General features: G+C 31.4%; 3 protein-coding genes across 7 annotated transcripts; 2 read left to right on the top strand and 1 right to left on the bottom strand.

Moving 5' to 3' along the window:
• Positions 1 to 4,138: 4,138 nt before the first annotated feature.
• Positions 4,139 to 31,099, bottom strand: LOC134710279 (long-chain-fatty-acid--CoA ligase 4-like). 4 transcript variants are annotated; one of them, XM_063570571.1, is made up of 17 exons: positions 30,982 to 31,099; positions 24,004 to 24,163; positions 23,098 to 23,301; positions 22,593 to 22,770; positions 21,939 to 22,045; positions 20,295 to 20,439; positions 20,035 to 20,115; positions 18,719 to 18,788; positions 18,004 to 18,062; positions 16,868 to 16,932; positions 16,148 to 16,219; positions 12,963 to 13,102; positions 11,847 to 12,019; positions 11,068 to 11,142; positions 10,460 to 10,648; positions 9,476 to 9,748; positions 4,139 to 7,792 (listed from the first exon to the last, which is right to left on the bottom strand). In XM_063570571.1, exons 2-17 carry the CDS (start codon positions 24,136 to 24,138, stop codon positions 7,638 to 7,640), a joined length of 2,121 nt encoding a protein of 706 aa, XP_063426641.1. In that variant the 5' UTR covers positions 24,139 to 24,163; positions 30,982 to 31,099; the 3' UTR covers positions 4,139 to 7,637. The 4 variants fall into 4 exon arrangements, with proteins under 4 accessions (XP_063426641.1, XP_063426644.1, XP_063426642.1 ...); XM_063570574.1 differs by lacking the exon at positions 30,982 to 31,099 and adding an exon at positions 25,600 to 25,733; XM_063570572.1 differs by lacking the exon at positions 30,982 to 31,099 and adding an exon at positions 25,034 to 25,163.
• A 4-nt stretch (positions 31,100 to 31,103) lies between these two features.
• LOC134710280 (WD repeat-containing protein 73-like) lies at positions 31,104 to 46,053 on the top strand. The gene is made up of 10 exons (XM_063570576.1): positions 31,104 to 31,260; positions 33,310 to 33,377; positions 36,478 to 36,569; positions 38,112 to 38,200; positions 38,767 to 38,834; positions 39,710 to 39,767; positions 40,246 to 40,370; positions 44,031 to 44,353; positions 45,083 to 45,119; positions 45,798 to 46,053. The coding sequence occupies exons 1-10, from the start codon at positions 31,217 to 31,219 to the stop codon at positions 46,031 to 46,033; spliced, it is 1,140 nt and encodes a 379-aa protein (XP_063426646.1). The 5' UTR covers positions 31,104 to 31,216; the 3' UTR covers positions 46,034 to 46,053.
• Positions 46,054 to 50,122: 4,069 nt separating this feature from the next.
• On the top strand, positions 50,123 to 56,735 carry LOC134710282 (mitochondrial import inner membrane translocase subunit TIM14-like). Of its 2 annotated transcripts, none has more exons than XM_063570579.1 (6): positions 50,123 to 50,190; positions 54,723 to 54,774; positions 54,972 to 55,039; positions 55,557 to 55,633; positions 56,037 to 56,107; positions 56,474 to 56,735. In XM_063570579.1, the coding sequence occupies exons 1-6, from the start codon at positions 50,188 to 50,190 to the stop codon at positions 56,539 to 56,541; spliced, it is 339 nt and encodes a 112-aa protein (XP_063426649.1). In that variant the 5' UTR covers positions 50,123 to 50,187; the 3' UTR covers positions 56,542 to 56,735. The 2 variants fall into 2 exon arrangements, with proteins under 2 accessions (XP_063426649.1, XP_063426648.1); XM_063570578.1 differs by lacking the exon at positions 50,123 to 50,190 and adding an exon at positions 50,195 to 50,239.
• The last annotated feature ends 4,325 nt before the right edge of the window (positions 56,736 to 61,060 follow it).

Genomic DNA, 61,060 nt, shown 5'->3' on the forward strand with positions numbered 1-61,060 from the left:
AAGCTTTTGATCAATTTTAAAACAAAATACGAAAAAATCAATGTTTCGTCATACTTACTTTTTAAAACTTCAAACCTGTTGATCCTGCGGTTTTAAACGAAATACAATAACTTAACAGATATTGCATTTTAATTAATGTGATGAACATCACTGGTGAAAAGATTGGAAGAGAGGTATTCATAATTTCAAATCATTTCTGAATCTTCCATTGAAGAATGGTTGTTGACAATAGAAAATGATATGGTATTATACACTGCAGAACTTTTAGAATAGAAGAACACTTTTCAATAGCTAGAACGAGCTAAAGGTGCGACAATGTACTTTTGATAGAAGAACACTTTTCAATAGCTAGAACGAGCTAAAGGTGCGACAATGTACTTTTAATAGAAGAACACTTTTCAATAGCTAGAACGAGCTAAAGGTGCGACAATGTACTTTTAATAGAAGAACACTTTTCAATAGCTAGAACGAGCTAAAGGTGCGACAATGTACTTTTAATAGAAGAACACTTTTCAATAGCTAGAACGAGCTAAAGGTGTGACAATGTCAGTATGTCACTTAATTCTAAACCATTTTGTTTAAAGTCATAAGAAACCTCAAATTAAAAAAAAATCATGCATATGTTTTTTATAACTAAATGGATCGTTTTCATTATACAACTTATTTACATATAGTTTCTCTGAGGAAAATTCTTTAATTTGTCCACATAAAGAAGAAGTTTATCTATTTTTAATTGCTGGCTTCCAGGAAGCAATTCGCCGACATATTTTCCGTATGCATAGTGACCTGAGCGTAAACCTGTTCGTAAAAATCCGTCGATTGCAATACGCATGGATCTGTCATTAAACACGTGCTCAATACCCATGTTTTTCGTTATTTGTTTACTATAAGGTGACAATCGGTAAACTTCGGCTTTAAAACACGGCATTTAATGAGCCTTAATTGTTAAATCATAACAGACAGAGGGGAAAAAATGACGATTTTACAATATATTTGCGTAAAAAATGACAAAATCGTGCACAGAGTTCTAAGTTTATGATATATACTTGCATTGGTTCAATAATTGGACAAACATTATTTTTCACCACTCACTGGTTTCATATGACTTTAATTGCTCTTAAATTTTTTTATCGAATCATGCTGACACTCTCAAGCTTTTAGCTAACATTTTCTTTTAAATAACCGGGTTAACAAAGTAAACATTTCTCTTCAAATAAGTTGTAGTTCCCATTTTAGATCCTGGACAAACCACTAAGATATGTTTCTCCCAAAATATACTTTAAATGGTTGTGTTCAAAAAAAGATACAAATACTTTTTCAACTCCTTTCATTTATATCTTAATTCTCATTGATCTCATTGGTGTTTTTTTTTTATCTAAATAAATCTGACGTAGATGGAAACTTCAAATGTTAATTTTCAAAGAATGTTGTAGCGTATATTTCTATTGATATTTTATGTAGTGTTTTCCAGGAAAAGATGCTGAAATCGCATTATTTCAACATCAACAAAATAAGTAACTGAGTTTTATGAAAGGAATTATTGTCATAGAAAATACCTAATAACTACATTTCTTGTATTCAACCACCTTATACTGTAAAACAGAAAACTAATGTGCAGTTAATTTTACATATTTCGTTTATTTCACTTTGCTCTGATTAGAGCTCTGCACTTTTATTTATTGTTATACTTTGATGAAAAAGCACTTTACGCCCATATGGGCCAATGTTAGCTAATCCCTGATAATTGTCATCTTATTCCTGTTTAATTACAATTTTATTAGTAGAACAGTTGTTTGTTTCTTTTCTTGAAAAAAAACATGTCTTATTATCCTTAGTTGTTTATCGTTAAGACTTTTTTACAGAAAAGTTTTGTACAGAGTAGTTGAAAAGTAATGGGTTAATAATTTATTCAGTACTATTATGTAATAAACATCTAATAGACTTCTGAGGTAAAAAAATTGAAGCGTGAAATTTTGTTTAGTACGTGACAATTTCAACTATAGTCTGGTTTTTTATCATGATTATATAGGCCAGTTGCACTTTAAAGATATATAAAGAAAACCATATACGTTAGTTGTACTTTAAGATACTTAATGTTTGTATTTATTCACTCTGTCCTGTTTTTCATTGTAATATTGTTTATCTGTTGTACATGTATTTTGCCTATTGTCACAGTATATGCTGTCAGAGTGGTCAATAAATTCTTAGATATTGAACAATTGTAATAAAAAGGCACAAAAATGGTGTGAGCCAAAAGTTAGTTGTGTAATTAAGAGATACCTGTATTGTATTTGAGGACGTCCATGGTTAGTTTAAATGTCGCAAATTTAGTTTACCTGGTGACGCATAGTGGTGACTATAGTTGAAATTGTCACGTACTAAACAAAATTTCACGCTTCAATTTTTTACCGCAAAAGTCTATTAGATGTTTATTACATAATAGTACTGAATAAATTATTCAAAAGTAATTAACACTTCAATTGTGTGCAACCTATTTGTGACGTTTTGCTGATCCATGGTTGAAAACTGTAAGCTGACTTTGCTTGCACAAAATCAGCAATGCACTTTGAGCAACCTTTATTAGTCAGGAAATTGACTAAACTAATGACTAATGACTAAAAACAAGAAACAAATTTTCATTTGCGCATATTAACAGAAATGAGAAACATTAGGAACCATATTTCGTCATGTATTCAATCTGTTTGCAAGAAGAAACCATACATTATTAGGTATCCATAGGTGGGCTATTCCAAGGCATAATTTCTGCTCAAGTCGATTAAAACCACACTTTCTACTGGTACTTGAAAGTTGATGAGTTGATACCTTGGCATAGAATTGGAGAGAAGTATCAGCCTTATCCTGAGTCTAAAATGAGCTATAAAAAGTCATAAGGTGATAATTACAAAAAAAATAGAACTGAAGGTACTAATAAAATTGAGAATGGATATGTGGAATGTGTAAAAGACAAAGGCCAGAGGCTTCAGACTTAAAATATATTTTTGTGCTCTCAACCCTCCCCTATACCTCTAGCTTATGTAGAAATAAACAAGCACACAGCAATATGCACAGAAAAAGTCAGTTCAAGAAGTTCGAGTCCATTGTCAGAATAGGTAACAGAAGAAACCAATAACTACATGTATATAACTTAAGATGATGCAAACCAAGTTTGATCTCAATAAGATCATTGATGTCAGAAGTGAAGACTTAACGAAAGAGAGAAAACAATGATGGATATCATTAGCTCGAAAAACAAGATAAAAAAACAGGTAATGAATTTCATACAGGTTAAATGGCTTTAATTAATGGTCAATCTGCAATGGAGCTTAAATATGATTTTTAACTAAAACGTGAAATATCAGTTCAATATCTGATATGAGAACAAACTTTATTAATTTGATTGATTTATTGTTGCCTGCTTTACTTTCTTTTTTATTATAAAATCCATGGGTCATAATATTTGTTGAAAAGTAAGTTTACCTGAAAAAATTTCACGTCTACGTAAGCTGATTATCTATTGGATGAATATCTAAAGTTTTGACCATTTTACCTCCAATGTTCTACTCATAGTAAAACCATACCCTGTTAGTCTCTTATAAAGCACAACCAATTTTATATTTAATCTAGATAGTTTCATGATGATTTTTTCCATGTGTAGTCAAGGGTTTCAATATAATGGAATTTGATACCACTGTTGTACAAGTGAGAGGTGTAGCGATATAAAAATAGGTTCAATCCACCATTTTCTACATTTTAAAATGCCTGTACCAAGTCAGGAATATGACAGTTGTTGTCCATTCGTTTTTATCTGTTTATCATTTGATTTTGCCATTTGACTTTCTGTTTTGAATTTTCCTAGGAGTTCAGTATTTTTATGATTTTACTTTTTTAAAGAAATGAAGGTCAAACCAACAAAGAAAAAAAAAATTTGGAAAACTGATTTGCCGCACTGACTGATGGACAGACAGACAGACATAAGAAGTGCAATCCTGAAGCTGACCCCTTCAATTTCGTTTGCAGGGGACTAATAACTAAAACTTCTGAATTACCACTCAAAGGTTGCTTCTAACTAGGTTATCTTGTCTTCAAAATAAAATGTAAGCTGTAATAGTTACAAAGCATAGGTAAATAAAAACCTCTATTTGATTAACATTTATTATGCTACAAATTTTACAAACATGGCAAAAATATAGCTTATCTGTGTATATAAATCAATGAGGCTGCTACACTACAAATTTTTTTCCAGACCAATTTACGTCAAATTTATTATTGTTATGTGTTTAACATGTACATACATAGTCAGAACAAGGAACATATAATTATATTATTATGCAAGTGTTTCACCTTTATTTATTTCTGACATCGTATAAGCCGAAAAAATAGAATCACAAAAAATCTAACAACAAAATAATTCTCAGCTGGATTCATCATTGACAACTTCAACAGTTACAGGATTTTAACAAATGGAAGCCTTAATAATCAGAAAAAGCACTTAACAATTTTTCAAAATAGAGGAGAGGGCTGACATCTTGGATTCCACTAATTTATCTATGTAAAGATTGAAGATTTTTTGAACTTTTTTTTTACAGCTTTGGTATATATAGCTAAAAAGGATTCATGGTTCAGTAAACTAAAACACGATAACTTTAATTTAATGTTTTAATTATACACTGAAATAGATCAATTATAGTTTACTGATGCTAGATTTTTTGATTGGATTTTAATTAATATAATTATATTCAGCCTCCCACTACTTCAGTATTATAGAGCGAAGAGGTAAGACTCAAAAGAGAAGCACATGGTTATGCATGGCACTGCAATTTATTTTGCTGGCTTTCATTTTTATGTCTATTTCTATCAGGCATAAAAATAGATTGAAAGCAATTCCATATACATAAAATATAGACTGAGGTAAAAATCTATTATCTAATATGCTAAAAATAGGTACATATGTAAAAATATAATTTTAGACTTTTTAATGTAAAAAAAAAAACAAATAAGAATACAAATTGCTTTAATAAAAAATAATATGACAAAGTTGAGAAATAAAGAATTCTGTAAACTTAACAAAAAAACATCATTTTAAACATAAAAATAAGTAAAGAAAGAAAACTTGAATAAATAGCAGAACATTATAATAGTACATAATTATGCTTATCAATTATTAGCAAATCTATTTTGCTTTTTTAGTTGCATATTGGGTACAGATTTACGTACCTTTATTCACCTAAGGACTCTAGTGGACCTAAAAACTTTTGAAATATCATATTTCAATATTTCAAGTATTATGATTACTGCAATCTTCCAATGAAATTTTTTTTTTTTAAATACAACTTCACCTTCATGATTTTTTAAAAATCTAATAAGCAAGTAATGAAGGTCATGAAACAATAGTTTAAAAGACAAAATAATCTTAAGATACCAAAAACTAACAAAAACAAAAAAGAACGGTGTATAATAAATTATTTACTTCAAGGATGTACATTAGAGTTGATAGTCAAATTATTACAAAATAATTCTGGCTAACATACAGCAGTACTTTTTTTCATTATTGCAAAAAAAAAATATTTTACACAGTCATGACAGTTGCATGTCAGTTTGTAATGATAATTATTATTAACAAAACATATTGAAGTTACCAAAAATTTATCATTTTTAGAAATATTTTAGGTTAAACTGTCAGATACAGTACATAAAATGATAGATCAAATTAATAGTGAAACATATCCAGTGTATAAATCATCAATAGCTTGCTGGCAAAGACATAGTTGATGACAGATCTATATAAAATTCTGAGATTTTGTCCTTTAATATTTTTTTTCTTCATTTACAGTTTGATAGAATGTCTACATGTCAATCTGACAAGTGTTACTGTGGATTCATTTATTTTTCGTGGATACCAATTTTTTTGTGATTGAAGAAAACTTACACTTTCTTTGATTTTCAGTCTCATGGTTTTGCCAAAGTCTGTATACAAGCAAATAGATAATTGCACTTCGTTGAACATTTAATTTCGTGGTTAACCTCTATCCACGAAATTTGGTATCTAACTAAAATTAATAAATGCACAGTATTATAAATATCTCAAACAATTATAATATTATAGTATAATCACTCATTTATTTCTTTATGACACAAACACCTTAAGTTGTTATTGCTATTACCCTAAGTATTTCCAAAAATTAGATATCAAAAGAAATTTTGTTTGTCTAGAAATAATGTATGGATTGTCAAAGAGTACTTTTTGTTTCACACTATAGCTATATTACATCATCCAAAAATTTACATTTCTTATTGGTACATCTTCAGAAATACCAATGCCTATAATAATATCTGAAATGCCAACCTCTTTTCTATATTATATAAAAAGCAATCTGACAAAAATAAAAATATCAACAACTAGAATCTTGAAATTATAACTAGTGCTCACACTAATGCAACTCAATAACATCAACGACAAGAAGGTTATACAATATTGGAAGTCATAGATTTAGATTAGATTAGTCTTATAAGTCATACATTTAGATAAGATTTATCTTGGAAGTCATAGATTTAGATTAGATTAGTCTTGTAAGTCATACATTTAGATAAGATTTATCTTGGAAGTCATAGATTTAGATTAGATTAGTCTTATAAGTCATACATTTAGATAAGATTTATCTTGGAAGCCATAGATTTTAGATATAATTATACCAAATGCATTTATTCAGGAACATATATATTGATATAGACATACTGTTCCCAGATTTATATGAGTGGGATACAAATCACTTGATCTACAGTACTTATCAAATTCAGTGGAATAATTGATTAATATTCATACCAACTTTTCTTTGAGATCTTTAAGCAATGAGTTTACAGAAAAGTATACAATTTATCTAAGAATGTCTGCATCTTAAAAACGTATTTCTAAGTGTTTTGCTAGAGATTTCAGGGTAACAATTTTTACTCCCTATGAACCTATAATATTGATTTCAGTGAGCATGACATATGGAAATCCCTTCATTAGATATCTAAACACCAAATGTTTGACGGGACAACTTTGCCCATAGCAGCTTAGTCTGTACATAAATAGTTACATCTTTTACGTTATCAATTTGCAAAAATTAACTTATTCGTCCCCTCAAAAATGCATATGCTTTATAATTGGTTGGAACCCTTGGGCCCTGCAAAATCATCAGCAAGTCAAGACCCACCCAATATATGATAATGATTGAATTCAAAGTAATTTCTCAACAATATATAGCATATCACTACCAGTTCTAATATCTTGATTAATAATGACATCACTATTTAAATTATATATTCTATACTAGCAATGACTTAAGGCATACATAAACAATAGTTTGTGTTTGATATACATTCTTGTGTAACAGGTGATTTTATCCAATTTCAAAAACATTGTTCTTTTAACCAACACTTAAAACATTATAGAGACATGCACAACGTGACAGACTTAAAATTTAACTTAAACATCAAACAGCTTCTTTTCTATTGAACTTAAACATTTTGAAATTTACTTTCTAGCAAAAAATCCATCCAAAACAACTTATGGACAGCACTGTAATTTTTGCACACATATACATATGTAGTTTATAGTGGTTTTGTAATTTTTGCACACATATGTAGTATATAGTGCTTTAACAGTCATACATTCTGTTGATCTGCTCCTTGAATTCAGCTTCAATACTTTTTCTTTTAAACTTCATGGAATCAGTAACTAGTCCAGAATCTGGCATCCATACTTCAGGGCAGAGTAAAATCTTCCTGGGAATGCTAAATTTGTCAAGCTTGGCTGCAAAATTATAAAGGTTAAGAATTATTGTTCTATTCTTTTTGTCAAGCCTTCGACTTTAGTCGAAAAAGCGAGACTAAGCGTTCCTACATTCCGTCGTTGCGGTGTCATTGTCGTCTACAAATATTCACACTCTGTGGTTATAGTTTTTGAAATTTGAAATTTTGTCATTTTTTCAGTAGTTTATTTATAAATGGACTTAGTTTTTCTGCAGGAAAACATTACATTCACTCTGTGGGTAAAGTTTTTAAAATTTTAATAACTTTCTTAAACAGTCCTTGGTTTGTACCAAAAGAAAAAGAAGCTTGGTTATGATCATTAGATAGTATCCAGAAGTAAATTTTGTAAAACAATAAATCCATTTTTTCTGTATTTTACTTTAAATGGACTTAGATTTTCTGCCAGGAAACAACACATTCACGCTGTGTTTAATTTTTTTTTTCTTTCTCTCTTATACTATTTTTAATTTGTACCAAACTTGGACAGAAGCTTGTTTATGATCAAAAGCTAGTATCAAGAAGGAAATTTTGTGAATATTTTGTACCTGTGTATCTGTATTTTACTTATAAAGGGACTTAGTTTTTCTTCCAGTTTACATTACATCCATATAGTTAAAGTTTTTAAAACATTTCTTAGATTCATAAGCTATCCTGGATTTTTTCCAAACTTGGACAGAAGCTTCTTGCAATCAAAAGATAATATCAAGCAGATTATTTTTATTGATTTTTTTCCCTCATTTTTGTTGAGCCTACAATTTACAGCAAAAGTAGGCGAGACACTGGGTTCCTCAGAACCCTTACAATTTTTTTATATATGAGTTAATAAACAATTGAACTGTTTTTGTCTGACTCCCTGTCATAAAAAGTAGCTAGTGTACAAAAATATCACTGCCTGGACTCCTTCAGTCTGACAGTTAGAAACTTGAAGAGTCCCTTGTTTGGTTGTAAATGATGCATTACTTTGATGTGCAATTATGTTAGATGGAAAACATTCATTCCAAATTCTCTTTTGGCTACTTTTGTTGCTATATCGCAATGTTTTCCATTCCAAATCAGTTCAAACATGTATACAAGTGCAAATTTTATTTGTGAAGGTATTTTATTAAAGAAATATTTTTTTCATCTATTGCTGTATGCTCATTTAATCATGTGAACCTTTTTGGTGATTGGGCCCAGAAAAACACACAAAAAAGCTTCTCATTGTGGCCAGCAGCTGATATCTTGTGATATGTTATTTATCATATGTATATGTAGAAAACTAGATAATCCGTTATAAATTATTTTATTTACAAATTTTTGAATTTTTTGAAATACTAAGGCTTTTCTACCTCAGGCAAATATTACCTTAGCTGTATTTGGCCAAACTTTTAGGAACTTTGGTCCTCAATGCTCTTCAACTTCGTACTTTATATGGCCTTTTTAACTATTTTGGATTCGAGTGTCACTGATGAGTCTTTTGTAGATGAAACGTGTGTCTGGCGTAAATACTAAATTTAGTCCTGGTATCTATGATAAGTTTATTTCCACCTTTCTTATTCAGTTTTATGCTAGACAAAGTAAGCCTGATTATGTCTCCTCACAAATTGTGACATTGATGTAGCTGATAATGTCAGCTCTGATCTCAAAGCTGTAAAGTTGAAGTTGAAAGGGAAGAACGATAATCTAGTATAAATGTAACACTAACCTTTAATTCCATACTCTGTTATCCTTTTGATAATTTCCTTCTCAATCAGTTTATTTTTACAAAGATCAGCTATCTCTCCTTCAAGGCTCATGGATTCTGCTAACTCCTTTAATGCTTTTGCTGATGGTACAACAAAGGCTATGGTGAAATCATGATGTGATGACCCGTACACACAAATCTGTTCCACTATGGTACACATCTTCAATGTTGTCTCTACTTGACCAAGGGCTATGTATTCTCCAGATTGTAACTTGATTAGATCTTTCTTCCTATCTATAATAATATTTTACAGTTTATTGAAATATTTTATCTTAATTTTTCAAACTGTCTGTTAAATGTTGCGATGTCCTATCATTCACAAAATAACTAATAAAAAAATTTGGATACTGAAAATTATCTAGTTCAGAGTCCAAACAGCTCTTTGATTTACATATAAGTGTAGTGCTTGAGAGGAAGATCAGTGTTTTTCAGTCATGATGTGAATATTTATCATGTTATGAATATTTGCTTCCCTGGATAAGTGGAATAGGCCAAATTGGAAAGAGTCAACAACCTCCCTTCAGCAGGTAAAATGGCAATCCTACAAATTAAATTCAGAGTTGCACACATCAATCGTGTACAAGCTATTAATTACTGTAGAGGAATAACTTAAACCACTAGGCCATTGAGTCCACCCTTATATTGTTTAGACAACTGAATACTGTTAAAGGCCCTCTGCTAACTTCCACTTGGTTATTAGACTTTTTGTGTTGTTTGGCTGTTTTTTCATTGACATATACCCATATAAGGTTGTGATAAAAAAATAAGTTCTATTGCGGACTATATGCCATTCGTTTTTCTCGTTGTTGAATTCCAAACAAAGACCTGTTATTGTCTACATGAATTTCATTAAAACTTTGGTAGAAATTTGTCTCATTTTCAATCATACCTCTCATCAACCTCCAAAGTTTTATATTGGAACATTTTAATTTATAATAATTATACCTATAATGGCAACACAACCATCTTCTTCGACTTGGCCGATATCACCAGTACAAAAATATCTTACTCCATCTATCTCAATAAAATCTTCTTTTGTCTTCTCTTCCATTTTGTAGTAGCCTTGTACAATGTTACCACCTCCTAGCAATATTTCTCCTCTTGGGCATGGTGTGTCTGTTGATCTGTAATTGCCTGTAAAAGAGTATAAAACAAAGATTCCAGTATTGATTTCAGATGTTTTATAGATTATTCATTAACAAGAATGTGTCCTCAGTACACGAATGCCCCACTCGCACTATCATTTTCTATGTTCAGTGGACCGTGAAATTAGGGTAAAATCTCTAATTTGGCATTAAAATTAGAAAGATCATATCATATGGAACATGTGTACCAAGTTTGAAGTCGATTGGACTTAAACTTCATCAAAAACTACCTTGACCAAAACTTTAACCTGAAGTGGGACAGACCGACGGACGGACGAACCAACCAGAAAACATAATGCCCCTCTACTAACGTAGGTGGGGCATAAAAATTTAGTATATTCCTAACTTACTAAGTTTCTGTTCTAGATCTTATTCAAACCAGTTTTAGAAAAACACATTTTTACCAACCTTCTGCCCAGTCTCTAAGTCTTAGCTCAGTACAAATCAATGGTGCTCCAACTCTTCCTGTAGAAAAATCTGCAACTACAAAAATAAATGACAATCAAAATACAAATATAAAAGTTATGTTTATTTCTTACAAGCAGAGAATGCAAACAATAAAAGATAAGAATCTATATATTGCTATGTCCTCCTGTTTAAAATTTTGACTTGAAATCTGCTCTTTACTCTTAGATCATATGTTAAACTCTCAACATCTTTATTTTTCTTTTCTTTCTTGTTGTTGTGGTGCTCTTTTATTGACATTTTCCCTCAACATCTTCTTTTATTCATAAAAATGTAGAATATGTTAAATAACTCAATTTTTCATAAATGTATAGATCCTGTGTCCATTCACAACTTCTCAAGAATTTGCTCAACAGTACATTGAATCTTTTCATTTTTTTTTATATTTGGTCTCAGGATGATTAATAGCTTAGCCTTTGACTCATGTCTCTAGATGTCTTCTCTGACTTTATTCTGGTATGTGGTTGCTGTCTCATTGCAATATACTTCACATCTATTTATACTCATACATTAAACCTCTTGTAGTACACATGCTAATTTTATGTGAAATTCATGTGAAAAATTTCACATCAGATTCATGTGAATCTCAATTCACGTGAAATTCACATGAAAATTTTCATGTGACTTTCATGTATAAGCTTGATTGAGGTGAATTTTTTTCATGTGAAATTCATGTGAGCAAATTTTGCCTGTGTAATTCTATACAATATCATATCTCTAACCTTCTGTAATAGTTCCTGCTCCACACGTTTCTGTAAGTCCATAACCCTGTAATACTGGACAACAAAAACAAACATTCATGAATATCTGTGACTTCTCCGATAATGGAGCACCACCACACAACATCATTCTTATTCTTCCTCCAAGTAAATTCCTAATTTTCTGGAAAAGTATCCTACAAAAAGACCATTTTTACAAAAAATTTCATCTTAAATGCAATACAAACAAAAATAAAAAAGATTACAGAGTTATCTATAATATGTTAAAAGTTATGGTAATATGTACTATAAATTATCTAAAAATTTGGACCTGACTTTAATATAACAAAAATAAATTACATTGACAATATATTGTTATTCTAAAATTCAGCAGGGATATCTGCAGTTTTTGAAGTCATGTTATAAACTTTATTGATAGATCCTGGTCTATTTTAAGAATCAACATGGTTAATGATGGTACCACTACCTTATATTGACCTATGAATTGGACATTGATTTGTAAACACTGCTTCATATAGAAAATATTATTATTATTACTTGCTACTGGTAATTTGTTTGACCTTTTCTTTCAATACTCTTTAAATATATGCAGCTCAAAAATAAAAAGTTTTCAACATGGTGTGATATAAGCTGGGTCAACATGGTCAATATCCCAAATGCTCAAAATGAGGAACTCTAAAGTTGTGTGTAAACAAAAAATATCTGTGTAATGATATTGGACATGTTTCTATTTTTTTTTACAAATGACTGAGCTTAACCAGTTGTGGTGATTTGGAAAGTAGAAGAACATAGAATAAATGTGTAAAAACTATGAAGCTATGAGTTCAAAGTATTTGATTTTCAAAGAAATATTGTGTTAAAAAAGGTTTTTTTTACTATGAGGAGCCCCATAACGAAAAGGATTTTCGGGGTATGCTAATTTACTGGAAAAGTAATCTCAATTTCTACCCAATATTTGGCCACATACGTGAAAATGTCACAGCTTCGAGACGAGCTATCATACATATCCAAGTTAACGGTATGGACTAAGCTACAGGAAAAAACTTTACCATTACCCAGCTGCTACTCCTTTACTTAGAAACAAAATTACCCACATAATACCAAGTAAATCAAACTTACTTGTCTAACAGTGGTGTGCTGTACCCATCCACTAGCCTTCGTGTTTTGTAATCACAGGCATATTTAAATAAGGCTTTAGAGAATTCTCCATCTTCTGTGACCTTCTCCCACACTCCCTTATATAATCTGTCCATAATTTGCTATAAAATAATTTCAATTGTAAACAATAATTCAATCCTTATACTCAACTACTTAAACTTCTTACAATTCTCTTGAACTTAAAGACTACATAAGGAAAACATATGAGGGCACAGTATTTCGTAGTATTACTGGTAGAGGCAATTTTACTGCAAATATCTTCTGCCCATCATCAATGAGTTGAAATGTTACAAATGGCCCGTCTCAAAAAGTTGAAAAATCTGCAATTTCAATAACACATGTGGACACAAACATGATGGTAGTCTCACATATCAATAAAATTGAGAATGGAAATGGGGAATGTGTCAAAGAGACAACAACCCGACCAAATAAAACTAGAGGCTCTAAAGAGCCTGTTTAGCTGACCTTGGTCTATGTGAATATTAAACAAAAGACGCAGATGGATTCATGACAAAATTGTGTTTTGGTGATGGTGATGTGTTTGCGGATCTTACTTTACTGAACATTCTAGCTGCTTACAATTATCTCTATCTATAATTAACTTGGCCCAGTAGTTTTAGAAGAGAAGATTTTTGTAAAAGATTACTATAATTTGCAAAAAAATGGTTAAAACTTGATTATAAAGGGCAATAACTCCTAAAGGGGTCAACTGACAATTTCGGTCATGTTGACTTATTTGTAGATCTTACTTTGCCAACATTTATTGTTCTTTTACAGTTTATCTCTATCTATAACAATATTCAAGATAATAACCAAAAACAGCAAAATTTCCTTAAAATTACCAGTTCAGGGCCAGCTACCCAACAACAGGATGTCCGATTCATCTGAAAATTTCAGGGCAGATAGATTTTGCCCTGATAAACAATTTTACTTCGTGTCAGATTTGCTTTAAATGCTTTGGTTTTTGAATTATAAGCCAAAAACTGAATTTTACCCCTGTGTTTTATTTTTAGCCGTGGCAGCCATCTTGGTTGGTTGACCAGGTCACGCCACACATTTTTTAAACTAGATACCCAAATGATAATTGTGGCCAAGTTTGGTTTAATTTGGCCAGGTAGTATCAGAGGAGAAGATTTTTGTAAAAGATTACTAAGATTTATGAAAAATTGTTAAAAATTGACTATAAAGGGCAATAACTCCTAAAGGGGTCAACTGACCATTTCGGTCATGTTGACTTATTTGTAAGTCTTACTTTGCTGAACATTATTGCTGTTTACAGTTTATCTCTATCTATAATAATATTCAAGATAATAACCAAAAACAGCAAAATTGCCTTAAAATTATCAATTCAGGGGCAGCAACCCAACAACCAATTGTCCGATTCATCTGAAAATTTCAGGGCGGATAGATCTTGACCTGATGAACAATATAACCCCCATGTCAGATTTGCTCAAAATGCTTTGATTTTTGAATTATAAGCCAAAAACTGCATTTTACCCCTATGTTCTATTTTTAGCCGAAGTGGCCATCTTGGTTGGTTGGCCGGGTCATGCCACACATTTTTTAAACTAGATACCCTAAAGATGATTGTGGCCAAGTTTGGATTAATTTGGCCCAGTAGTTTCAGAGGAGAAGATTTTTGTAAAAGATTACCAAGATTTATGAAAAATGGTTAATAATTGACTATAAAGGGCAATAACTCCTTAAGGGGTCAACTGACCATTTCGGTCATGTTGACTAAATTGTAAATCTTACTTTGCTGAACAATATTGTTGTTTACAGTTTATCTCGATCTATAATAATATTCAAAATAATAACCAAAAACAGAAAAAAATTCCTTAAAATTACCAATTCAGGGGCAGCAAACCAACAACGGGTTGTCCGATTTTATCTGAAAATTTTAGGGCAGATAGAACTTGACCTGATGAACAATTTTTCCCCCATGTCAGATTTGCTCTAAATGCTTTGGTTTTTGAGTTATAAGCCAAAAACTGCATTTTACCCCTATGTTCTATTTTTAGCTGTGGCGGCCATCTTGGTTGGTTTGGCGGGTCACGCCACACATTTTTTAAACTAGATACCCCAATGATGATTGTGGCCAAGTTTGGTTAAATTTGGCCTAGTAGTTTGAGAGGAGAAGATTTTTGTAAAAGTTAACAACGACGAGGACGGAAGAAGACGGACGACGCCAGACGCAAAGTGATGGGAAAAGTTAACTTGGCCCTTCGGGCCAGGTGAGCTAAAAACAACAGCAGAAGGTCACCAACAGGTCTTCAATGTAGCGAGAAATTCCCACACCTGGAGGCGTCCTTCAGCTGGCCCCTATACAAATATATACTAGTTCAGTGATAATGAACGCCATACTAATTTCCAAATTGTACACAAGAAACTAAAATTAAAATAATACAAGAAAACATGAGCTCAAATTCTGAAGGCGTATAGAAAAAAAAGTCTGCACAACTGTAATTTTCAACAATTTATCAAAGTCATAAACCCTTAATTTTGGCAAACATCAGCAGAGCGGAACTAAAGTTAAACTGATCTGTAACTCATTGTAGTTAACTCACATACCATAAATCAGCCCAATATTTAAAGTTGTTTAGAAAAAAGTCTGTATAACTGTGATTTTCAACAATTTTTCAAAGTCCAAAGCCCTTAATTTCAGTAAAAAATAGCTTTTCGGAAAAAAACTTAAACTTGATCTGTAACTCATCATGGGTAACTCACATACAAAAAATCAGCACAACATCTGAAAGAGTTTAGAAAAAAAGACTGTGTAACTTTGATTTTCAACAATATATCAGTCCAAAGCCTGTAATTTCAGTAAAAATTAGTGGAGGAACAAAACTTAAACTTGATCTGTAACTCATCATGGTAACACACATACCACAAATCAGCCCAATATCTGAAGACATTTAGAAAAAAACTCTGTATAATGGTTTGTTGTCGAATGACCGAATGACAATAATGACGGACAAGGGTAAAACTATATGGCACTGACAACTTCGTTGCAGGGCCATGAAAATTACATAGGTATGGCCTCAACAACGCCTTTTTTTCTTTGAATGAGACCACACTTTTAATGCAATTGACAACAGGTTTTTAAAATCACCTCTAGCTGATAAAAGTTTTTACAATGTACTTACAGGAACTGAAGCCATCAGAGTTGGTTTTAATGCTGTAACATCTCCTTGACTACCTTTCTTAATCTTACTGGACTTAAAATACAAAGAAAACACTATTACTAACTGTTCAAACAACTACATACATTCATCAATGCAATATACAGTAAAATGAATGTGCATTCTGGTCAAACAAGGTGATAGCAGATAGCACAGAAATTAACTCCTTGTATTAGATACACCTTGAAAGTGTTAGCCCAACCAGGTGTATCTCACTCATGTAACTTGCACCATGATAGTATGTCAATGCAGAATGATAGATTTTAACATTTTTTAGGGGTTTTTTTTCAGCGGTTTGACTTTCTAATGTTATTGAAAGCATGATAAATGTGACAACATTTTGTTGTAAATACTCGACAAAGAAATGCTGTAAATATTGTATGCAGTATAAATAAACCACACCATAGTACAGTTATGATTGAAGTAATACAAATTGGCTGGTCTCAACAAAAACCTTATCAAAAATTAATTTTACCTTTGAAAACAATTTGCAAACTTTACCCCAAAAACATCACTAGTGAATGAATATGTTGAAAAAGCCATTTTTATTATTACTTCATCAATTATTTGTTCAGATGAAATTGGAATATTGCATTTCAAATTCTATGCATATGTGATTTTTAGTCTCGTGTACATCAACTTCATCTCTTTTATTTTACAATTCTTATTTAGTGCAGTATATACCTTATCAGTAAGTGTCAGTGGTGAACCATAACCAATACAAACTCCTTTAGACAAACATGCTATTTCTGTAATGTAAAATGTAACATTTAAATGTCAACAGTGAACCATAACCATGATAACTAATACAGACACCTTTAGAAAAACATGCTATTTCTGTAATGTAAAATGTAACATATAAGGATCAATGGTGAGTCATAGCCAATGCAAATGTAACATTTAAGTGTCAAAAGTGAACCAAAACTAATACAGACATCTTTAAACAAATATGAGAGTTCTGTAATGTAAAATGTAGCATGTTAGTGCAAGTGACAAACCTTAACCCAAATACAAGTAGCTTTGGTCAAACATGATTTTTCTGTACTTTGGATTCAGTACTAATCATGATATACCCATTTTTGTTGATTTCGTAGGTATAGGTGTACAACTTATTTAAATGTTCAATGTAGAACAAATATTAGTTCAGCTAGTAAGCAGACTTTTGCAAAACTATGAAATCAAGTATTGAAATACAATTGTTTTCAATCCACAAATACTGGTACACAAGAAAAGTAAATGATTACATATAGTAATAATGCAAAATCTAGAATGTGTATTCATTGAAATCAAATTTAATGTGTATGTTAACAAAAGCATCAAAGAAGATAAATGTTAAAATTATGTCTGCTTGTTATGATCCAAACTGATATTCTCAGATTATTTAGGTAGCTGATCATTATTTGCAGAATTTCAATGCATTATAAAAAATTAACCTCTGTGTAATTTTCAAAATTTTTAAACCTGTGGTTCGATTGAATTTGAAATTTCCATAATTGGATGTGTTTTATTGCACTTTTATCACTCAGTTTTTTAATCAAATTTATTGTTATAAAACATCTTTCTTGCTGTCACTTTGACCAAACTAGGGATTTTACAGATATGCTTTTATTATTTGGACAGATTTTGGATTTAAAACTGTATATAATTACCTAATGCATGTATGAAACAAAAGGCTTCTACAAGTCAGGACTTTTCATGTAAACTTTTTTTAATATATTAATATATATTTTGGTATTATTGCATTTGTTTACTTGAAATCATATTTTTTTTCTTCTTCTGAAAAAACGCAAGTACACCCTTATATTCTAGAATTTACATACCTGCACTGAGCTCTAGAACATGGGCCAATGGAAGATATGCAATGTAAGTATCATCAGTTCTGAAATGTATCACAATAGGAAAGAGTCAGTGACTAAGTTTTTGCTACTGGATTTTAAAGGCATATGAAACAACGTCCTTTGGATCCCAATGATTAGAAAATTATTGATCAAATGTATGCAAAAATTCCTAAACTAAGTTTACAGTGTATGTTTCCTTAAATTTGTTAAGAATCCATAGCATATAAAGGACAAAAAATATTTCATTCAGTAATTGTTAACTAAAACTTTGACTGCTTATTATTTTTTGGTTTTTGGTGATAAAGTTTACAATCTGACAATCAATATAGAATCATGAATCATAATGCAATGCTTATTTGGGATTTTTAATTTTTAATTTCATGCATTATAACTTTAATCTAACTTCGTCATAACAGTTGTTAAATGATTTGGTGCATTACAATTTTTATTTTGAAATTTGTTAAAAATATACATGTAGTACTATTTTCCTTCCATATTTGTTTACTTTTCTTCCTTAACCGTTTTCCCTTCACACCTTCACACAAGAGGAACTTGAATCTGATAAAGGAAAATCTGACAGTGGGAGTAATGGTGATGGAAAATGAAAGAAAAGGAAAAAGGAAATTAGACCATGAGGAAGAAATGAAATTAATACCCCAATCATTTATTACTTAAGTTTATGCTTCAACTAACTTACCCCAATCCCAGGATTTTCTCACACTGTCCTGACATTCCTGATGACAAATTCCCATGAGATATCAATACACCTAAAAATAGTAAAAGTAAGTTCAAAACTGAAAATATACTTTTCTATTATTATGTTATCAATGTATTTTAGCTGTCTTCTATATAAATCTTTGTTTTATTAAATTCATATATTAATAGTAGTTTAAAAACAATCCATGTATTCTTAATGGTATAACTAAAGAATTTGCCAACAAACTTGACAATCTCTGAATTTTGTCAATCATTACATATATATAAATTCTGATTTTTTTACATACACATTTTTGTATTTACTGGAAGTGGCCTTATTTTGGCTCAGTGTTGCTTAAGAGTTTTAAATGTAAAAATAAAGGGGCTGGTTGGGATCCAGCTAACATGTTTAACCCCTCCAAATTCGGTATGTATGTGATTGTTTCAAGTCAGGAGCCTGCAATTCAGTTGTTGTTTGTTGCTGTGTTCAATATTTTGGTGGGTTTTCTTGTTTGAATTGTCTTACATTTGTCTTTTCAGTGCCTTCTATAGCTGACTATGAGGATTGGATTTGCTCTTTGTTGAAGGAGGTATGGTGACCTATAGTTGTTTTAAATTTCTGTCATTTGGTCTCTTTTGAAGGCTTGTCTCATTGACAATCATACCATTTCTTCTTTTTTATAATTATCATAGATACCATGACTAAAATTTTCTATGCTAGCCAGTGTTTCGTCAAGAAAATAATCGTCAATGTTGCTCGAATCAAAAAAGTTAAAAAGGTCAAAATAAAGTACAATGTTAAAGAGCATTGAGTAATTAAAATTCCTGAAAGATTTTGCCACACATGCACAGCTAAGGTAATCTATTTTTGGAGTAGAAAATCCTTAGTATTTGGAAAAAAAAAGTTTTGTGAGCAGTAAATGAATATCCACTAAATTGACTTAATCCTACCATTCCATGGATAAATAAATAGGGAACGGGATTCCATTTATAATGGAGCATAACTCAAGAATGAAAAAGTGACGCCACCCAAATTCACATCTGTGTATTGTGGTGATAAGCATTGTGTATAAATTTCATAACATTTGGTTGAGGCAAACGAAAGTTAGAGAAACAGAAACCAATTTCGGAACATACAGACTTACGGATAGACAAGTGTAAAACCTAAAAGGGGTAGAAAAGTCATAGAAAAACAAATAATGTTCAATAGAAATATTATTATTGCAGGAAAAAGAACCAGTTTTCTCTGTCAATGTTATCATAACCAATCTATGCTTAGGCTAAAACAAAATTAAAAAAAAAGCATGGTTATATTACCTTTAGGTACACCTGTAGAACCGCTGGTATACATTATAACTGCTATATCTTTTCTTTTTGGTTTTGTTAGAGGGGTTTTCACTGTAATAAAGAAAATATGATTACAAGCATGACAAGAGATGGAGAATAAATACTTAGAAACAAAAACATGTAGTGGCAATATAAAAACACTGTATATCTTTTTAAACTATAAAAAAAAAAAAGATTCTGCTTCATTTGATAATCTGTGGATTTTAAAAAATATCATTTATATAACTTACAATTATCAGGTATGGCCCCAATATTTTCTACTTCGTCCATGGATAACAGCTTTACATGTTTAGGTAGATCTTGGTCCTTCTGGTAGGGTCTCTGAGTAGGTATGTATATAATATGTGTCACTTTAGGCATTCTGTCCATAATTCCCTAAAAATATCAAAATGATATGATATATAATTCTTACACACATTTGACAAAAATACTAAAAACCTGTTAAAATATTTGACGTGTTATTTCCTAGCCCTCTTAAATTTGTTTGTGCTAAAAAAATATATTATAGTATACGTTTTACAGAAAAAAAGATCTCATGATGAAGCCCAAACTTTAATCTTTTTCTATTCACTAAATTTGTGGCACTCATACCACATCTTCCTATATCTAATTATTAGTGAGGAGAAATCAAGCGTTTCAAAGATTTGTATTTTTCAAACCGCTATATAGCCAACCAAATTATTCCTGTAAATTGTGCAGTTCAAATTTCTAGAAATTTAAATATTTTTGTAAACAGGTCAGTGTAAATATTTTGACAATCTATTTCATTCAAAGTGTTGGGTACCCCCTTAATAAACTTGAAACAGATTTTTTTTCGAGAAGACTTTTTTATCTGTCCATTGAAACCTGTACACATTTAGATAATATTGAGATGACTTACTTTAAATCTAGGCAGCAGTTGAGCACTGGTGATAATATATGATACTTCAGCTTATGACTTACTTTAAACCTAGGCAGTTATTGAGCACTGGTGATGATATATGATACTTCAGCTTATGACTTACTTTAAACCTAGGCAGTTATTGAGCACTGGTGATGATATATGATACTTCAGCTTATGACTTACTTTAAATCTAGGCAGCAGTTGAGCACTGGTGATGATATATGATACTTCAGCTTATGACTTACTTTAAATCTAGGCAGTAGTTGAGCACTGGTGATTATATATGATACTTCAGCTTATGACTTACTTTAAATCTAGGCAGCAGTTGAGCACTGGTGGTGATATATGATACTTCAGCTTATGACTTACTTTAAATCTAGGCAGCAGTTGAGCACAGGTGATGATATATGATACTTCAGCTTATGAATTTCTTTAAATCTAGGCAGCAGTTGAGCACTGGTGATGATATATGATACTTCAGCTTATGACCTACTTTAAATCTAGGCAGCAGTTGAGCACAGGTGATGATATATGATACTTCAGCTTATGAATTTCTTTAAATCTAGGCAGCAGTTGAGCACTGGTGATAATATATGATACTTCAGCTCATGACTTACTTTAAATCTAGGCAGCAGTTGAGCACTGGTGATGATATATGATACTTCAGCTTATGACTTACTTTAAATCTAGGCAGTAGTTGAGCACTGGTGATTATATATGATACTTCAGCTTATGACTTACTTTAAATCTAGGCAGCAGTTGAGCACTGATGATTATATATGAAACTTCCTTCAGCTTATGACTTACTTTAAATCTAGGCAGCAGTTGAGCACTGATGATTATATATGATACTTCAGCTTATGACTTACTTTAAACCTAGGCAGTAATTGAGCACTGGTGATGGTATGATATTTCAGCTTATGACTTACTTTAAACCTAGGCAGTAATTGAGCACTGGTGATGATATATGATACTTCAGCTTATGACTTACTTTAAATCTAGGCAGCAGTTGAGCACTGGTGATGATATATGATACTTCAGCTTCATTGACTCCATGTACAATGGCATCTGGTCCTAGGGTGGCATACAAAGTTACCACTACAAAATAATAAATCAGTTCTTAAGTGGGTTTTTTCAAAGTCCTTGCAGAAATGCACATTCTATTGATCATTGTATATTTTCCTTAAAATTAAAAGTATTTATAATTGTATGCATCTTAAGACTTGGTCACTTATGATAAGTGGATTTTGTTTTTTCCACACATGCACATTTGTACCATCTAGTCATTTCATTTAATGGACATACTGTGTATAATGTTTGATCATAAAATTTACAAAAGTACAGGCCATTGACATAAGCAGATAGACATTAAACTCGACAGTTGATAAGAACTCAACATAGATACCGGAAATTAAAATTGTGTATGCCAGATGCAATATGTAACCAAATACAGATGCGCTGCTCACAGTAGTTGTGTGAAGAAAAAAAAGTTTATGAACTGTCCTTTGCCTATTTTATATTAACACTGATTTGAAACACATTTTCAAAGTCTGTAACTGTAATCAAGCTATATTTGTATGCATTTTAATTGTATTTCCTTACATAATAAACTCTTAAATATGAGTCAGATTCTACATTATTCTACCTGGGAAATTATACTTGAAGCAAGCCTGAGCTGCTATCATCCAATAAGGGCTTGTTTCAGCAAAGATTAGTATGTTCTGTCTTGGAGTCTTCCCAAGGGCAAGTAACCCACTTCCAAAATTAGTGGCTCTGGTATAAACATCGTCATATGTCATCCAGTTATAATCACCAAGCATAACCTATAAAAAATATAACAACAATATTGGCATGTCAAATTAATACATTGATAGACTTTTTACCTTCCTTTATATATTTGTGAACAACAATTTCAATTGTATTTTAAAAGACCAGTAATAATTATTGCTACTCAAAAGATTCTTTCTATATCAAAATGTTACAATGTTCCAGTTGATATACTAGGGTAATTCTAATATTCTTATAATGAGTGAATAACAAGTGATGTGTGAGCTACTTAAAATTCAAAATTTGGTAGTTGACATCATCCCAGTCTTTTATGATTCTATATTTGAACAAGAGTTAGTATAACATATCAACCATCATTGTACCTTTTTGAACACTCTGCCATTTGGTTGCTTCTCATCTTCTTCTCTGAGCACCTCCCTGTATCCTAAACATTTCCTGGTGGAGTATGACTGGACAGCATTACTAAATAAATCATCCAATGTATCACAGTTATGTAGCTGTGTTGATAACCCACCAAGGCTTTCCACAGCCCTATATGGACCACTTTTACCTCCAACAGACTTGGCCTAAAATGTAATAACAAAAAATAATATTCATATCCGTCTGGTTAATTAACGCCTATGTGAATCATTTTCATAGAGTCCTTGAAAAAGTTGGTCAACTCCTTTATCCATAGAAATATATCTTTGACAAAAGTAAACCAGGTAAACCTCCAAATATTTGCAATTTTTTATCTTAAAATTAGCTAGAATAAAAGATATTAAATTTGTCATATGACCTGAATGGTTGTTTTCTATAACAGCTGTGTTGTTTTTGTGCATAGTTGTCTCTTGTTGGCATCTAACCTATAGATCTATATGTTTGCTGTCTAAATGCAAAGATTCTAAACACATGTACGTTTTGAATTTCAAATTCTATGGTTTGTTGAAAAAATTAAAGGGTTTTGTTAGAGAACTATTGAGATTTAAAATTGTATGCATAAAAACTTGATGAAAGATTATTTTTTTAATGCCAGTCATTGGTAAAGAAAATTAGCTATGAAATCTGCATATTGGTATCAATGCTTTACTTTGCTGAAAGTACAAAAATTCATTTGGAAGTCATCCTGATAGATGTTATTCTAAGTGAATGCTGATGTTAATATTAACTCTCTACATTTAAAAAGCAAAATAATAAATCCTTGTAAATCAATGTTTTCAGTTCATTTATTTCAATCATTACCTCTAGAGTTTTTTAATCTTATGTGTACTTTAAGTTTAAATCTTTACCTTTAATCGATGACACTGTTTTACCCTCAGATCAGGTCTGTAGATTATGTAATAGGGAACAAAGGATATTACATCATAAACAAATGTGATGAACTTAAGAACTGTTATTCCAGCAGTTACCCAGATATCTCCCATCTTTACAGTGTATCATACAGACTATCTGAAAAATAAATACAATATATATCATTGTTACTTCAGTACTGTTTAAAACATGAACATTCCAGTCTTATAAAGTACTGTAAGTGAGCCAATGTACATGTACAGGTGATCTTTTAATTGCTATACAAATGTATTTTTTTTATCATGCATAGCTATATCCCATTTTGTTTGTAAATCTGTAAACTCCCATTTTGAAATATTTTATATAGATTAAACAGGATATTTTCTCAAAATTGTAAAATTTAAAATCGCATTAAAGTCTAAAATGGCAAAATCGCAATAATACTAGTAAATTAAATGAAAGCAGTGATTTCTGAATTTGTACAGTATATGAACATAGAAGAAAAACTTCAAGAAAATTGTCATTAGAACACTTATGACAAACTGCATTTAAAAAAAAAATGTTTTCAAATTTTATCAAAGTGTTATTCAGATTTATTTAGAAGTATCAGTATCCATTGACTAAGAATACTTCCTCCTACATTTGTCCTAACACTTATATCATGTCTTATAAACTACTATAAAATTATAAATTACGCAAAAGTACTCTAGGTAAGCTGATATCAAGTATACGTGCTTTGATAGCATTAAAAGCTGCAATATCTAAAATACATCATAAGACGCAAACATTTTTATTAAAGAAATATGGTTTAGAGAGAACAATTAAGTTAACTTGTAAAACACATGTGCATCTATTATGAACATGAAACAAATACCAAAAGTAATATACAAAACTGTAACAACATGTATACAATGTATGTTTATATGAAAAAAAGAAGCTTGTAATTTTACAACTTTCACTTTTGCTTATAAATATTAAAATTTAACTTACATGGTTTTTAGTGATAGGTTAAGGTTAAATATGAGTTACCTGTTTATAAAAATCAATGATCTCTATAATAAAACTATTTTTCTGATGATATAAACACTAATCCATCGGTGATATAAACGTGTTATCAGACAAACATTTCTTAAACACTCAACACACTTTTGTCTTTAATCTACAAAACATACTTCAACTTGAGGAAATTTAAAAACACTTCAGTGTGGGTGTTATAAACACAAATAATATCATCCAATATTTCAGTCAATTATTGCTTCTTTACATATAAAATCCTGTTATGAATATATCTACATGTAGTCATTGCAATTGATGAGCCAACAAAGAAGGGATTTAAATAAAATGAAAAAAAAACCCACATTAACAAGAAACTAGCTATTACATGTACAATTAACTTTAAGCACAATATTTAAAGATTAAAGAAATATTCTTTTAAACTGTAATAAACTTATCTGAAATTATTTCTAAGTCTTTGAAACTTATGTGTACACATGCTCACATGAAATGTATGCATAACAAATTAAACAAAGCTTAACTGCCAGAAAAAATGTAAAAAATAGAATGGATCTCTATATGTCTTTTGATTTTTAAGTTACCTTTTTGACATCACTGTACATTGAACCATCTTACTATTCCAATATATATATCCTTTCATCATGTTCATGCATTAACAAATATTTGTTCATCAAAAAATTACTAATGCACTTAACTTAAGTATATTACTTAGGCTTGTACTAAGTTGTATCTAAGTATAGCATCCATCTGTCTATAGGTCAAATACATTATATGTAATATCATACAGTATATTGTCAGAAATTTGACCACAAAAACTCTTAATTGAGGGGAAATCGTTTCTAGGTCATAATTCTACATTTATAACATACATGTACACATTTGTACAACTTAATATAACCTTAAACTAGAGGCTCTAAAAAGTCTAAGAAACAAGATATTTTTTTTTACTTGTTACTTGCTTTGAACAATTTTTGAAGGCTTAAATTTGGGCTACAGTCTTGAAAAAATATATCTTGCCTGATTTGGATAAATGCTTGCACTATGTCAGCCAATATACTGATAATCATGATTAATACACAACTCATTTTTCATCACTGTAAATTTATAATGTAGATACCTGATTTTGAGTATAAAACCCATAACAAGGGATAAAATACCCATTTCTGACATTGTCTGAAGGTCTTCCACAACCTTCAGAATATACCTCCATGTATTATTTATCTCCCTTCTTCCCTGGATCTTTACATAGGATAACTATTACTAACTTTTTACGTATTACGAATAATTCCACCACCAAGAAAAATCACTCCCGGTATACTCTTTGTAAGTTACCAATTAATTTGTTTTTACATTACTATATATAAATTATTTGTACATGTTGTGATAATGCATTAATTAAATTTCTTTTTCAAACATCAAAATCTCTTTCCCACATTGTCACCACAATAATTTTTCTGCTGGCTCTGGCACATTATAACCTCTTGGACCTAAGTGCTACTTTTCTGGCTAAGGCAATATAGTTATCCATACAGTTTTGCTATTATTCTGGTCTTATTTCATATCTTTATCAGACTGGATGAATTTATCTTTTTTTATTGAAATCATTGATGTTGGAAAATGGAAGACAACACTTTGTTGTGAAATAAAATGGAATTAAGCAATATGTTTGACTCATTTGAAGAGTTTAAGCAGACAATTTTGGAGAACTTTGAAAAGGACAAAAAATAATGTTTAACTCTGGAAAAGTAATTCTAAGACTGTAAAGTCTTTGAAAACATGAGCCTCAAACAAACCTTAATAACGATCTAGTGACTTATGAATCATTACAGACTGCTGTGTTCAAGTCACAAAAATCACAAAACTTAATCCACTGCTTAGTCATGTTGTCAAAGTCTAACATGTAAATGCATCTCAATTTTTTTTATCTTTCAACTGTATACATATAGAATGTGTCATGCATTTTAGATGAAAAGCAGCACAGAAACTTACAGTAATATTGTGAATGGAAATGATGAATGTGTCAAAGAGACAACAACCTGACCTAAGAGCAGAAAACATGAATATTTAAAAGTTCATGTTCATGATGTTTTTGCAATAGAATACGAGATAGATGTCAACATATTGTTCTTTTGGTGAAATGTACACATATAAACATGCAATATATATATATATATATATATGAGGGTACTTTTTCTAAAAATGAGGGTACTTTTTATATGGCCTTCCATATACCATTTCGATCCCTAACATCACTGAAGAGACATTTATTGTCGAAATCCGGATCTGGTGTACTAAAAAATATTGACACTGTATGCATGGTATGTTTGTGGCATAACATCGTGGCCACAAATTAAATTTCTTTTCTGTTTAGTATTAAATTTATATTAAGATCCATTTTGTTACATCTTGTGATCAATTTTATTTGGCAATCGCCAATGGCAGTCAGCAGGGTTAAAGAACATCAGTTGTTCGACCTGTTAGTCAAATGCGTTTTGTTTAAATATACTTTTTCATTTTTTTGGTCTTTTGGAAAATGTTGTTTGTGCTGTTTTTAGACCCTTCTACAAAGATTTTTTTTTACATGCACACGTATAAAAATTGTGGTTTTTATCCAACGCAATCATAGGTTTGAACGTAGTTTTCAATTCAGACTCGTTTATATTTTTTCGTTTGAGCTTGTATCATATTTTCCCTCCGGTTTATATGATCCGTTCATCCTATAATGACTGTTAAAATTCAAGAGTCTTATCTAAAAATGAGGGTACTTTTTATATGGCCTTCCATATACCGTTTCAATCCCTAACTTCACTGAAGAGACATTTATTGTCGAAATCTGGATCTGGTGTACTAAAAAATATTGACACCGTATGTTTGTGGCATAACATCGTGGCCACAAGTTAAATTTCTTTTCTGTTTAGTACTAAATTTATATTAAGATCCATTTTGTTACATCTTGTGATCAATTTTATTTGGCAATCACCAATGGCAGTCAGCAGGGTTAAAGAACATCAGTTGTTCGACCTGTTAGTCAAATGCGTTATGTTTAAATATACTTTTTCACTTTTTTTGGTCTTTTGGAAAATGTTGTTTGTGCTGTTTTTAGACCCTTCTACATTTTTGTACAACGAAATTTGTTTTACATGCACACATATAAAAATTGCGGTTTTTATCCAACACAATCATAGGTTTGAACGTAGTTTTCAATTTAGACTCGTTTATATATATATATATATATATATATATGTATCAGACTTACTATATAGATGTACTTATAAATATAATTATTTTCTATGACTGTATCTTACATTAATTTATAGGATCCTTTACTATAGATAATTTAGCTGATCTGTAACAATAACATCTCCATGCCTTATATATCATGTACTGTAGTACGCCGCTAGATTAAAACTGACGAGGAAAGGTAACACAAGGCCACTGAAAGCTTTATTATTGTAGAGCCCAGGTTGTCGTGTGGTCTAGTGCGATGGCTGCAGTGCAAGCGATTTGGTGTCACCATATCACAGTAGAATGGGTTCGAATCCCGGCAAGGGAAGAACAAAAAATTTGCGAAAGCAAATTAACAGATCTATCTAACATTGTTGGGTTGATGTTTAGACGATTTGTATATATATATATATATATGTACGTCTGAGTCAGTGACAACTCTACAACAGATTTATAGGTATGCAGTGCAGGCGATTTAGTGTCACAATATCACAGTAGCATGGGTTTCGAATCCCGTCGAGGGAAGAACCAAAAATTTGCGAAAGCAAATTTACAGATCTAACATTGTTGGGTTGATGTTTAGACGAGTTGTATGTACATGTACATTATGTACACAGCCATGTATCACCACCATTGATGGCGATCCGATGGATAAATCTGTTGTAGAGTTGTCACTGACTCAGACGTACTTATGAATATAATTATTTTCTGTGACTGTATCTTACATGAATTTGTAGGATCCTTTACTATAGATAATTTAGCTGATCTGTAACAATAACATCTACATGCCTTATATATCATGTACTGTAGTACGCAGCTAGATTAAAACTGACGTGGAAAGGTAACACATGCCCAGTGAAAGCTTTACTTTTGTGAAGCCCAGGTGGTCGTGTGGTCTAGCGGGACGGCTGCAGTGTAGGCGATTTGGTGTCACGATATCACAGTAGCATGGGTTCGAATCATTTCGATTGAAGAACCAAAAATTTGCGAAAGCAAATTTACAGATCTAACATTGTTGGATTGATGTTTAGACGAGTTGTATATGTATATATATAAACAAGTCTAAATTGAAAACTACGTTCAAACCTATGATTGCGTTGGATAAAAACCGCAATTTTTATACGTGTGCATGTAAAACAAATTTCGTTGTAGAAGGGACTAAAGACAGCACAAACAATATATATATATATATGTCTTATGAAACTGATTTGTTTGCTGCAAAAAATTTGCAGGAACACAAAAAATAGTGTTTGCAGATGTTTGCCACTAGCTGCAAACTTCCAGCAAACATAGCAGCAAAACGCTGCAAGTTTGCAGCAAGTTTGCAGGAACATCAATGTTTTCCGTAAGATTGCCAGAAAGTTAAGAAAATAAAGAATGATTGCTGGAAGATTGCAGAAAACTTTGACAATTCTATATCATGTATATGGGCCAATCCCGAAATCCTGAGCTTGAAAACACCCGATCCCGGAGTCCCGATAAAGGTCCTATCCCCTCTGTTTTGAAAATGCATTTCAAATACGAGAGATCTGAATTAAAGGAGGCATTTTTGTTCAATAATATAGGGTATTCAATATGTAATATTAGAGATAAGATGTGCCCTTTAGTTCTAAAAAGTGGCTATATGAAAAAAAAATTATCACTTGAATACTCTTAAAATATCACTTTTTGGCCACCATAGACCTATTTACACTTGTATGCAAATTTGTCCGCCATTACGTAGAATCACACATGTTCCCGTAAACTTTGACATAACAATTCAAAAAATTTGACGTAACAATAAAAATGTGATTATTGCTTGATGTCAAAAGGTTATTCGGAGGCGATCTAAGGTCATTTGGAGACAAAATCCAGCCAAATACCAAAAGTGTAAATACGTTTTATTACTGGACATTGTGCCAGTTCTAGTATAATTTTGACACATACATGTAATACAAAATATCTGAAGCCACAATGGAAAAGTGATTGTTGTATAAGGTCAATAGTTCAAGGGTGACAAATTCTCCGATCAAGCAGGAATAGCAATATTAAGGTGTATACCACCCCTCATAAAAAATCTGACTGTTCGTCCTGATTCTGGTTTCCTCTTCTTCTTCTCTTCTGCTTCTGCCAGGTAATGGCCACAATCAACAGACTGATTAAACTGCCATGGTTTGGTTCGCATATTTGACCACCCCCCTCCCCCAAACCCTAGTACCTACAGGTCAGCACTGATACTAGTCATAATAATTATGACGTCTGTCTTATATATCATTCACTTTAAATAAAAATTAGATCCCATGCACGAGCGGCATAGTAAAATCTGTGCCCGGCACATTATCATCAGTATGTTGATAGAGTGCTGAATTATAAAGAAGAAGAAGGCTACGAAGGTGTCCCAGAAAAAAATTAAAGTAGCCTTCCCAGACGTCATAATCATTTGGACTACACTGATACATAGTTCATCTACAGCTAGCTAGGGTCCATTTTGTGGAGTTGTTCTGTTAAATTTACTAAAATAACTGCAGTTCTAAACTCCCACTCATGCACTGTCTAAAACCGTAAAAGACTTTTTAACAACAAAATCCAAATTTGTAAACATTTCAAACATGTCACACGTGCTACCTATAGCTGCAACATACTTACCTTTCCCACTCATGCACTGTCTAAAACCGTAAAAGACTTTTTAACAACAAAATCCAAATTTGTAAACATTTCAAACATGTCACACGTGCTACCTATAGCTGCAACATACTTACTTTTTAACAATGTTCATGTGGTGTCAATTGATCGATGTATGCGAGGAGTAACAGGTGAGTTCCTCAAACTCCGTTCTTTTTTTACAGGGGATGTGAAGGCCAGGGGACTGCAACTGGTATAAATGGGAAATCGTGATCAGCCGGACGCTTTTCAAAATAATATTTTTTCCACCAAACCACTGTCTTCATCAACATACATATTATTTAGTCTGTGACTTACTTTCATCAAGTCTACATGGCTTCAGATGACGATGATTGGTTTTTTGACTCTGTCAGAAAGTATGTATATCGCTGATTTTGAAAAGTTTTGAGTCTCTTTTACTGAACATGCTAAACTGCTAAAGGGGTCCCTGTATCTTTTATAGCACACACCCTTGTTTCTATCAATGGGCATGGTACATCTACATCGACATAATACTTCTTAACTTCAGTATGCAAGAAGGCACATACTAGACTTCATGGTTCAGCTAGCAAGCCAGATTTAATACCAAAGATAATACGAGGCAGGCATTTACCTTAGCTGCTGAACCGTAGCTCATAGGTTCTTATGCTATTTTTTTACTATTTGCGGACTATAGCAGCAGAACCGTAGCTCATAGGCTCGGGGGGCCACTTCAAACTTTTTTGGGTAGGGGTGAGCAGCTGAGACATCAACATGATCAAGTACCCCACCCTTTTCATATATTTCGTTTATCAAAAATATATACCTTGTCATATATTAATGAACAAAAAACAGACCTATAGATATATTTGGATATTTTTCATCTTCTTGTACATTAGATTTTACAAAAATTTTGAGGTCCCACTCATTTTACGTTTTTGTTTAGATGCAACGCAGTCGCAATAATCACACCTTGCTTTTCCAATAAATTCTTCACTCCTCCATTTGCCCCTTTTATAACTTTAAGTATGAAGAAATTTCAATTTGAAAAGACAATAAATATTGTTTTACTAGATAAATGTAGTAACACTTCAGATAGTATCACTTTTACTGAGTTTACATTAATTAAAAACTGATTTGTCGTTCCCTCTTGAAGGATGCTAACACTATATATATGCTATGGAATTTCTTCAAATGTTTCATGTATGCAAACTTTTCAATGTTAATTAGGTGGAAATGTCAAAATGATTGGATTTATTGCATCTATATCTAACCTCAGTGGAAATACTACATTGAATAAATAGAGTTTAATTGGTTTGACAAATAGCTGATGCATTTAAGACTGAGGTTTAACCGCATCAAAAATAAATAGAACATTTGATTAGTTTCAGATACTTATAATATATATATCCAGCAAGTAATAATATCAACCTATTGATATATTTAATCTGAATTTCTCACCCTTTTCATATACATGTATCATGAAGCATGAAATAGTGACCTATTCCAGCGGCTCATCCCTACCAGTCATTACATAGGAAGTGGCCCCCCCGGGCTCATAGGTCCTTAGATGGTCTGCAAATAGTCAAAAAATAACATAAGGACCTATGAGCTACGGTGGAAGGGGACGATGTCTGTATGATTTTTTTTTTAATTCAAACATGTTAAAAAAAGAAACGGAAATACTGTAACTTAATATGATGAATATAGTTTTATTTAGCCATGTATAACAGTTTTCGATTTGGCATAATGATAAGTATTTCTCTTTCAACTAATTTGAATAAGAGGAGATGTTGAGTAAACAGTAATTAAACAGTAACCCAACAGTAATACCCCCTCCCCCCCCCCCCCCCCCAAAAAAAAAAAAGGCATCATACAGTAAAAAAAATGGACATCATATATATATATATATATACATGATACTGTGGATTCATTATTATTCGTTGGATACCAATTTTCGTGGAATTCGTGGATACAGATAAACCACGAAATTAAATGTTCAACGAATGAAGTATATTCTAAAGGTTTGTGTGCAGACTTCAGCAAAACCACGAAATTAAATATTCACGAATATGCAAGTTTTCATTAATCCACGAAAATTGGTACCCACGAAAATAAATGAATCCACAGTATATGTCAAGCTAGAAATTGGAAGAATTTAGCATGTTGTACAAAAGTCTGTAAATTTCACAATAGACCAAAAAGCAACTTTGATAACCAAGTATAAATAATGACAATAGAGTTTATCTTTAAAAAAAAGTATTGGGATGTAATTTGAATAAGTACATGCATGTAAGATGCAGAATTACAGTATTATATAATATATTGTTGTAATTATTGCATGATTATAATCTTAAAACATGTAATGAGTACATGCACTAATATACTTTAAATCAGAGCCTGACTGTTAAGCTCAATAATATCTGTAGAAAATTTGATATTTTCAGCTACAGAAACCTGTTTATGTACGATTTACAACACCCTGTAACATGTATGGACTGGGTAGATGATAAAAGTAAGTTATAAACAAAGTTCTAGACTCTTTGAAGTACATGACAGTTATATGATGTGCTGTGTGTGGGTCAGCATGTCATTTCAGAGGTATAAATGAAGAATTGTAATATTAAACAAAGATCAGGTAGTTACTTTTTGGTACTAATTACCAAGCTAGAAGATCTATTTTTTTATACATAATTTTATACATAAAAATGAGAATGTATTATAAAGAAAATACACCAAACAAGACAATTATACAAAATATTTATAGTTACTATATATTTGCTTCACAATGAGGGGGAGGACAGGGGTAAGGGAGACAGGGAGAAAGGGGGTAGGAGAAAGGAGAAAAAATAAGATATTTCTTCTTTTAAAAAATGATCTAATATTTCAAGAAAAAATATCTCAAAAGGAGATGTTTTATTCTAATGGGAGAAAGGAGAACGAGGGTAGGAGAAAGGAGAAGAGTGGTGGGAGAAAGGAGAAGGGTACCCCCTGTCCTCCCCCTCCACAATGGACAGGTGCTCACATCATAGGTCAATTTTTTATTTGAAAAAAAAAATAGAAGTAAAAACTGACAGCAATTCACAAAATGTTTCCACAAAGTAGACTTTAAGAAAGCAGTGCATATTAAACATGTTAAAGTCAGACTGGCACTAAAACCAAATGACAATGTTTCAATTATCTAGAGTCTAGACTGGTCAGGCTGGTTGTGAATAGATTCAATGGTTAACAAATATTAATGGTTTGAAATTAACATTGAATTCTTTAAAACAAGAAACAAATTATTATAGAGCACTGTTGAAGGACTTTGATTTATTTGGTTTCATAATAATAATAAATTCTTTATTTAAAGAGGGTAACTCAATTAGAAATAGTCTAATTTTCATTGAGGCCCTCAAACAAAATACATGCATACAGTTAACATTGATACATTAATTTACAATATATATTACTAGTATATACAAGAGGGTGGTAAAGGGTTATTTTCGTGCAACGTTTTGGGCCTTTTTATTACACATGTTTTTCGTGTTTTGACGTTTAATTTCTCGTTTTCTCATGTTTGGTTCGACGTGCGAGCCTCATGTTTTCCTTTATTTATTTTCCGTGTTTCGTGTCGGTAATCTTAATTTCTCGTGCTTTTCTCACATTTGATTAAAAAGTTAACCAGGACTGAATTCAAAGTCAGTCTGCAGATTGTTTTAAATTATGAGTTTCCAGAATATTTAAAAAGGCTACCAAATTAATTATTATGAATAATATTTTTCTCTCAAATCAGTTGCAACTATAGCGGACGCTAAAAGGTGACTGCATGGTCATAATATCCATTATATAATGACTAGATGATCTCAAAGAAGGGCTGATTAATAAATTACTTAACTTTTTACATTAATATTTACTATTTTATTTCTCGTGCTTCGTTTTTTCAGATTTTTATTTTCCGTGCAACGTGTTCTCGATGTTTATTTCACGTGTTTCCGTGTTCAATGCCCCCCTTTACCACCCTCATACAACAATTCAATCATTGAAATATACAAAGAGTAATAAATGACAATATTTGATATAGTTTTGTTAGAGAAAAACAAATTATTTGACTTGCATATAATTTTCAAGAAAATGGTTATAACTATGTTTCTTGAATAATTCCACATTAGGACATTTTTTTTTATTTCGAGTGGTAAATTATTCCATACTTTGGTTGCAGAGTAATGAAAAGATTTTTTATAAAAATTTGTATTTGGTCTTGGAACAAAAAGATCATTATTAGAGACAGATCGTAAGTTGTGGCGTTGCACATCATCAATATTTAGAATTGCTAAGTAATCAGGTGTTAGCCCATTTACAATTTTATACATTAAAATTGATTGTTGGTATTTTATTCTTTTGGTAAAAGATAGCCATTTTAAAGAAGAAAACATGAAATTAGATGGAATAGAAATATCACATTCCAGTATAATTCTTGCTACTCTTTTTTGAAGTTTTATGATTCTATCTGGATCTTTTTGTAATAAATTTCCCCAAACTGAACTACAATAGTCTATACATGGTAGAATATATGCATTATAAAATAGTTGCCTTGTGTGTATTGGCAAATATACTTTAATTTTATATAAAAGTGATACTTTAGATGCTCAACATGATCTTCCCAGCTTAAATTTTCATCAATGTCAATTCCAAGTAATTTGAAAGAATGGACATTCTCAATACATGTTTTGTTGATGGTAATGCATAATTCTGATAGTCGTTTAAGTTTTGGTTTTGAACCCAATTTCATACACTTAGTTTTTTGTGCATTGATTTTCATACTGTTATTGTTACACCAAGATTGTATAGCATTTAAATCATTTTGCAATATGCTGTTTATTTTTCAATGTTTTTTATCATGAAAATGCAATGTTGAATCATCAGCATATAAATCCATTTTGGATTGTTTAACATGAAGTGGTAAATCATTTATATATATTAAAAATAACAGTGGACCTAAAATAGAACCTTGAGGCACTCCATACTTTACAAACGATTTATCAGATTTAATGTTAGCGTACTGGACTTCTTGTTGTCTGTCAGACAAATATGATTTTATCCAATCTATTATATGTTTTCCGATATGATAAAATTTTAACTTTTCGAAAAGTATGACATGGTTAATAAGGTCAAAAGCCTTACTGAAAACTAAAAACACGGTACCAACTATTTCTCCATTATCTAAATATTTTAAGCATTCGTCAATTAATTTAGTTAGCGCTGTTTGGCAGGAATGACCTTGTCTGAAACCTGACTGGGCGATATGTAACAATTTATTATTGTTAAGGAATTCATATAACTCACAGGGACTCGGTTAGCAGATTAAAATTTTGTAAATCAATGTTTTTAATTAATTTTTTTTATTATTTCCTGTCTATTTGCATTACTTATTAACGTATTTAAAGTTGCCATCACTATTTCTTTGTTTTCTGGCAATGTGCAGTTTACTATCCATATCCATATACTGAAAAGAAACTTCACCACACGTACAGCACACTTCACAACTGATAAAAAGAAATACATCTAGTACACAAAAAGTCAACTTTACAACCTGTATTTAAGAATGTTGATGATTTGAAATATTTTTCTTGCAGATTTGGTTGTTGCGACATCAAGTGATGCTAGAAATGAGATATTAGAGTTATCTGTCCCTGACAAGCTTTTATCTGATGATTCAGAGAGTGCTGTACGTATTAAACTAGAAAATCAGTAATGTCATGAATGTTTACATTTCATATTTATGATTTAAACTAGCACTGTAGATAAGTGTTCCATCTAAAACAAAGTTGATGTTAGACAAAATTCAGTCAAGAAAGTCTGTCCAATGTCAATGACTACTACCAAAAAATACATATATTAAAGTAAATTTATTGAAACTGTCAAAATCTACACATGGATCATACTTAATGTAAATTCTTATTTTTCTTACAGCCTCATTTGGTAATCAGAGTCCAAAATTGCCAAAGGTTTTGAAGACCAATTACAGGAATAATACTGAATCTAATTATCTTTGGACAGACCTTTATCAAGTAAAATGAAAGGGAAAAATTTAGAATACCTAATCATCAGTCAGGGGCATTACTTAAACAAGTAACAATTAAAATAACTTATACAAGTAATGTTGAAAACGAGGCTAATTTAAATATAACTTATATAAGTTATTTTTCTGAATATTATTTTTATAGGTGTCCAAGAATACAGATTTTACTAGCTTTAAATAATTTTCACAGTTATCTGGTTATTTTTCCCTTGATATATAAAAACTAATTCTTCTGAAACACTAATTAACTTTCCGACGCACGCACTTATCTTTCATACCGAAGCTTCTGGGTCAAAGATTGGTCTCTTGGGACTATTAAATTATCATTTTCCTCTAAAATCTTGAAGGTAGACTGATATAAATAGATAGATACTTGTGAATTAATTAAGACCTGAAGTTATTTATAATTTGTAACCTAAATCAATTAAATATGTGCCTTAGATAAGTGTTATTGCTATTTTTTTCAAAAATGTTTAAAATAACTTATTCAGGTAATATTTTTGTCATTATTTTCAAAGTAACCCTTTATCTCTTTACTCCTCTCAAATCTGATAAATTCTTTATTTTATGATATAAAATGTTGTTTAAAATCATGAAAACTTCATTAAGTGTAAGTTTTTATTGAAAATTAAAATAACTCTATTAAGTAATTTTATTATTTTTAAAATAAAAAATTACTTATATAAGTAATTAAAAAAAATAACTTGTTTAAGTAACGCCCCTGACTGATCATGCTAATACACATATTTAACTGTATTTGCCTAATCTACATTTTTCATGATTTTATAAATAAATTAAACACAACCCTTTTCATGTAAAGATGTAGCCAAAGGCTTTAGAGGTTATAAAAAAGACAGTCACACATAAATGATATTGATTTACACCTAAAGAAGGTCATATAGACATACAGATTGTTTGGTAATCTATGGTTGCTAACTCCCATGTCATCTGATAGAGAGTTGTCTTATTGGCAATTATACCACATCTTCTTATTTTTATGCAACATTGGAAATAGGATGATCATGATGATAAAAAAGAGTTATAAATAGTATAATGAAAACTAAAATATAGTATACATGTACTGTTTTAATTAAAACAAATATTAGCTTATGAAAAAAAAATTAATTAAGAATTCTATGACAGTCTATTAAATTTACCTAATTAACTTTGTTTTTACTTTGTCTCTAGGGTTTGCTGAAAGACAGAGATTTTCGCCAAAAGAATGGTGGATTCAGTACTAGCAAAATATGTTGTATAAAACATATCCCTAAATCAAGGTGGAGTCATACGAAATATATACAACAACAAAATTATAGAACTCTTTCATTTGTAAAAGAGAGACTAATGGGACATTCAAACTCGTATCTAAGATGAAAAATAAACTGACAATGTCATGGCAAAAAAATGTATGTGAATAGTGTCAATTTAAATGTTTCTCAGTTCTTTGTTTCATCCTATGGCCCTCTTAGAGTATTTCCAAAAGTTAATTTATAGAAACAAAAGATAAACTGGTGGAACTTGACATTTTTATTGTCAGAATATACTTGATACAATATTTTTGCTCTTTTAATCTATTGGATAGGAACTGCTTAGCCTTACCCTTTAGGCTTTCAGTTTGGAAATTGAAGAATTATTGATACAAATGTAGCACTTATTTGTATGTACTTATTACAGTGATCTAGAAACTGAACTTGTATTACCTTCAGTCATGCTTTCATGTATACAGAAATAATTTAATAACTAAGCAATTCAATCATAAACTGGACAAGAAGTAAGTTAATTGTTTTATGTATTTGTTAAAGATTTAAATTTCATTCAATTTGTATTGTTAATATTTTTACAGACAGGTGTGCACCAGTGATGAAACAAATACAGGAATACAGGTTTGGAGAATTGGATCAAATGGAACTGGTATGTATATTTGCTTATTGTTGAAGGCCGTATAGTGTCATTGTGGAGAATTGTCTGATTGGCAATCATACCACATCTTCTATTTTTTATGTTATATTCCATAGTTAATTTAGGAATAGACAGAAAATTTCTGTACAAGATATAATATTTATTATTTTTTTTCTCTTTGACCAATATTTTATTGTAAAGTATTTATTTGTCCAGTAAAATTTGTAAAGTTACATTACATACAATAAGGAAAGGGCTCCATCTTGGTAGATTAAAAAACTATGAAATCTTATTCAGATGAAAATTGATTTTCTTTTGAATGAATGAATCTTTATTGCAAAGCATAGACATGCTATGGCAAAATTAACAACATATATTACATAATATAAAACATTATAAGATATAAAGTTCTTCACCACCATTATACAGATCTATGAGAGAAATGTTATTTAGTAAAAATTAAAAATCAAGTCTAAGTCATTCGTTTTATGATTGCTGATAAAGATAAGTAAAGGTTGGTTGGTATACTTGTATAGTTGTATGGGGCACAAATTATGGCTTAGAAATTAAAGTAATAAGAATGTCCTCTTGCAATGATACTTATATCAAAGTAGGTATAATAACGCAACAACAGTGACATTGTATACATATAGAGCAAATATACAAATATATATGCATTCAGAAACAGTTGGTTTGTTAAGATCGTATGTCCCAGTCATTATATAGTTTTTGGTTGATACTAAGAAGGATGATGTGATTATTTCAACCATATTTATTTTAAAAAAAGAAATGGTATATGATGGTTTAATTTTTGGAAAGAAAATTTCAGTTTAAAAAAAAAAATTAAAAAAATTACTGCATTTATGTGCTTTAATATTTTGTTGTAGATCTTATTAAACCGATTGAAAGTTTAAAATCACAGCATGTAGACACAAGTAACAAAAAGTAAGTTTTTATTTAAACATTTATTTACAACCATGTTCCAATAAAACATCTCAAAATGACAAAAACTTAAATGTCAGAATAGAATATCAATAAGAGGAACATTAAGAAGATAAAAGACAACAATATCAAAAGACAAACACATCATATGGTATTAATCAGATAATGCAAGTATCTATGTTGTAAAACTGTATTATAAAGTTGTTCCTCATTGCTTGAATTCTAAGAAATATAATATGTCCGTTACTTTAAAAATACTGTAAGTTCATGAATTAGTGCAAGGTTTATACTTATATGAATAATGTGTCTGGATTAGAATGATTATTAATCATTTTAATATTACTGGTAGATAAAAAAAAATACATCAAAACTTTTTCACACACTTTTTCAAAACATGAGTATTAAATTTTCAAAATTTTACGCCAATAGTTCTGTTCCTAAAATTTCCAATTAAAAATTAATGAGTTGAATTTATTTTTAGATGCTTTGCAAAGATAGCTGTAAATGAAGATAAACCAGCTTGTATTGTATTTGGTTCTAGTCTGAATAATTTATGTTGTTTGGATTTAGAAAAAGAGACCACACATGAGGTGTGTGATAAAACAGGTACCTTATTATTACCTATGTTGTGTCATGTGTACTATTGTTTTTCTGTTTGTCTTTTTCATTTTTAGCCATGGCGTTGTCAGTTTGTTTTAGATTTATGAGTTTGCCTGTCCCTTTTGTATCTTTCGTCCCTCTTTTATTATAAATTGTTTAATCTTATGAAACTGCAAAATTTCCTTAAAACACCATGAATCAAGTGGCAGCAACCCAACAATGGATTGTTTGATTTGTCTGAAAATTTCAGGGCTGATAGATCTTGACCAATTGAACAATTTTACCCCCTGTCAGTTTTGCTCTAAAAGCTTCAGTTTTTGAGATATAAGCCAAAAACTGCATTTGACCCCAATGTTCTATTTTTAGCCATGGTGGCCATGTTTGTCGATGGATCGTAACATTTGAAAGAATTTATAAACTAGATACCTTAAGGAACATTTAGTTAAAGATTAAAGATTAGTTAAAGTAATTTGGCCCAGAAGTTTCAGAGAAAAAGATTTTTCAAATACTTTACGAAGACAACAGACGTCTATAGATTGCATAAGCTCACATGAGGCCCTTCAGCCCCGGTGAGCTAAAAAGAAGATGTGATATGATTGCCAATGAGACAACCCTCCACAAGATATCATCATTTGTTCCTTTTTCAATGTTTGTCCAACAAATATTTTCGTCACACCTTCACAGAACAGAATGATTTCACATTTGGTAAGCAGATTTACAATACATGAGTTGTAAATGCTCTTTGAGGATCCGTCAGATACCTAATTGATGTTTTACAATACTTTGAAATTTTCTGATTATTCAATATGTTGAATGAACTTTGTCACACTTTGCTTAGAAATCCGAACCAGAATGACTATTCATTTGGTCAACAGCTATTATAAATCAGTGCTGAGTTTTAAAGTGTGTGCACTCTAAAGGTTTTTCAGACATCTACTTCGTATTCTTTGAATTGCAAGTGAAGGTATGCTTAACAGAACAACCCATACATTCCTAGAGTGGGGTGCTCATTTTTGCCACATCTTTCCATGTTTTCTACAGTTTATGTTCAGGTCTTAATGTTTTTATACGACCGCAAATTTTGAAAAAATTTTCGTCGTATATTGCTATCACGTTGGCGTCGTCGGCGTCGTCGTCGTCGTCGTCGTCGTTGTCGTCGTCGTCGTCGTCGTCGTCGTCGTCCGAATACTTTTAGTTTTCGCACTCTAACTTTAGTAAAAGTGAATAAAAATCTATGAAATTTTAACACAAGGTTTATGACCACAAAAGGAAGGTTGGTATTGTTTTGGGGAGTTTTGGTCCCAACATTTTAGGAATTAGGGGCCATAAAGGGCCCAAATAAGCATTTTCTTGGTTTTCGCGCTATAACTTTAGTTTAAGTTAATAGAAATCTATGAAATTTTGACACAAGGTTTATGACCACAAAAGAAATGTTGGGATTGATTTTGGGAGTTTTGGTTTCAACAGTTTAGGAATTAGGGGCCAAAAAAGGGCCCAAATAAGCATTATTCTTGGTTTTCGAACAATAACTTTAGTTTAAGTTAATAGAAATCAATGAAATTTATACACAATGTTTATGACCACAAAAGGAAGGTTGGTATTGATTTTGGGAGTTTAGGTCCCAACAGTTTAGGAATTAGGGGCCAAAAAGGGACCCAAATAAGCATTTTTCTTGGTTTTCGCACCATAACTTTAGTACAAGTAAATAGACATCTATGAAATTTAAACACAAGGTTTATGACCATAAAAGGAAGGTTGGTATTGATTTTGGGAGTTTTGGTCCTAACAGTTTAGGAAAAAGGGGCCCAAAGGGTCCAAAATTAAACTTTGTTTGATTTCATCAAGAATTGAATAATTGGGGTTCTTTGATATGCGGAATCTTACTGAGTATGTAGATTCTTAATTTTTGGTCCATTTTCAAATTGGTCTACATTAAGGTCCAAAGGGTCCAAAATTAAACTTAGTTTGATTTTGACAAAAAAATAATCGGTTGGGTTCTTTGATATGCTGAATCTAAAAATGTATTTAGATTCTTGATTATTGGCCCAGTTTTCAAGTTGGTCCAAACCGGGGTCCAAAATTAAACTTTGTTTGATTTCATTAAAAATTGAATAAATGGGGTTCTTTGATATGCCAAATCTAACTGTGTATGTAGATTCTTCATTTCTGGTCCTTTTTTCAAATTGGTCTACATTAAAGTCCAAAGGGTCCAAAATTTAACTTAGTTTGATTTTAACAAAAATTGAAATCTTGGGGTTCTTTGATATGCTGAATCCAAACATGTACTTAGATTTTTGATTATGGGCCCAGTTTTCAAGTTGGTCCAAATCAGGATCTAAAATATTATATTAAGTATTGTGCAATAGCAAGTCTTTTCAATTGCACAGTATTGCACAATGGCAAGAAATATCTAATTGCACAATATTGTGAAATAGCAATATTTTTTTTTAATTAGAGTTATCTTTCTTTGTCCAGAATAGTAAGCAAGAAATATCTAATTGCACAATATTGTGAAATAGCAATATTTTTTTTAATTGGAGTTATCTTTCTTTGTCCAGAATCAACTCAAATCTTTGTTATATACAATGTATATTCACTTTTTACTACCAACTGATAAATTAAAATAATCTTTACCATTCAGTGATAACAAGCAGTTTTTTTACATCTTAATATTTTATGATGTATTTAAATGAGTAGTTATTGTTGCAAACTCCATTAGAAATTTAATTGAGATTAATTTGGAATAAGGGAAAGGGGGATGTGATTAAAAAAAATGGGTTCAATTTTCTCATTTGAAATGAAATTTCATAAATAAAATGAAAATTTCTTCAAACATTTTTTTGAGAGGATTAATATTCAACAGCATAGTGAATTGCTCTAAGAGAAAACATAAATTTTAAGTTCATTAGAACACATTCATTCTGTGTCAGAAACCTATGCTGTGTCAACTATTTAATCACAATCCAAATTTAGAGCTGAATCCAGCTTGAATGTTGTGTCCATACTTGCCCCAACCGTTCAGGGTTCAACCTGTGCGGTCGTATAAAGCTACGCCCTGCGGAGCATCTGGTTGAAGTATACTAATATTTCTATATGAAGATAACTTCAAATGCAAAATATTCTTAAGCTTGAAAACGGGTTTGTTTGAAAAAAATCATCTGAAAAGTTAGATTAAAGGGTGTATGAAATTTCCAGATGTTTTGTTAATGGGGGACACATATTCGCCGTTTTTACACATCTATTTAAAACCAAATAACCGCAGCTTTTACCAATCTTTATCAAATGAATTGCATTATAGATGAATAGCAGACATTTCAAAGGTGTAAAGAATTCAAAATTAGGGCATTCAGTCAAATATTTACTTAGAAATACTTCTTTGAAATTGTATTTTTTATTCAGGAAATTGTCCGAAAATCGTTGTCCGTTTTTCGGTCATTTTCAGTAGGAGCCGCAACTTTGTCTCAGTTTAAAAAAAATCATATTTGTTATAAAAATATAATTTACCGGTACATTTCTTCCATTTCAGCCATCCTTTGAAGTTTTTACACCTCAAAATCCTAAAACGGCGAAATTGTGTCCCCGGCGAAAACGAGCACCCAACTCTATATAGTTACTGGTATTCACATTTTATAGGTTTTATAAAGACATGTATCTGTTTATTTTCAGAATTCACTGAAACATCAATAATCAGTGAAATAAAATTCATGGATCAAAACACATTGATAAGTTGTGAAAATTCAGGAGAAATTAGACTCATTGACCTCAGAGTAAAGCAGGACAAAACAGACAATAACAGAAAAAGCACTTCAAACCAAGTTTGTGACAAATGCTCCATATGGACAATGGATATTACAGTTGACCTAGTTTATAGATTGTCGTCTGCTGGATCTGTTGTCATATCTGATATTAGAAATGGAAGTGATAAAATCCTACAAGAGATGAATACACAACAACAGTCTAGGACAAAACATACAGATATAAGTATCAAGGTTTGTACCCAATTAGAAACGATAGTGAGGCTGCTTTAAAGTTTTACTGTCAAAATTTGAGAAATATTATATTGAATTGTATCCTTTGTGTTTGTATGATTTTTAGATGTTTTTACATAAATAAGGCCGTTAGTTTTCTCGCTTGAATTGTTTTACATTGTCTTATCGGGGCCTTTTATAGCTGACTATATGCCGTATGGACTTTGCTCATTGTTGAAGGCCGTATGGTGACCTATAATTGTTAATGTCTGTGTCATTTTGGTCTTTTGTGGATAGTTGTCTCATTGGCAATCATACCATATCTTCTTTTTTAGATGATATATATTGAAAATTTTTAGCTTTCTTTTTAAACCAGATCGATGTATATATGAATCAATCTCTTACTAAGAAAGATATTTTACATTCATTAACAACTTTCAATAAGACATATTGTAGCAACACTTCTGCTGACGGAAATTGTTGACTAAATATTAAGGACAAGATCTTAAAGTGAGGCTTTTTTGACAGTATATGGGTCTTTGACCTTTGCATCCCAAAGAAAATATCTGACAAAATTCAAATATATGGTATATAAATACTGATAACTGACAGACTAATGGTAAATTTATTTGGTAGGTTTTAAGCGCTTTTGAATTTTGAATTCAAGGGTCCAAAAAAGTGACCCTCTCCTCTGGTGTTTTAGTGTATGGCTATATATAAGAAGTTTTATAGTTTAAAATTATTTTTCAGGCTTCTCCACAGCAAAAGCAAAAAGTATCTCTGTCAGGTAAGCATATCATACAGGGACAAAAGACAATTGAGGTTACATTTCAATTTCCCTTAGTAAGATTTGTAAGCCCTTGGCCTTCCATTGAATTAGAGCATGAATTTCTCAGTTGTTATGCATTTCTCTACTATTCATGCTATTCCCGTAAATTAATTATAAACTTTTTTCAGAGTTTTTGATCCTTTATTTGGTTTTTTTCACTTTTTTTATTCAAGCATCACTGATGAGTCTATTATAGATGAAAAGAATGTCTAGCATACAAAATTACAACCGTGGTATCTTTGATGACTCTTTTTTTTTTGTATGTTGCATATAAGTATATATTATTAAAGGGGATGAGTACAACCATGTAGACACTAGCTAAGGGTAGTGATTTAAGGTACAGTAGTTTTCTTTGACGACTGATATAAGAGACAAAAGTTCCAAGAATATTGCTATTTATGATCAGGACTTTGACAAACGAGAGAATGTGAGAAAAAGAAGATATTTTTTACATAAAATGCATATATGGCGATTCCAATTCCTAATCTTTAAAAACGGAGGTTTTAAGTTGGAAATGTCTACCAAAGGTTTTTGGTCTTTATATAGCAAAAAATAGGTGGATGACCAGGCCTTTGTTAAAATATACTTTATTATGCTGACTTTTAATTTTAATTCTTCATTCATATTTGCTTGCAGGATTTGATGGAAATGTTTACATTTATGATACACAGAAGTCACCAGTCCATGAATTTGGATGCAGTTTTACTGAACCAATATTTAATCATCAAGGCCATGTGAAGAACTGTTCCGACCAATCAGATGTTATAAAATCTTTAGCTCATTTGTGGCATCCATGGAAACCAGATCTGATTATGTCTTCAGGATCTGAAGGATCCTTACATGCCTGGGAGTACTGTTTACCAAATACATGATTAAAATATAGTGTCTCTAATGTCATTTCTGAAATTGTTTTTATCAAGTTACTTTCATGGTCTTTATTCTTTGATGGCTAATTATTGTATTTTGCTGTTATTATCACGCACATGTTATTACAGCGCATTTCATTGAGTGTGTAGCCAAAGGTAAAATCTTTGGTTAGCTTGCTTGTTAGCTGAACCATGAAGTCATTGTTAGGTTAGGTAAACTACCCCTCTTTAGGAATAGACTAGTTGAACAGAAAACCAATCTATCTGTCTGTTGGACTATGCTACTTCATAAGGAGGGTTGTATACCCGACCTAATAATGACTTCACCGTTCAGCTAACAAGCAAGCTAAACAAAGATATTTCCCTGTGGCTACACACTCAATGAAATGCGCTGTAATGGATTATGTCTTATTGATTTTGTCAAAGCATGTATACACTAGCAAAAAAAAAATCAATCTAGGAATATTCCTTTTTAGCTCACCACTTGGCGTCCGTCGTCGTCTGTCGTTAGCTTTTACAAAAATCTTCTCCCCTGAAACTACTGGGCCAAATTAAACCAATCTTGGCCACAATCATTATTGGGGTATCTTGATTAAAAAATGTGTCCTGTGACCCCGCCAACCAACCAAGATGGCCGCCATGGCATAAAATAGAACATAGGGGTAAAATGCGATTTTTGGCTTATAACTCAAAAACCAAAGCATTTAAAGAAAAAATTGTTTATCAGGATTTTAAAGATCTATCTTCTCTCAAATTTTCAGATAAATTGGACAACCCGTTGTTGGTTTGCCGTCCCTAAATTGGTAATTTTAAGGAAATTTTACTGTTTTTATACGACTGCAAAAATTAAAAAAAAATTGGTCATATATTGGTATCAGGTTGGGGTCGTCGTCCTCCAAATACTTTAAGTTTTCGCACTCTAACTTTAGTAAAAGTGAATAGAAATCTATGAAATTTTAACACAAGGTTTATGACCACAAAAAAAAGGTTGGGATTGATTTTGGGAGTTTTGGTTCCAACAGTTTAGGAATTAGGGGCAAAAAAAGGACCCAAATGAGCATTATTCTTGGTTTTTGCACAATAACTTTAATATAAGTAAATAGAAATCAATGAAATTTAAACACAAGGTCTATAACCACAAAAGGAAGATTGGGATAGATTTTGGGAGTTGAGGTTCGAAAAGTTTAGGAATTAGGGGCCAAAAAGGGGCCCAAATATGCATTTTTCTTGGTTTTCGCACCATAACTTTAGTATAAGGAGATAGAAATCTATGAAATTTCAAAACAAGGTTTATAACCAAACTAGAGGCTCTAAAGAGCCTGTGTCGCTCACCTTGGTCTATGTGCATATTAAACAAAGGACACAATTGGATTCATGACAAAATTGTATTTTGGTGATGGTGATGTGTTTGAAGTTCTTACTTTACTGAACGATTTTGCTTCTTACAATTATATCTATAATAAACTTTGCCCATTAGTAACAGAGAACTATATTTGGTAAAAATTTACATAAATTTACCAAATTAATGAAAATTGTTAAAAATTTACTATAAAGGGCAATAATTCCTTAAGGGTTCAATTGACCATTTAGGTCATGTTGACTTATTTGTAGATCTTACTTTGCTGAACATTATTGCTGTTTACATAATACTATAATATATACATCTAGTAAAAATGTTTATCAGGTCAAGATCTATCTACCCTGAAATTTTCAGATGAATTGGACAACTGGTTGTTGGGTTGCTGCCCCTGAATTTGTAATTTTAAGTAAATTTTGCTGTTTTTGGTTATTATCTTGAATATTATTATAGATAGAGATAAACTGAAAACAGCAATAATGTTCAGCAAAGTAAGATCTACAAATAAGTCAACATGACCAAAATGGTCAGTTGACCCGTTTAGGAGTTATTGCCCTTTATAGTCAATTTTTAACCATTTTTCGTAAATTAAAGTTATCTGTTACAAAAATCTTCTCCTCTGAAACTACTGGGCCAAATTAATCCAAACTTGGCCACAATCATCATTCGGGTATTTAGTTTTAAAAATGTGTCCGGTGACCCCGCCAACCAACCAAGATTGCTGCAATGGCTAAAAATAGAACATAGGGGTAAAATACAGTTTTTGGCTTATAACTCAAAAACCAAAGCATTTAGAGCAAATCTGACAGGGGTAAAATTGTTTATCAGGTCAAGATCTACCTGCCCTAAAATATTCAGATGAATCGGAAAACCCGTTGTTGGGTTGCTGTCCCTAAATTGGTAATTTTAAGGAAATTTTACTGTTTTGGGTTATTATCTTTAATATTATTATAGATAGAGATAAACTGTATACAGCAATAATGTTCAGCAAAGTAAGATTTACAAATAAGTCAACATGACTGAAATGGTCAATTGACCCCTAAGGAGTTATTGTCCTTTATAGTCAATTTTTAACAATTTTCATAAAATTTGTAAATTTTTACTTACATTTACCACTGCAACTAATGGGCCAAGTTCATTATAGATAGAGATAATTGTAAATTGCAAGAATGTTCAGTAAAGTAAGATGTACAAACACATCACCATCACCAAAAAATAATTTTGTCATGAATCCATCTGCTTCCTTTCTTAAGAACTCACATATACTTAGGTGAGCGACACAGGCTCTTTAGAGCCTCTAGTTCATAGATCTTATTAATCTTTTACAAAAATCTTCTCCTCTGAAACTACTAGGCCAAAGTTAACAATACTTGGCCACAAGTATCATTGGGGTATTTAGTTTAAAAAATGTGTCACGTGAACCGGCCATCCAACCAAGATGGACGCCACGGCTAAAAAAAGAACGTAGGGGTAAATCACAGTTTTTGGCTTATAATTCTAAAACCAAAGCATTTAGAGCAAATCTGACATGGAGTAAAATTGTTTATCAGGTCAAGATCTATCTGCCCTGAAATTTTCAGATGAATCGGGAAATTTGGCTGTTTTGGGTTATTATCTTGAATATTATTATAGATAGAGATAAACTGTAAACAGCAATAATGTTCAGCAAAGTAAGATCTACAAATAAGTCAATATGACCAAAATGGTCAATTGACCCCCTTAGGAGTTATTGTCCTTTATAGTCAATTTTTAACAATTTTCATAAAATTTGTAAATTTTTACTAACATTTTCTCACTGAAACTACTGGGCCAAGTTCATTATAGAAATAGATAATTGTTAATTGCAAGAATGTTCAGTAAAGTAAGATGTACAAACACATCACCACCACCAAAACACAATTTTGTCATGAATCCATCTGCTTCCTTTCTTAAATACTCACATATACTTAGATGAGCGAGTTTGTATATTGGCATCACTTCATTGACGTCGTCCCAAGACATTTGGTGGCCTGGTTAATGAACAATTACTCTTAGGTAAAATTTGGATTACCTCCCTTACACCGCTTTTAAATTATCAAATGGGTAATTATGGTTGCAATCTCCATAGGAAAAAAAATATTTTTGGAAGAAAAGAAGGGGGGGGATTGAAGGCACAATTTTTTCTTATGATTTCAAAAATTAAAAAGAAAATTTCTTATAACATTTTTTAAATTTTAATTATTTGATTTATTTTTTTGGGGGGGAAATGGGGGGGGGGGGGTAGCAGGGTCAATTTGCAATAGCATGGTGTATTGCACAATAGCCCCCAAAAAATGATATAAATTCCAATCATATTTATAACAATTTTTTAAATTCTTTGATTACAGTTAACTTATTATGTGTCAAATAATTACAATCCAAGCGCAAATATTATGTCCATGTTTCCCAAATGTTCAGGCAGGACATATATAGATATACTGTTCCCAGGTTCAGGGTTTGACCTCTGCGGTCGTATCCAGCTGCGCTCGGCGAATCAAAACTGTCAACGAAAATACCGGATAATGTAAGTTAATCCGGCATGTTTTTATGATTTAGACACCGATGAATGTCGTAAAAAATATTGTTTAGAAAGATGAAAATAATATAAAAAATTTAAAACTTTTTTTTAAGAAAAATGTATCACAGTTATCATATCTTTAACATAAATATTGTTATATAATTAAATGATTGTAATTATGACACCCTTACGTAAGTTGATGGGTGACTGATGAAATTCTGCTTGCAATTTCTTCACCTTTAAATAATAACACGCATTATTTCGAAAATGGTAAATATCTTATTTAGGAATGGAATATAGAAAAGACAGAGAAGTTAAGGTTGTAGATCTTACTCAGGTTGTGTGAACATTCCAACTAGGACAAAGCAAATGCATATCTGACCTCTGAAAATTATATAATTTCTATTTGCAATTTTGGTGCAGGGAATGAGGGACTTTCTATGCTAACAGTGTAGAAAGTCCGTGTTTGGTGGTACAAAAGAAGGTGTGGTATGATTGCCAATGAGACAACTTTCCATAAGAGACCAAATGACACAGAAATACATGTAATAACAGCTACAGATCACCATACAGCTTTCAACAATGTCAATGAGCAAAGTAGTTAGTCTATACTGGGATTACTGCATATACATGTAAGGTGACGGTACCCAAATTGTGTGAGTTCGTGGTCAAGTGGTTAAGACCGATGGCTACAGTGCTGATGGTCCCGAGTTGGATTCTCACTTTGGGTGTTAAAAATATCTACATCAGAAGGGTCATTTTCACCCTCTCACACACATCTCTGGTACCCAGACCGGAGTTTAACTTGAATGGGTACTAATGGGGCCTCGGTTGGTCAAAGTTGTCCCCTACTTTGACCTGGAGATCAATCTTCTGATATCTTTTTGGTTTGTCTGTTTACACCGAGTTGCCCGGTGGTTCCCTCTAATACTTCGGCTTCCTCCACCATAATAACAGACTTCCCGGTGTCCTACAAGCTCCCTTGGGCGGTGTTGGGTGGGGATTGTTCTGGTGGTGGGATAATATTGTAAAGGACACATCTCTATTAATGAATTTAATCCTTAGGGAGTGTACATGGATCCGCTGTACCCTTGCAGTCAATCAAGGGGTGCGTCTTACTTGGCGGAATCTCGAGTACATACATACCTATTTTGACACTTTTTTCAATTACATTTTTTTATGATCAAGACTAACCACATTTCCATTTTGTGTTTATTTTGCAGCCGTATCCTTCTTTATTATATAGGTACACCAATTTGATTTTCAATTCAAATGGAATCATAGAAAAATTGGTCTGAACTCAACCTCCAAACCATCAATGATTCTGTAATGAGGAGTACCCAAATTGCATCTATGCTTAAATTTGCATCGTCAAAAGCCGAATAACAGACAATGACAGAGCTTTTGTTTATTTTTTTCAAATATTTTGAACAAATGTATATTTACGATTACTCTTCTTTTTTTAAGAAATGGATACTTGAAACATATAGTATTTGCTAATTTTAAAAAGATGACATCGCATGGCAACGTTTCAGTACATTTTGCTTTTTCAGTAAACACTTCATCTGTTCAACTGTTGATAAATACTGTAAACTTATATCTAAATATATTTACCTATGTTGAAAGATGTGCATACTATCGGATCATAAAAATACAACTCGTTTAATCTCTAGCAAATCTTGTAAGATTTCTACTGCTCTTTTTGCTAAAGAGGTGCAATTTGGGTACCGTTACGTCAGTCTTAAGTCAGCTAATATGAGGCAGGCATTACCTGTAAATGGGGACGAAGTTTTTATTTAATTCAAACATGTTGAAGAAAGAAACGAAAATACTGTAAGGTTATCAATATACACCTTATTGCTATTTTTCCGCCATTACTGGAAATAACACAGGTTCCTGTAAAATTTTGACGGCATAAAACCAAATATCTGACGCCACAATGAAAAAGTTATTGTTGTATGTGTCAAAAGTTTAAACGGCCAGGTCAGCTGGGATTAGCCATAAGGTGTTTTGGTTCTAATGTGAGGGATTTAGTTGTGATGTTATTCAAGTTATGACGTCATATTCAATGAAAACAAAGAAACGGTGTCATCAAGTGATACTTTTTTATACGACCGCAAATTTTGAAAAAATTTTCGTCGTATATTGCTATCACGTTGGCGTCGTCGTCGTCGTCGTCGTCGTCGTCGTCGTCGTCGTCGTCGTCCGAATACTTTTAGTTTTCGCACTCTAACTTTAGTAAAAGTGAATAGAAATCTATGAAATTTTAACACAAGGTTTATGACCATAAAAGGAAGCCTGGTATTGATTTTGGGAGTTTTGGTCCCAACATTTTAGGAATTAGGGGCCAAAAAGGGCCCAAATAAGCAATTTCTTGGTTTTCGCACTATAACTTTAGTTTAAGTTAATAGAAATCTATGAAATTTTGACACAAGGTTTATGACCACAAAAGAAAGGTTGGGATTGATTTTGGGAGTTTTGGTTTCAACAGTTTAGAAATTAGGGGCCAAAAAAGGGCCCAAATAAGCATTATTCTTGGTTTTCGCACAATAACTTTAGTTAAAGTAAATAGAAATCAATGAAATTTAAACACAATGTTTATGGCCACAAAAGGAAGGTTGGTATTGATTTTGGGAGTTTTGGTCCCAACAGTTAAGGATAAAGGGCCCAAAGGGTCCAAAATTAAACTTTGTTTGATTTCATCAAAATTGAATAATTGGGGTTCTTTAATATGCCGAATCTAACTGTGTATGTAGATTCTTAATTTTTGGTCCCGTTTTCAAATTGGTCTACATTAAGGTCCAAAGGGTCCAAAATTAAACTTAGTTTGATTTTAACAAAAAATGAAATCTTGGGGTTCTTTGATATGCTGAATCTAAAAATGTACTTAGATTTTTGATTATTGGCCCAGTTTTCAAGTTGGCCCAAATCGAGGTCCAAAATTAAACATAGTTTGATTTCATCAAAAATTGAATAATTGGGGTTCTTTGATATGTCAAATCTAACTGTGTATGTAGATTCTTAATTTTTGGTCCAGTTTTAAAATTGGTCTAAATTAAAGTGCAAAGGGTCCAAAATTAAACTAAGTTTGATTTTAACAAAAATTAAATTCTTGGGCCTCTTTGATATGCTGAATCTAAACATGTACTTAGATTTTTGATTATGGGCCCAGTTTTCAAGTTGGTCCAAATCAGGATCTAAAATTATTATATTAAGTATTGTGCAATAGCAAGTCTTTTCAATTGCACAGTATTGTGCAATGGCAAGAAATATCTAATTTCACAATATTGTGAAATTGCTAATTTTTTTTTAATTAAGAGTTATCTTTCTTTGTCCAGTATAGTAAGCAAGAAATATCTGCAAGAATTTGTTTAAATTAGAGTTATCTTTCTTTGTCCAGAATCAACTTAAATCTTTGTTATATAATATACAATGTATATTCACTTTTTACTACCAACTGATAAATTTAAATAATCTTTACCATTCAGTGATAACAAGCAGTTTTTTTACATCTTAATATTTTATGATGTATTTAAATGAGTAGTAATTGTTGCAAACTCCATTAGAATATTTTAATTGAAATTAGTTTTGGAATAAGGGAAAGGGGGATGTGATTAAAAAATTGGGTTCAATTTTTCTCATTTGAAATTTCATAAATAAAAAGAAAATTTCTTCAAACATTTTTTTGAGAGGATTAATATTCAACAGCATAGTGAATTGCTCTAAGAGAAAACAAAAATTTTAAGTTCATTTGAATACATTCATTCTGTGTCAGAAACCTATGCTGTGTCAACTATTTAATCACAATCCAAATTTAGAGCGGAATCCAGCTTGAATGTTGTGTCAATACTTGCCCCAACCGTTCAGGGTTCAACCTCTGCGGTCGTATAAAGCTACGCCCTGCGGAGCATCTGGTTTCATATCAAACAATTATTAAAAATGATTAGTGTTAAATTCCGTCCTATATTTGTTGCTATGTTGATAAATATTCATTTTATTAAAAGTCAAAATGCAAACAAGACGGGAACAGGAAGTGGATCTGAAAAAAAAGATAACGATTTTGAATTTTTGAGTTCATCAGAAGAATGAAAAATTCAGGAAATTTACCGGCTTTTTTTTGTTTTTTTTTATTTTATTGATTTTTCTACCGAAGGGGCCAGCTGAAGAATGCATCCAGGTGCAGGAGTTTTCTCGCTGCATTGAAGACCCATTGGTAGCCTTCGGCTATTGTCTGCTCTTTGAAAACTTGGGTTCTCTTTGACACATTCCCTATTTCCATTCTCATTTTACATACATGTACATGTAAAATGATGTATTATAATAAATTCTACAAACAATTAACATCACAAATATTCATTCTGAATACAATTAATGTACATTTGAAAGAAATGAAACATTTGTAAATTCTTACATTTTCAAACAATTGTTGAGTTATTAGTCTGGTTTGAGTGTAAATTTTGAGGTCTGAAAAAAAAAGAATTACAATTATCATCAGTTGATAAATCTTCAGCAATCGGGTTTGAAAATTTTTCAAACTTTGAATTCCCTATTTAAAACCTATAAAAAAAAGGAGAGATTTTTTTTGTCAAACAAAATGTAAGATTACAAGTTAAGAAATTTATCAATTACAAGAGTAAATATTTTTATGGATAAATATACGAAAAAAAAGAATAAAATTGAAAAGTCAGGGTTACTTCAACATTGCAAAAATAATCTCAGTAGTGCTTTTTGCTGACCTCAATAGCAGTTCCATTAATAAGATTTATACATATAATTTACCTACATATTTTGTTTATTTTCAGACCTCTAATCTGATTCTAGCTGGACTTGGTATAGCAGCAGTGGGTTTTGGAGGTACGTTATAAAATATATAAATACAGAACTATATAAAAGAGAAATCCGACTATATTAGAGATGAAGCTGAAGACCTATCACCTGATTAAACTGAAATAGTAATAAGTGAACGAGTATGAGCTGGGAACAGTATATCTAACGGAAATGAATCTGATACGCTTTTCAGTTTTAATTAAAATATTTTATTTATTATACAGGCAGATATCTAACCAGACATGCAAAGACTGTAACACAGACTCTAAAGAAACAGATGGATGCATCTGGGGTTGGTAACTCTTTTGAATTTTAATTGAGAATTTGTCAATGAAATATTCAGTAGCATGAATTGAGTTCAACAACATTAATGGGCTGACTAACATCTGTTACTTTTACTTATTGAAGATGTCAGAAGTTTAAAATTGCAAAATTGAGTTAGATGGCAACTCATGATTATATACCGGAATATTATACAGTTAATTCCATCTTTATTTTTTAAATCTTCAATTTCAGGAAGAAAATTTAGTTTTTCACATTGTCCAATGTTTAAAAAGTTTGAAATGTTTTCAAATAAGTTTGATGAACAATGACAGTCACAGAAAAATTTACAAAAATATATTTTAAAAATCAAAATTTTAATTTGTACTGAGAACATTTTTAATGAAAAAAATTATATGCAACATTTTGCATAGTGCCAATCTCAGGTATTTTAATGTCTCTTATAGAGATATATACAATTACATGCATCAAAACATTGAAAGTTTAATAAAAAAATAAAATATATAAATATTGTTTATTTTTTCCAGGCCTTGAGCAAGTACTATAAAGGGGGATTTGATGCAAAAATGTCTAAAAGAGAAGCTGGTTTAGTTTTAGGAGTAAGGTGAGTATTTTAATTGAAATGTGCCAGCTAACTACCAATTAGTGATATGATGCTCAACATGATTTTATCCTAGAAACAAATAGTTGCTTTTCAAATGAAACTGCTTTGTCATCATATACTACATGTATGTCAATAACAAATAAATTTTAAATTGGCAAAAATACACTGCAAATGACCCAATTTTTATGAATGATCTGTGTTATACCCCTTTCAAGATAAAAAATAATGCAAGTATGTCACAATATTATCTTCTCTGAATATGCTGAAGTGAATATGAAGAAGAATTATATAACCAATAATTTCAGGACTCGCTACATACAAAAACAATTTTGAATCACAGTTGTCTGTCATAGAATAAAGTTTTTTTGTAAATATAGTATTTTTTTTTAAATGTCTTTTTCAGTCCATCAGCAAGTAAAGTCAAGGTGAAAGATGCACACAAAAGAATAATGTTATTAAATCATCCAGACAGAGGTAATCTTTACTTTGGAAACAATATTGTTTTATTATTAAATGGACATGTAATTTTTTACCGAAGGAAAGGACATCTGTTTGTTAGACCGGTAGTGAACAGATTTCTGTAAGGAGTATCGTTGGTTAAGACCTAGGGGAAATCTAATTTTATGAAACTTTTGGAACATTAAGCCAGCTATGGTGTGTTGAAAGACGTATTAATTTTGAACATTCAGATTGGGAAAAAAAAAATAACCACACATATTTAAGGAATGACTTTATATTTTTTCTGTATATTAATAAAGTTGCGAAAAATAAATTGCTTGCGAAAATATGTTGGTTTGCAGTATTAAAAAAGATGCATTCTTTTATTTCTTATTATTTCAGGTGGTTCACCATATATTGCATCAAAGATTAATGAAGCAAAGGACTATTTTGACAGTAACAAAGCATAGAGACCATGTGATCTTTTCAGTACCACAGTCTTTCAATAAATAAGCATTTATTGCTATCAAAAGATATAGACAGACAGGCCAAGAAAACAACAAATTTGATGGTCTATATTGTTGTCATGAACATGTGTCATTGCATCAGTCATCCAGCATTGTTGTCAGGAAATCTGTGTGATAATAAAACATTTTACATTAAATAGTATTTTTTTTCGATATGTCAAAAAACAAAATGCTTGTTATAAGTTTTAGAAACAAAATCTTGTTTTTTTTTTATAGGGAGACAATTTTTATGCCCCATTTTATGATCTACGATATAAGAGGGCATTATGTTTTCTTGTTTGTGCCTCTCTTTGTTCGTCCATTCGTCCCACTTCAGGTTAAAGGTTTTGGTCAAAGTAGTTTTTGATGAAGGTGAAGTCCAAGCAACTTCAAACTTAGTACGCATGTTACCTATGATATGATCTTTCTAATTTGAATGCCAAATAAGAATTTTGACCCCAATTTCATGGTCCACTGTACATAGAAAATGATAGTGTGAGTCAGTGTACTATTATTATCTTTATACTCTAGTCAGCTTCTTAAATTTCACCCATTTTATCTATAAAAGAATCCAAGATATAGAAGAGAAGTCAGTCAGGACAATCAAAATTATTAAGTTGAAGAGAAATCCAATAATATCACTTCATGAAGTCAAAACTGAAGACTGAGCACAATCATTATCAGTGCAGAAGGGTTAGCAAATTCAGATATACATGTTGTTTTAAACAAAGGATAAAGGCAAAACAAAGGCTGCTTCATATATAGATATAAACCTGATACATTGCATTTATAAAATTGTGGAGTATGCATCAAGAGATTACAACCCTACAAAAAAATAATCAAATGGAGAATGTCCCATGGACACAGATAATGCCCCTGCTTGCATGAAACATTAGATTGAGTTAAAGAACAGAAACAAAAAGCTCTTCATAGGTATATTAATCAAGTTGCAGCATCGTTGGCTTCTTAAAATCTTCATGTTTTAGAAGTTGGAACACCTGGATGCTTCATACTTTATATATACATTGTAGATGCCTTATGTTACAAAGTTTCCCTCTGTCATGTGTCCATTGTCCTTGACCTTTTTCATGGTTCACGGACTACTTAATAAAATGTTAAGATTTTTTTGTAATGTTACCGGGGTCATTTCTTTTTTGTTATTAGTATAAGATAACTAGATTTAGTATGTGTTTACCTTGCAAAGTCCTCATGTTCATCAGAAAATTTTCATTTGACCCTGACCTCATTTCATATAGACAGTTAACAAGATTAAGTTTTTAAGATCAGGTCCATATATCAGGTACTGTAAGTAATATGTCTTCCATATTTGGTGTTTTGAATGATTGTAATGTGTACATGTTCTACTGGCAGGTGTCATCTGACCTTGATGTTATTTTGATGGTTCATTGGTCAAAGTTAAGTTTTTGATTTTTGGTCTTTTTTTCTAATACTATATGCAATAGGTCAATTATATTTGGTGAATGGAAATATTTTATGATGTACAGGTCAGTTTGCAGGTATTATTTGACCTTGACCTCATTTTCACTGTTCATTGCTCTGTGTTAAGTTTTTGTCTGTTTTTCCTAAACTATAAGCCAAAGGTCAACTATATTTGTTGTATGTTTCATTCATAAAGGGGCATAACTCAGGAATGCTTAAAGTGATGCCACCCAAATTCGAATCTGTGTTTTGTGGTAATAAGCTTTGTTTCAAAACATTTGGTAAGGGAAAACTTGAGTTATAAAACCACTTTGGGGACATAAGGATGTACAATGGCTGTAATGCCACCTCAGCCATGGAAGGGGCATTAAAACAATCTACTTCAAACATCATTTCAACAATTTTTAGTATAATTGGGCGCAGCTTTATACGACCGCAGAGCTTAAACCCTGAACAGTTGGGGCAAATATGGACACAACATTCAAGCTTGATACAGCTCTGAATTTGGATTGAACTTATATAGTTGACACAACAAAGGTGTCTGACACAGAATGAATGTGGTCTAATGAACTTAATTTTATTTTTTTTGCTTTTGAGAAATACTGTTGAATATTAATCCCTTCAAAACAAAATATTTAAGAAAAATTCTTTTTAATTTCTGAAATCTGATATGAGAAAAAATTTACAGCTACACATCTCAAGACAATCCCCATTTCTTAATACATATTTTTTAAGCAGTGTAAGGGAGGTAATCAAGTAATCAAACATATATATAACAGTGTTCTTTAAATTTTAATTGGATTACCATCCCTTTACTGCTTTTAAATTATCTAAATTGTCATTTAATCAGAAAACCCTTGTTTTTTTGCCCCTAATTGCTCAATGATTTGAGCCTTAAGCCCCCATAACCATCCCTTTGTAGTATGGAAAATTGTGGTCTAATTTCACTTAAACAAAAGTTATTGACCTAAAACTACATAAATGCTTATTTATGCTCCTTTTTTGGCCTCTTACTTAATGAAACCCTTTTGGAGCAAAAAACCCAAAACTCAATTCCAGCCTTTCCTTTCTAGTAGTATAATTTCAGAGATCCATACACTTAAACACAAGTTATTGTCTGAAAACTAGAGAAACACTTCTTTTTGGCCCTTTTTTGGTCCCTTATTTCTTAATGTTCAGGGGCATTAACCCCAAACTGAATCTTACCCTTCCCTTAGTTATATGGAACCTTGTGGTACAGTGTCCGATAAAACAATACAGTTAAACATAGGTTATTGTTCTGAAACTACAAAAATGCTTGTTTTTGGCCCTTAATTCCTAGACTTATGCCTCATAACCCTTAAATTCAAGCCAAACCTTCTACTTTATGGTAATGAATATTGTGGTATAATTTCAGAGCTATTGAAATACTCATACACAACTTATTGTCCCGAAACTAGATAAATGCTTGTTTTTGGCACCTTTGGGTTCCTAATTCCTAATCTGTTTGGACCATAACCCAAAATTTCAATCCCAATCTTCCTTTTATGGTTATAAACAAACGTGTTAAAATTTTAATGATTTCTGTTCACTGATACTAAAGTTATTATCCAGAAACCATCCGTCTTAGGACGATGACAACATGATACCAATATACGACCAAATTTTTTTTAAATTTTGCGGTCGTATAAAAATCTTTCATTTCTGAGTGGTAATTTAATTACACATGAGGTTTAAAATTTCTCAGCCAACATTGATATTGTTTTGCTATTTTTATGCCATAGCTTTTTTGGGGCAATAAGTTTTGCACTTGTCCGTTCCAAAATTGGTTTCCATTTTCTTTAGTTTTCATTGACCAAATTTTATGAAACATACACAATGCTTATTACCACAATAAAAATATTAAGTTTGAATTTTGGTGGCGAAACTCTACTGTTCTAGAGTTATGCTCTTTTAAAAATTAAAAAAAATAGACACATTTCCCAGTTATCTTCTATGTGTTAATGGTAGTCTCTTTTGACATTTTTATAATGTGTCAAAATTTGATCACAATCCACAGAAGACAGCCATCAAGCTTGAATATTGTGTCAAGTTTGCTCCAACTGATCAGGGTTTCACCTCTGCAGTCAAATCAGGCTGTTCTCTGTGAAGCATTTTATTATTGTTTGTTCTTTTTTGTATGGTTACACCAGTACCAGGTTAAAGGTAGGGTTGGCCCTTATACAAGTTTTAACCCACTTAATTCTGCATGTTTCTATCCCAAGTCAGGAGCCTGTAAATCAGTTGTCATTTCTGGGCCTATTATAGTGGACTTTCCTGGTATGGTCTTTGTTTTGTTTAAGGCCTTACAGTGGCATTTGGTTATGTCTGTGTCATTTTGTCTCTTCTGGAGAGTTGCCTCATTGGCAATCATACCACATCTTCTTATTTTAATATGAAAACCAAAATTACACAAGTGTTCTTACAAACAGTAAATGGGTTTGCCAAATGATCCTGGAAACATCTTTTTGATCATTTCATCAACAATTGAACCAGACATTATTTTCTGTGAAACCACCTACTGAATTGGATGGGTCTATGCCTCTTTCTTCATACTAAGTAAAACATCAGCCTTCTTTCCCCCTTTACACAACTATTTTTTATTCTTTACTTAGACATACCCGTAGAAAGAACTAATCCAAATGTTGTATCGTGATAGAGAATGGAAGATGTAGACCTCATTGAAAATTTACTGACTTTGTTGATTGCACATCTATTCAATAGAACTTGAAATATTGAGGGCAGGGTTGGCAAAGTATTACCCGCCCGGGAATTCCCGGGTGGGAAAACCCGGGTTTACCCGGGCTGGGCAATACTCCCAGAAATTGTGAATACTTGGCATTACTGGGCAATATGATTTTTTAAGCTTATTTTAATATAAAATAGTAAAGTCTTGGTGTAGTTTCATAGTATTACAGCTAAATATATACTTTTTATACTGATAACCATTGACAGTCATTTCTAAAAGAATTATAAATTCAATTTCATTCCCTTCTATGTCATGTATGTAGCCCGAATACAAGAT

This window comes from Mytilus trossulus, chromosome 3, assembly GCF_036588685.1.
Source record: "Mytilus trossulus isolate FHL-02 chromosome 3, PNRI_Mtr1.1.1.hap1, whole genome shotgun sequence".
Classification (NCBI taxonomy): Eukaryota; Metazoa; Mollusca; class Bivalvia; order Mytilida; family Mytilidae; genus Mytilus; species Mytilus trossulus.

What these genes read in the sequence shown, in the direction of transcription:
- LOC134710282 (XM_063570578.1), top strand. Translation starts at nt 50,210, where the DNA reads ATGGAATATAGAAAAGACAGAGAAGTTAAG. An exon ending in GGTTTAGTTTTAGGAGTAAG is followed by an intron (nt 55,634 to 56,036) that starts GTGAGTATTTTA and finishes TGTCTTTTTCAG; the next exon opens with TCCATCAGCAAGTAAAGTCA. An exon ending in ATTAAATCATCCAGACAGAG is followed by an intron (nt 56,108 to 56,473) that starts GTAATCTTTACT and finishes TTATTATTTCAG; the next exon opens with GTGGTTCACCATATATTGCA.
- LOC134710279 (XM_063570571.1), bottom strand. Translation starts at nt 24,138, where the DNA reads ATGGGAGATATCTGGGTAACTGCTGGAATAACAGTTCTTAAGTTCATC. An exon ending in CACTGACACTTACTGATAAG is followed by an intron (nt 16,220 to 16,867) that starts GTATATACTGCA and finishes TTGTATTTTAAG; the next exon opens with TCCAGTAAGATTAAGAAAGG. An exon ending in CTCTGATGGCTTCAGTTCCT is followed by an intron (nt 13,103 to 16,147) that starts GTAAGTACATTG and finishes ATTATTTTATAG; the next exon opens with CAAATTATGGACAGATTATA.
- LOC134710280 (XM_063570576.1), top strand. Translation starts at nt 31,217, where the DNA reads ATGGCTTCAGATGACGATGATTGGTTTTTTGACTCTGTCAGAAA. An exon ending in CTGATGATTCAGAGAGTGCT is followed by an intron (nt 36,570 to 38,111) that starts GTACGTATTAAA and finishes CTTTGTCTCTAG; the next exon opens with GGTTTGCTGAAAGACAGAGA. An exon ending in AAACATATCCCTAAATCAAG is followed by an intron (nt 38,201 to 38,766) that starts GTGGAGTCATAC and finishes ATATTTTTACAG; the next exon opens with ACAGGTGTGCACCAGTGATG.